The sequence below is a fragment of the Pecten maximus genome, chromosome 16, assembly GCF_902652985.1.
Source record: "Pecten maximus chromosome 16, xPecMax1.1, whole genome shotgun sequence".
NCBI classification, from domain to species: domain Eukaryota; kingdom Metazoa; phylum Mollusca; class Bivalvia; order Pectinida; family Pectinidae; genus Pecten; species Pecten maximus.
The window spans coordinates 25,055,854-25,127,942 of NC_047030.1; the positions used below are offsets into that span (position 1 = coordinate 25,055,854).

Consider the following 72,089-nt stretch of genomic DNA (forward strand, 5'->3'; position numbering starts at 1 on the left):
ATCAAAATGATTTTTTCTTTATCATTATAAGTGTATAACTGTTTTTTTTATATTTATCGACTGTCCCTTCAGCACAAAAAATATGTAAATAGGCCTATAAGAGACTTATAAAAAAACAAATTGTTATTTGCACCCAAACTCATTTAGGTTAGAGTCAATTTGAAATGAACACTTCAAAACATATAGCTACAGTGTAATTAGTTTCAAACTCATCAGGTTCATCTAAGTCAATACATGTCTTTAGCATCTTCTGTTACACAACGTAAAAGTTGATACATTTTGAGTATAGGACATAATATCAGTGGACTGGGGGAAAGGAAGGGAAAAGAACATATATGTCACTGAGGAGCAGAAAACAAAGTATTCATTTCAACATTGAAAATTAATTTGATTTCTGTAATAGATAATGACCGAAACCTGGGTTTTCTTCTGAATACAACCCAGAGATGAGGGCCTTAGCCTGAATCTCCGGGTTGTATTCAGAAGAAATCCAGGGTTGAGTTCATTATATATATCCAACTTAAACCATAAAGCTTTTTGTTTAAATAAATGCAGTTATAAAAAAGATACCAGTCGCCACGGTTCACCAGTCACACTTAAAGTTTTGCCCTGCCTTATTACGGAATATCACGAATGTTTCGGTCCGGAAACAGCCGAGATGTTAGATTGTATTCCACTCAGAAAAACAAAAGTGTTTTTTGACACAAAATAAGTTCACTTGTAGTGAAAACACTCAAATTACCAGATACTATGGACATGGGCACTGGGGCCGACATGGAAATTAACGATGGCTAAGGTAAATGTCTAAAGAAAGTTATATCATGTGTGATATAGTCATCTCTTTGTTTTCGCAAAATTATTTCACATACAGTAGCTATACATATGTGTCTGGTTCAGAAGCCCTTTTTCCATGCCAAACTCAGTCATATTTAAAAATGTAACTTCTATTTCACTATTTGATGAAAACTTCTGATTATTCAATCAAACTTTGCTACATAACTTGTGAAATGAACAATTTTTAATGTGATTTTGATGGTTTTTTTTACATTTTACGTCCGCTATGGGAGGTAATGAGGAGGGTGATTTCATTGATATATATATAGAGAATAAATGGTCAGTGTCTTAAGAGTGGATGTCAGCAAGCATCGAGCATTAGGTGGAAAGTGAAAAAAATAGATTTTCGAAAAAGTGACCTTAAATGTTAAATTATGTTATAATTAGTGGAAATGAATAACAAAAATGGAATTTCAATTATGTCTGTGGTTCCGTATCCAAACAATATGCCTTCCTTAGTTACGGACTCAACTAACACATCAACTACATCAAATTTTTAGAATTTAGAGTATCTCCGATTCCTAAATAACTGTTAGATTAAAGTATTAACTGCCAAAGTTTAATAATGGTGATCCCCCTTAATCATTTAATTAAAAAAAATATAATGGGCAATATTTACAAACTGTTGCTATGGTAATCTAAATACAGCAAGGAATTCTAACTGAAAAAATATCAAAATATGACAAAGTTTGGTTGACCTTAGTTGGAATCTACAACTATATATGGAGTATTGCATGTGATTTTCTTTTTATTAGATGTCTTCAGGGTTAGTTTAAAAAATAAAATTGGCTGGCAACTTAGAGGCGCTTTTGGTATAATGATTCAAGTTTTCCCATTTTTTTTTGCTTTCTGACATGTTTCCGCACATTTTTTCTCACAAAAACAATGTATATACACTGTATATATAAATTGAACTTTTTAACCACATTTTAATTCATCTCCTTCAAAAGAAGTAAGGAATGGACATTTTCAATGATACAATTATTATGAAATTTAAAAAAAAAAAGGTTTATTTGCATTTTGGTTGCCATGGCAACCACCTATTTAATTATAGAAAATGCACTTCTGGTTCTTTTTTTTAATAACTTTGATTCAAAGAAATGAACTCTTCTTGCATTGATTCAATGATGAACACTTCACCAATTTTTACTTTGACACATTTTGATATGGTCACCAAAAATATTGAAGTTGTCAGATATTAACAAAAAATAATAATACTTAGAATAGAAGAAAATGAAAGAACACAAAGCTAAAATCAAAAGTGTCATTATGAGAGTTGCTGTAGATTTTTGTTCCTAATGACTGTAACTTAACTAAATTCAGATGTGAGGCGGATTTCTTCTACAGACTTTATAATGTTGACAAATTAGGCCTACCGGGGTATTAAAGACACAAGTCACCATTGTGACAATTGTATAAGAGTTATCCCCCTTTTTGAACAACTTCTCAGTTGATTTCTGGCCATGCATACTCTGTTTCTCCGTCCTTTTCCCAGAAACAGTATAAATATTGACAAAGTATACCTATATAGTATGGCTTTCAACTTCAAAAAATCTTGTCCTTGCCTTTATGAGGTATACCACGCTTTATTTTTAGGTCACCTGACACAAAGTCTCTAGTGACCTACATGTATTCTAATCGCCTTTTGCCCATCCTTGTCCGTCTTCCAACTGTAAACAAGCTACATTTTACACTTCTCCAAAACTACCATACCAAATTCAATGAAATTTGGCAGGAAGCTTTCGTGATCAAAGGTCAACCAAAATTGTGAATTATATGGTCCCCACCCCGCAGGGGCCTGAGGGGCATGGCCCAAAATGGTCAAATCACTAAAATTAAAAAAAAAAAAAAAAAAAAAAAAACTCTTTCTCAAGACAGAAATGGGGTAGAATCAAATACTCTTCATAGGTGAAAGTGTCAGAGGTACTTTACCAAAATTATATATTTTATCACCCTTGGGTCTCACCTTTGCCCCTGGGGAGGGGTACTATAGGGGTACTATAGTTTATATTGGGAAATGACATGTTTCACTATCATTTGTTTGATTTCTGTTGAAATTCATTCTAACTTGTTAATGGTTAACATTATCAGCTTTGGATGACAGCTTGATAGTATGGACATGTATGACCTGACTGACTCCCTTGGCTGATGGGTGGAGTCAAAAAGGGTCACATAAACTAAAATACATGTATTGCAAAACTCTGATGACCATTAAAGCCCACTGACCTCATGTATAAAAGATAAAGCAAGGTGAAGGCTTTCAGGCATGATCCTTTTTATGGTAATGGCTGCATCCATGACTGTGAAGTAATTTAGTATTGGTTTTTGTTTAGAGATGGAAAAGACATTCATTATTCTGGTCAATGCAAAACATTTAAAGTAAAATTTTACAATTGCATTTTACAAAATTCTGTAGTCAAACCCCTGTGATGGAGTGTTCATTCATGTTAAATCTGTAAAAAAATGTGATTAAGTTTGTCTATTCAATACATAAATAATGGAATATTTTTTTTTATTCTTTTGAATTGCTGTAAAAGTAGTTTTGGTTGAATTTTGAACATTCCAAATTTATAAGTGTTAGAAAAAACAGAAAAGCATTCCTGCTGAGTACCCAGAAAATAGTTCTAGACTCTACCTCCTGAGTCCATATTTATGTATGATAGTATCCATTTACAGGTGAAATACCTCTGTAAATTGTTTGTCTATCATGCTACATGTACACCTCTGGGTGTTAAAAAATTAAGGAATTAAAATATCTGTACACATCCCTTGCTCCAAGTGAATTTGGTTCCTGCAGTCTGTATAAGCCGCTTGGTAGTGGAAATTAATAGTTTGGGTAAATGTGTTTTATTACTTTGCAGTCAAATTCAACCATATTCAATACTTGTTACATGTACCTCTTCTTAGACACTAATGATTAGAAGATGTCAGCCATTTCTGGCATATTTTGTTATTATAACTCTTTTTTTGTTTTAAAATTTGATTTAGACTGAGTCGTTCTCTGTAAATTACTGATAACAAATTAATTATAATTATTATAATTAAAAGCTCCTCTACAAAAGAAGCACAGTGGATAAAACTATTGGCAGCTGGACAGAATATTTTCAATGTCAAATTGTCTGTACATAGCTGAACAGTCGGACAGCGTGTTTTCATGTTTTTTGTTTGTTTTTGTTAAACCGATAACTCTGATATGCAGAAAAACTGAAAAAGTGAATGCATACTATAATTGGTATATTTATGCAATATGAAGTAGTATAGGTTTCACATTTGCCAAAAAAATAAAATAAATAAATATACATAAATGCGTTTGGGATGAACAAAAAAATCAGGAATTTTGGAAAATATGTTACACAACAAAAGGTAACTTTACATGCAGCAAAAAATGGTACCTTGTAGACAAGGTAAGATTGCAGATAATCCTACTGTTTAAATGAACATACACTGTATGTCAAAACAATTTTAATTCTGTTACTAGGATGAATATGTTAAGATTTCGAAATAGCTATCAGAAAAAAAATGCGAAGGTTATTTTGGCCCTAAATCATGATATTTTCTATTTTTTTTTTTTTTTCAGTTTTTTTGAGTTTTTTTTTATGTGGTTACCATGTTTTTCACAGGTCTGAAAAACAGAGAAGAATAAGTTCACTAATTTTTAACAAATGTATTACAATTGAAAATATTGTACGGATTACAATTATGCATACTTTTGTATAGCTAATTTTGCAGGATTAACCGGCTGTTACATATATTTGTAAAAATATGTGCCTTATTTTTTTAGAATTAGGAACTATTACTGATCACTGCTGAGTAGCAATCTCCTCACAATTTCAATGAATTTCTAGTATACCATCGGAGGGAAATTCTATACAAACATTATTTTAACCAATTTTCATGTCTAAAAAGAAGTCCATGCCTTTTCAATTACCATAACTGTCTAGAATTCTGTGAACTGTGGTATCCATCTTTCCTTGTAAACAATGAACTTTTTGTACCTTTCACCAAAGAGTTCCAACAGGGGAGATAACTCGTCCCTGTCAACAGCTTAGATTTAATGGTAATAATACAAAATCGTTTTTTATTACAATCTACAACCTCAATGAAGCTATTGATTATATATGAGATTTTCTGTACTTACTGTTGTATCATAATCAAAAGAAAAATTGGCTGGCAAATGATTAAGAAAAAAAATAGTAATACTTTTATCACCCGATATCCCTGTTTAAATAGGTAGTATATGGGACAATTTCTATTATACAGCCTAAAAGCCTCAATAGATGTTATACTTTTCAGTCTAAAATTATTACATTTGTATATGATATACACTAAGTAACTTTAAACTTGAAAAGTAAAAAAATGCAACACCAGAAATTTATAATAAATTAATTTCTTTAAATATTGTAACATCGCACCGAGTCTAATTTGTCGGTTTCCATGGCAACGGTGATCACTTTGATACTTGATACCTATTTTCTAGCATGATATTACATTTAGACCAACATATGTAAATTTGAAGCATTTTGGTAATTTTGACACTTTCCATATTTTGCCAAAATTGCTCGATGCTTGCTGACATCCACTCTTAAATATAAGCTGTATTTTGGCGAGGGTCAATAAAGATAAAAGTGGCGAGCCAAAAATACAGCTTATATCTGAAGACACTGACCATGTTTTCTATTTATCCTGCAACAACAGAAAAAATGATCATCAAAAATAATCATTTTGAAGTGAAACAGTGTCAAAAATGACAGAAATATGTTCGCCTTTTAAACGTTTCACTTTGAAGTAGGTTAGTCAAATTGATGCACATGCTGAAATTCCAAAATACAGCTGTTTTCCGTCACCGCCGTTTACAGCAAAAACTATACGGTGGGTGTATTCCGACAATGCGATGGCAGTTTCAGGATAAATAATAATTACTACGTTAATTTACAATGTAGTTGTAATTAATAACTATTTTACGTATTTGTTTACAGTAGGGTTTTTGTTGCCCACTTGCATTCAGTTTTATGAAAAGCCCATTGTGCTAATTACAACGTCCAGTTTTGGGCAAAAAACAAAACCCCATTTTGTTGACAATGCTCTGTTTTTGGGGTCAAACAAAAACCTATTGTGTTAATAAAGCCCGGTTCTTTATAAACATAATACACACTTCGACCACAGCATAAAAATACAGCGACATTATGAGAGATAATGTACACTAAAAACAAGAGGCCCAGAGGGCCTGTATCGCTCACCTGGTTTCATGAGATATGAAACAAGAATGATGCTTCAATATATATCATAAGCATTTTATATGGGTACATGTACATTGGTTTTATTTTAATACTAAAAATCCATGAAATGAAATTGACTTTTGGCGAGACCCCATAGGGATGCTACCACACAAATGTGAGTGATATCCATTGCTTAGTTTCAGAGAAGATCTTGTTTAGACAAATTGACCCCTTTTGACCCCTGTCCTCTGCCCCCTGGGGGGTCAGCTGCTTCCTTTATACAATTTTGAATCCCTACCCCAATATGATGCTACCAGTCAAACCATTGCTAAGTTTCAGAGAATAAGTTGTTTAAATCAATTTAGCCAAATTGACTCCTTTTGGCCCCAACCCTCAGCCCCCTGACGGCCCGGTTCAACCCCAACATTTGTACAATTTTGAATCCCCACCCCATAACCATGCTACCATACAAATGTGAGTCATATCCATTGCTTAGTTTCAGAGAAGTTGTTGTTTAAATAAATTGACCAATTTTTGCCCCGCCCCTCAGGCCCCTTGGGTGTCAGCCCCACCATTTGTACAATTTTGAATCCCCGCCCCATAGGGATGCTACCAGGCAAATATGAGCGATATTCATTGCTTAGTTTCAGAGCAGAAGTCGTTTATATCAATTCTGCAAAACTGACCCCTTTTGGCCCCGCCCCTCAGCCCCCCGGGGGTCGGCCCCGTCATTTGTACAATTTCAAATTCCTACCCCAAGGTGATGCTACCAGACAAATATGAGAGATATCCATTGTTTGGTTCCAGAGAAGAAGTCAATTATATGAATATAGCCCGATTGACCACATTTGGCCCCGCCCCTCAGGCCCCTGGGGGTCAGTCCCATCACTTGTACAATTTTGAATCCCCACCCCATAGTGATGCTACCAGGCAAATATGAGTGACAAGCATTGCTCAGTTTCAGAGAAGAAGTCGTTTATATCAATATAGCCAAATTGACAACATTCGGCCCCACCCCTCAGGCCCTGGGGGGGTCAGCCCCATCATTTGTACAATTTTGAATCCCCACCCGATAATGATGCTACCAGGCAAATATGAGCGATAGCCATTGCTTGGTTTCAGAGAAGAAGTCGTTTATATCAATATAGCCAGATTGACCACATTTGGCCCCGCCCCTCAGGCCCCTGAGGGGTCAGCCCCATCATTTGTACAATTTTGAATCCCCACCCCATAGTGATGCTACCAGGCAAATATGAGTTATAGCCATTGCTTGGTTTCAGAGAAGAAGTCGTTTATATCAATAGCGCCAAAATGACCCCTTTTGGCCCCGCCCCAGAGGCCCCCTGGGGTTCAGCCCCATCATTTGTACAATTTTGAGTCCCCTACCCATAGGGATGCTTCTGACAAAATTTGTTCAAATTCCGATCAGCGGTTATGAAGAAGAAGTCTAATAAGTCAATTGTTGACGGACGGACGCCACGGTATGGCATAAGCTCACCTTGGTCCTTCGGACCAGGTGAGCTAACAATAGAGCATTTAAATATAATTTTCAGAATGGTGTTGTTCTGGACGCTAAAGGGGCCGCGGTGGCCGAGTGGTTAAGGTGTTCCGACACTTAAACACTAGCCCTCCAACTCTGGGTTGCAAGTTCGAAACCTACGTGGGGCAGTTGCCAGGTACTGACCGTAGGCCGGTGGTTTTTCTCCGGCTCCGGTACTCCGGCTTTCCTCCACCTCCAAAACCTGGCACGTCCTTAAATAACCCTGGCTGTTAATAGGGTCTGTAAGTCTCGTCTTGAGTGACGCTTATTTCCGGGTACCAAACATAGTTTATGTTAGTAGTCTCACAGAAGAAAAAAATATCGTTAACATATAAAAGTCAACGAAATACACATTTTCAAAATGAGTCTTGAATACTTTATCAACTGGCAATTTTGTGTTTTTGATACAGTTGCTATTTTTCAAATTATTACGATTTTCAGTTTTTTCCATGTTAACGTTATGGCAAAGTACCCGGAAGTAGTATTATCTCGCAAAATCTTGGGACTTAAATGGCGAGACTTACAGACCCTATAGGACGTTAAACAAAAGCAAACCAAACTGGACGCTAAACATACAAAAATAAACATGGCATATTTTTAAAGTTATACCTAGTAGGTTAAACAACAAACAATATTGTCGTGTTGGCACCATGTGGCCGTAATAAGTCACCATACCTACATCGTCCATTGATATACAGTCAAACCTGTCTATACCTACATCGTCCATTGATATACAGTCAAACCTGTCTATACCTACATCGTCCATTGATATACAGTCAAACCTGTCTATACCTACATCGTGTATTGATATACAGTCAAACCTGTCTATACCTACATCGTCCATTGATATACAGTCAAACCTGTCTATACCTACATCGTCCATTGATATACAGTCAAACCTGTCTATACCTACATCGTCCATTGATATACAGTCAAACCTGTCTATACCTACATCGTCCATTGATATACAGTCAAACCTGTCTATACCTACATCGTCCATTGATATACAGTCAAACCTGTCTATACCTACATCGTCCATTGATATACAGTCAAACCTGTCTATACCTACATCGTCCATTGATATACAGTCAAACCTGTCTATACCTACATCGTCCATTGATATACAGTCAAACCTGTCTATACCTACATCGTCCATTGATATACAGTCAAACCTGTCTATACCTACATCGTCCATTGATATACAGTCAAACCTGTCTATACATATATCGATATACCTTGACTAAACCTCATCCAGATAAAGCTGATACGAATCGTCAAAACCTAGCCGTTACTAGTTTTGTTTACGAACACCCACCTTCTCTCAACTTTGACCTTCTTCCTCTGAAGCTAGTCGTTTGTAGTTTTGTATTTCAGGGGAGAAATCATTTTACGTGCAACCGCACCATCTATCGATAAAAACGCATTCGACATTAGCATACTTCGAATTTGTTGAAATCGTAGAGTTAAAATAACTCGGTGAAACTGGTATGCCCCTTGTAGATTGTAATATTACCGTAAAAACATAACGTAACCGTCACACTACCCAGGAGATCTATATACTAATTTAGTATATAAGTCTCTGACTACCCTAACTTTGTAAAATATAACACTTTAAAGGACGATAAAACACCAGAAACATTCGAATTATACATAGATCTAGATCAATTTATAAAGAAAATGTTATTTAAACCTAGAAGTTATGAGGATGAAAATAGTTTCCATTTATTTTACCCTCCATATGTATCTAATGTGCGTCAAAAAAAAAAATCTCTGATGTAGTATCAAAGACAAGAAAGCAAAATTGTTGATGTGCATTATGTTCAACAATGTGAACTTTGTACGTTTTTTTTTCTAAATTTAATACTAGACATTTACTCTCTATTACAGGTAATACCGCCGCTAAAAAAAAAAACCACGATCTGCTATGTAGCATGGAGCCCGTATTCGTCACGATCTGCTATGTAGCATGGAACCCGTATTCGATGGCATGCGATGGTTCAACAAGAGATAAGTACATGTTTAGCAATTTACTGAGGCCATTACTTTCCGAGTGTGATGATTGAACCTTATCGCTAGCAAATTGAACCAATGTACATACTTATAAAAAATAAAGCCAAATGGCTAGGAGGTTGAAGCAATCCACACAAAAAAAAAGTCAAATTGACAACATCCTCACTGTACGACGCCGAGCCTTGCAATGCCCTAACTCTACACGACTCGTGTCGGAACCGACAAATTCACGTGTAATTTGTTCAGCTGTGTATAGGTAATGCCCCGTAAAGTCTAGGGAAGGGAGATAACTCGTACGACCTTACACTCTTAACAGAACCAACACCGTTAAATCTCCCTCTACAGATATTGTCTTGGCTATTCTGAGCGGTCTTATATTTAGATACAGTGATTTGATATGAGAATCATGAAAAGCTATATCCCGCATACGAATGTTACTTAATATCAGGAAAACTACGAAAACCCTAATAAACATAAGGTGACAGTCCTGAGAACCCACACATCCCGAGAATTAGGTTGTAAAAAGTCTATACGATCCTCTCTAAAATTTCGAGCTAGATTAAAATTCGCTAAAAATACACCCCATCCCTTTCCTCCTTAAATAATCACCGGACTCTGTAGCAACTTCTCAGATCCCAAGAAATCGAATTTTATCTAGGCAAAAATGACTTTGCCTCGATTTCTGCCCAGACAAAATTCGATTTTTGCCTAGGCAATAATCGAAACAAAATTATGTTTGCCTAGGTAAAAATGGAATATTGCCTAGACTAAAATATATTTGCCTAAGCAATATTCGATTTTTACCTAGGCAATATTCTATTTTTGCTTAGGCAAAAATGTGTAATTATGACATCCTTCCCAGGCCATAAGAAATGAACACAAACTTTCCCAACTTATCACAGACCTTATCTTCAATAAATCGATTTGTATGCGATAGATTATAATATTATATCTAGGCATAGCAAATTTAGACAAACCGATTGTTTAGGCAACTGATATACATGGTCCTCGATCATGGCTGTAATTCAGGGAAATATAAGGGACATACACGGAGAAAATAACGGAACTTTCTAATAAAGGACAAACATGTACATAGATAAAATGATGTAACTATCTTATAAGGGACGTACATAGATAAAATGTTGTAATTATCTTATAAGGGACATACACAGATAAAATGATGTAACTATCTTATACAATAACAAAATACAATAATATACACTCGTCCGATCGAAGTGAAATTTTGCATGGTGTTAGATAAATGTATAATCTGTAACTTCAGAGAATGAATGCACGATTTGGGTGTCAGTTATGCATAGAATGGTGTCGCGCTTTGGGTGTCAGTTATACTCTTATAGACTGCAAATTTGTTTAGTTTGTTTATATCATGGCTTTGCCATCCAAATGTAAATATAATTATGTAACTATCTTTTAAGGGACGTACATAGAGAAAATGATGTAACTATCTTATAAGGGACATACATAGAGAAAATGATGTAACTATCTTATAAGGGACATAGACGGGGAAAATGATGTAACTATCTTATAACGGGGACATACATAGAGAAAATGATGTAACTATCTTATAACGGGGACATACATAGAGAAAATGATGTAACTATCTTATAAGGGACATAGACGGGGAAAATGATGTAACTATCTTATAACGGGGACATACATAGAGAAAATGATGTAACTATCTTATAACGGGGACATACATAGAGAAAATGATGTAACTATCTTAAAAGGGACATACACGGAGAAAATTTTAAGAGACTTTATACTAGGGAGAATCAATTTACTTGACCTGAAAAAGTCGTATTTACGGGAGGTAGCAAAGACAATGGGATACAAATATTTGCAGACATTTTCACGTTCAATCCCCCATGCCACAGTTGACACTCTGTTGAATGTCTTGTTAATGCCACAGAAAACTAGACAGTAGCGGTTTCTCACATTCTGTTACAGATTAACAGTAATATTCCCTGATTGGAAACCTGACTGATATCTTTATAAATGCCAACGAAATAATTCTGCAAAAGAAGAGATATTGTGTCGGTGAAGGGTTTGTACGATGTACATCACGGTATTGTTTTGAATAGGGTTTTGGTGATTTTAAGATGATGCCCTGTTTTTCTTTTTTGGCTAGTTGCAGTTAACGTGAAAATTCAAATAAAATGTAAAAAGAAAAGAAGAGTGCTGACTGTAGCTCGTCACCGTTTACCGGGGCGGTTGGAGTGTCCAGCGGAGATAATTATCGGGATTAGTATATAGAGGTACTTACTTGGGTAGGGATTAGTACTGGTGAGGGATGAACTGTACTTAATCTACCTGAGGGGACAAAACAAGAGTTACCTCCTACATTTTTTTGTCAGGGATTGAAGTAAAATTCAATTCATCCCAGTACTTCACTTTTATTTCTTGAAACAAAATTAATATGTGAATGTTAAGAATACTCTGAAACATATTTAAACAAATTTGTTGAACATAAAACGGCTGCAGCGATATAAGAATATATCGAAAACATATGTACATATAGGAAAATCGATTTCCTTTGGTATAAATGTGTAGGTTTTTGCAAGAACAACTACACTTTTATTTTCAAGCACAGGTGCGAATATGTACCGCTGCGTAATCGAAGTTCCCCTAAGCCCAAATTGTGTACAGTTAAAACAAGTTAACAAGTTAACACTGTATAAAATTGTTTTAAGTACAGTTCAGTGTACTAACACTGTGATGCAGTATTAGTACACTGTATCACAGTGTTAGTACACCGTATCATCTACAATCTACTGTTGCATATCCTCCATTGAATGAAGGCAGCCATTGGAGTTCCTACTTAACTATTAAGTGGGTGTTTTCATTCATTGGAGATGTAACGAAAGGATGAGGATAAGAGTATGAAACAGTCGCTGTTCGTTTTATAAGATTTATTATTTTCAACTCGTGTAACAAGAGATACTATATACAATATAATTGACGACAAAACTTTCTAAATAATTTGATGTTTCAGACAATATAGTCATAGTATACAGAAACAATATGCATAATTATCACCATATTAAACAAGGCGTAATCATACCTACAAATAACGGATTTTCTATAAAAATTACTGCATAACCAGTCCAGCAAGATCCTGGTGCAGAAAATGGACGACATCTCCAACCTCCGTTTGCTTTACTTTAACTTTTACCCATTTAGGATTCAAATTGCCTTGAAACTGGGAATTCCATATATACATGTACATTAACCCGCATTCGTTTAAAATGTTTTGTATAAAACTTAAAACTGTCTGGTTAATTAAGTGATTATCTGTATGGTATGTAATCAGTATCAGCGTAACTGGAAGGTCAAAGGTTATTAGTAAGCTTTATCCATTTACCAAAACTTGTCAATTCTTTAGGCCTCACCCTTTTCAATATTTAGAGTGTGCGACGATAGTCGAATACTAGTTATTTCTGTCAAGTATTCAACTGATATGGACTTTTTCAGATAATTCTGTAAACTATAACTGTTGTAAACATGTTGATATAAAATTATTTTAGAGGACAATATATTTTTTTCTACACACTCTTTTATACAAATCAAAACTTCTTTCCTTTGTCATTTGAAGATCATTAATGTCAACCTTTTATGATTCCCATATATATCCGAAACCTATTTGAGTTTAAACGTATTTTATTGTAACAAATTTACAACAGGATTGGGCACAAGTTATTACAACTTATAAACGCACTCTCCTAACACAATGACATACTAGTATAAATAATTACAAAATGCTATAAAATACATATTTAGTATTGAATAATAGATATATATATATTTATAGAGAGAGAGAGAGAGAGAGAGAGAGAGAGAGAGAGAGAGAGAGAGAGGGAGAGAGAGAGAGAGAGAGAGAGAGAGAGAGAGAGAGAGAGAGAGAGAGAGAGGGGGAGGGAGAGAGAGATAATTTATGGATGGGCAATAAAAAAAATGTACAAAATGACACAAGCAACAATGGTATACATTCAATAACGTATAACGCATATAACAAACAAGTAATAGGGATAAACATTCTCATTTAAGACACAATGGATACACGTTTTACTTTAAAATATAAATCGATTGACTTCTTAAAACCTTTTACTGTCCTTTATGAAATGTTGAACACATAAGAATACTTCAGAATTAATATTAAAAGACATTTCTTGATTACCATATAACAGAAAGTCTAAATCTAATGGTACATGTAAATTTAAATCATTTAACTTCTGAAAGAGAATGTTTCTTTAAATAATGTAACGGCCACACTCAAAGAAGAAGTGATAAGCATTCTCACACAAATGTCCACACGAGCAGCTCGGAGTTTCCGCAAGGTTCACTCGAAATAAATCATGATTTAAAGAACTACACTGGTGCCTAAGCTTCGTGTGACTAATGTTAATTTTGCGGTCACCGATACCAAAAAAAGGGAGGAGGCGAAATCTGATTTCTAGGTTTCAAAGATTTTTTGAAAATGCTTAGAGAAGCCGACGATCTGACAGAATTTTCAAGGGAGTTGAGAGAGAGAGATAATTTATGGATGGGCAATAAAAAAATGTACAAAATGACACAAGCAACAATGGTATACATTCAATAACGTATAACGCATATAACAAACGAGAACTCGAGATTGCTACATTGTGGGGTTGTCTCACTCGTAAAAAAACCAACATTGTGGAGATAGTTGGGTTTTGTGGGGAGATGAGATAATTATCTCCCCACAATGAAAAGGTCATTTGTTCGCAATATTTCTGCTAAATCAATCTACAGTTAAAAGCCCTAGAATCCTCCTCACTAATACGGACAGTGAGAAATTGTAACTCTCACTGCACCGTGAAACGTACGTCTGAGGATGCTGGGTAATTTTTGTTCGGAAGTGATCGGTATTTAACCTTAAGCTCATGTTAAAATTCTCTCCATCCTCACAACGTATGTTATGATGCTTATTAATATCATCAGATTCAATTAAACGCTCTATAGGTCACTCAAGCGTCTTGGTGAATAAGACAAAGATGAGATATATCCCACGTAATAAAGGATTCTTCCGCTTTAAAGCTTTAGGATATATCCATTTTCACGTAATGTTCTGAAAGTACGCAAGCTGTTAAAAGTATGTAACTCTACGTGTAAAAGATGGTGACAGATTGAAGATCACACAGACAAATATCAAGGAAAAGGCAAAGACAGAGTTTTCATGAATAAACAAGCATATAAAAACCAAATATCATGCCAGAGATATTAAAAATGCTTTGTGAATGAGTAAAATACTAAAAGAATCTATAGAAAAAAAATCACGCTAATGAAAAACGTGTATCAGACCCAGATTAATGGACTATCTTGAGAGCAATAATAATTCGTTTTAGTGAAAAGAAGATCAGCCGTATCACAAATCGTCATTTGACCACTGGGCAGAAATATTAAACCTTGGTGAAACAATTTATAGAGACATTTGAAAACTTCATAGAAGATTAGTAGGAAAATTACAGTCGTAGATTTCCCGAAAGAAATCTTTAACCTCAAAATGACACACAGTAACAAGCATACTGAGTACTGTACGATACATATATGGTCCTTTTATCAGTGTCCTAGGTTAAATTCACATTTTTCAAGAAATGAATTGTCTAGAACACTGACAATACTTTTCTGAAAATTGTTATAGTGCCCCTGAGCCAATTGTCCTACAAGTTTGTCTGAAATATAATGGTCATTAATAGGTGTGTGAAGTGTGATCAAAATCCCTTATGATATGAAAAACGCTCGAGTGTTGGCAAAAATTTTCCAAAAAATAAATAAAAGTAACGGTATTAATGTGTTACTTAATTTACATTAACGACCTGTCGACCTACCTGATCCAAAATTGGCGTATCTATTTGCTGCCGCGAAGATACACCAAAACTGCAGAAGTTCTCTAATCTACACGAAGATTTAGACAAATTAAACCCTGGTCATGATTGCTCAGATTCCATATGGGCAACCGTAAAGATATGACCGTTGGGGAAATTACGAAATTATGGACGAGAGAATACCTCATAATTTATCGGACAAGTTTGAGTTTTTTGCTTATTAGGTCAAACTGAAGGTCAAAGTCACCGTTACTATTTTTGAAACTAAATACGCATGTAAGACGATTTTTTTATCAGCGCCTCGGCAGTTTAATTCCTGTAGGGGTCGTTATCAAATTTTACACAAATACAGAATATATATGGGACCATACTACGCTCCTCAAACCAAGTCGAGCTTCAGGGTTATCGGATCAATGTCAAGATCACTGTTACTGATTTAAGAAAGTCCTTGACAACGTTCAAACGGCTTCATTGCTTGAGCAATTTTGAGCTTCAGAGATGTTGGGTTCAGGTCAAAATCATTGCTACTAACTTTTGTGGAAAATGCATTATCAACGCTCTAGCGGCAACTTCAAACAATTACATGTATTTACTCAACTAAACTCTTTGTATTTCTCCGCACTGTGATCCCCTTGTTGAAGATAATACTTGGCAACTTGTGTTCGTTGCAACGTCAATTTATATTTAGCGGGTTATTGGTTTGTAATGAATCTTTACTCTGGGTTCTGAGCTACTTTACAATAACAAAAAATTTTAAAATGTTTGAAGCCATCCAAACTTTTCCTATAAAAATGAAAAGGTTTGAATGACATTGCTAATTACGTATATTTCGAAACGTTATTTTAACTTGTATAATCAACATTGTTTTATTTGAAAACTTTTAACATTTCTTACGAATTTTCTATTTTGAATGAGCATCTATATTTTCTCATAAGTACTAGCGATTCTGGCAAATACTCCCTTACAACATCAAATAGGAAGGCGATAACTCCGTAAGTATCTAATTCATTACCACTCCCAACAATTTCAAATACAATGGTGAGACATCCGTCAAACCGTCACCACAATGTACCTCTTTCATTCTCGCTCCTCACAATATTGCCAGTACAAATATGTGTTCTCTCCAAGTACCTCACCCCACAATGTATCTCATACATTCTCTCTCTCCACAATATCGAATACAAAGGCAATACTTCCGTCAAACCGTCAACCTATAATGTACTTTTTTCATTCTCTGTTAATCTCACAAAATATATCAAATACAAAAATGTGTTCTATCCAAGCATATCACCCCACAATGTATCTCATTCATTTTCTCTCCCCACAAATCCAAGGATAAAGGTGAGATTTCCGTCAAACCGTCACCCCACAATCTACCTCTTTCATTCTTAGTCCCCCCAATATCGAATACAACGGTGAGACTTCCGTCAAACCATCATCCCACAATGTACTTCTTTCATTCTCACAAAATACAAATGTATATCAAATACAAAAATGTTTTGCTCCAAGCATATCACCCCACAATGTATCTCATTCACTTTCTCTCCCCACAAATCCAAGGATAAAGGTGAGATTTCCTTCAAACTGTCACCCCACAATGTACCTCTTTAATTCTCACTTCTCAAAATATATCTAATACTAAAATAGTGTTTTCTTCAAGCATATCACCCCACAATGTATCTCATTCATTTTCTCTCCCCACAAATCCAAGGATAAACGTGAGATTTCCTTCAAACCGTCACCCCACAATGTACCTCTTTAATTCTCACTTCTCAAAATATATCAAATACAAAAATGTGTTTTCTCCAAGCATATCACCCCACAATGTATCTCATTCATTCTCTCTCCCCACAAATCCAAGGATAAAGGTGAGATTTCCTTCAAACCGTCACCCCACAATGTACCTCTTTAATTCTCACTTCTTAAAATACATCAAATACAAAAATGTGTTTTCTCCAAGCATATCACCCCACAATGTATCTCATTCATTCTCTCCCCACAAACCCAAGGATAAAGGTGAGATTAACTTCAAACTGTCACCCCACAATGTACCTCTTTAATTCTCTCTTCTCAAAATATATCAAATACAAAAAGGTGTTTTCTCCAAGCATATCACCCCACAATGTATCTCATTCATTTTCTCTCCCCACAAATCCAAGGATAAAGGTGAGATTTCCTTCAAACCGTCACCCCACAATGTACCTCTTTAATTCTCACTTCTCAAAATATATCAAATACAAAAAGGTGTTTTCTCCAAGCATATCACCCCACAATGTATCTCATTCATTCTCTCTCCCCACAAACCCAAGGATAAAGGTGAGATTAACTTCAAACCGTCACCCCACAATGTACCTCTTTAATTCTCACTTCTCAAAATATATCAAATACAAAAATGTGTTTTCTCCAAGCATATCACCCCACAATGTATCTCATTCATTCTCTCTCCCCACAAACCCAAGGATAAAGGTGAGATGTCCTTCCAACTGTCACCCCACAATGTACCTCTTTCATTCTCACTCCCTACAATATCAAATACAAAGGTGAGACTTCCGTCAAACCGTCGCCCCACAATGTACCTTTTCCATTCACACACAATATATCAAATACAAAAATGTTGTTCTCCAAGTACATCATCACCCCACAATATGTCTTGTTCATTTCTCACCCCACAAACCCAAGGATAAAGGTGAGATCTCTGTCAAACCGTCACCCCACAATGTACCTCTTTAATTCTCACTTCTCAAAATATATCAAATACAAAAATGTGTTTTCTCCAAGCATATCACCCCACAATGTATCTCATTCATTCTCTCTCCCCACAAATCCAAGGATAAAGGTGAGATCTCTGTCAAACCGTCACCCCACAATGTACCTCTTTAATTCTCACTTCTCAAAATATATCAAATACAAAAATGTGTTTTCTCCAAGCATATCACCCCACAATGTATCTTATTCATTCTCTCTCCCCACAAACCCAAGGATAAAGGTGAGATTTCCTTCAAACTGTCACCCCACAATGTTCCTCTTTAATTCTCACAGAAGTGTTTCTAAACCCCATGATCGGAAATAAAAGTTATATTTTGGTAAAAACTGTTATCATGAATACAAAGTACTAATAGTAATACATGACAACGTACCATTGACATGATGATTATACCAAAATTAGGAATTCTATATCAAACACAAACCTTCTGTTTCTCACATTATAAAAAGTACAACAAAACTACATAATATAATTGAGCAACATATTAGCCCATAATAGACTATAATTCGAAATATCTTCCCGACCCAATGCCCAGAAGATGTCCGAGTTTCAAAAGAACAAAAACATGAATATATACAAACAAATCACTTGACTGTTAAAAACACTTCACAATCTTGTGTCATGTACCAGATTTTATTAAAATGTTCTAGTTGGTACAACTATTTTCTGCACACATTATTATGTAGTAGCTGATGAGAACCTGTAAATCATATATGTATACAATACAAAATCGCCATTGTAGTTAAAAAATTTTACTCATCGACCCCATGCCCATGAGCAAATTAAAATCAAATAAAAGTAAGCACAGTTTAAGCAAAATTCAAATGGTTACCAGTAGACCCCATGACTAATGGTCAAGCATATGTTGCAGCAAGGTTACATATCAAAAATTGAAGGCAATCTTATGTATCTTTTAAATGCCGTAGACTGCCATCTTCCCATTTGCTGAATTTCGTTATCAGGGACCCCAAGGGCTGCTGCAGAACTCGCAGCACCTATACGAAAACTATGAGATGTCAAACGCAGGTGTGATAGGCCTGCCCAACTTAGGGAATGTTTAAGGCATTCACTGAAATACGCGTAAGAAATAGCCTCGAGACCAGGAAAACAAAATAATGGCCCAGATTGTGTACCACGTAGCAGCAAATACTGTTGCATAGCATGAACAGGACAACATGCCTGATTTGTTTGAGATGCAGCAATGGCCAGTGTTATCGGTCTGATGTTATAATGTGCTTTAAATGAATTGAAAGTTAATTCCAAATTACACAATGACCCCGAGGAGTTGGTGATAATTCGAACATCCTCAAACTGTAAGCTATTGCTAGCAGATCTACTATGCGTCATTTCCCCAACCCGTAAAAAGGCATGAAAAGCTAATAAATATATTGCTTTCAGTAAATGATATTGGTAAGGTGACGATGTAGTGAAATTCAAAGATGTCACAATCTTTACCAGGATATCTGGTGTAATTGGCAAACGGCTATCAGAATGGTAACTACCGCGTTGTATTGCATTCAGTAATTTCTTGATTAGAAACGATTGTGTTGGATCTTGGTAACCACATATCTTATTGATGTAACCTATAGCTGCAACATATGTAGAAATAGTAGCCGAAGCTAAACGTCGTTCAAACAAATGTGCAATGAAATATGCCAGTACATTGTATGAGGTAGGTAAGACTGTAGTACCAGCAAAAACTGTAGTAACAAATTGGCAAAACAACGTATAGGCTCTATCATAGGTACGGAAAGTCTACTGATGTAGCTTTCATCAGCAAGGAATGAATGGTATTGGTTAAATGTGCATGAACTGGGTTGGTATTGGTGTTGGATGAACCTCCATATGTGGGGCTAGTTGGCGAAAGGAGTCCACCTGGAAACGAGACAGATTGTTACTTAAGACATGCCCTAAATAAGACATTTAGTTTAATTGATGTCACTACAAAACGTCTTACTAGCCTCATTAGGACTTCTTATTTACTGGTTTGTTTGCAAGAAATTGAACAAACCATTGGCAGAACCCGATCAAAATAATATTGTCCCTCAATTTTAAAACCTAAAAGTTCATAATCCTCCGGGTGTATCGGGATTAGCCGAAATGCTGATTCTATGTCTGTTTTAGCTAACAGCGACCCTTTTCCATGTTTTTTTTATGAGCGAAATGGCATTATCAATTGATTGGTAAACTACCGTAGAATTTTCAGGAGAAATACCATCATTAATTGAGGCGCCCTCAGGAAAAGATAAATGGTGTATGACTCTGTATTCATTGGGCTCTTTTTAGGTACTAACCCTAAAGGAGAAATTTGTAAATTAGTATATGGTGGCTGAAGAAAAGGACCACTGCAACGACCTTTGTCAACTTCTTTTTGAATTTTTTACTTTCAAGATGTTAATTTTTTCTAGTGCTGATTTTAGATTTTTTGCGTCACGAAAAAGTCTAGGCCCTTCATATTGTAACTTAAAACCTTTCAAAAAACCCTGCTCTAAAAATGAGAATTTCAAAGGGGGATAACTTTGTAAATATTCAAAACATTTATCAACCAAAATTGGGGTAGGTAATGAATTACTTTTGGTGCGGTGGTCGTTGTGGTTTACTGGATTGATTTTGAGATGCACCTGATCCAGCTGGTTGCTGGTTGTCAGGCTTGGGGTTGTTCTGACAATTTCTCTGTTGATGTCTGCCGCCACAGACACCACACCCATGTCAGAATTTGCATCTGTTACCCTTTGTACACTTGCCATGCTTGTCGTAAGCCCAACACACTTTTTTACGCATGTTGGGCTTGGTGCCTTGAAAGGGCTGCTGTGGGCAAAGTGCACGAAGGCCTATGGCAGTGGCCTCCATATATGACTCGGAGTGTGGCATGTGCCAAGGTGAACATGGATAAAGTTGATGCCACATTCGAAAATTAGAATCATAGTGCATCGCAGCTGCAATGCCCGACCTTTTGTGAAGTGTTTGTATGATATCAGCATATTTCATTAGGCTTGCTGCAGCCTGTGGATGTGCCTGAACATAAATGGCAACAAAAATATGAAATGCTGAGATCCACTGTTCAATGAATTTGATGATGAAACCTTTATTGTTATTGCTCAACACTAATTGCTGTTCTTGCATTTCAAATTTCAAGCAGTCTTGCTTGTGTGATGTTTTCTTAAGCAATAAGCTTAAGTCCACATACTCATTGTTGAAAATTTTTGATTTTAATTTTACATCAACAAACATGTCAAGAGGTCGGGCAATGCTTACAGAAGTGATATAAGGGGTCTCACCAGCTACATCCTGGAAAACCGTTGAAAAAGACACTGGCTGTGTCCGCGAATTGCCATTAGGTCCTGGAAAGTTTGTTAGTTGAGTCACTGTTTGAGGCACTTGTTGAGGTTGTAGCCTGGCTTCAGTTACAGATTGAATAATTGGCTGTGTTGCCACCTGACTTCCCGATCCAGCTGCGGCAGCAGGAATGATGTGTGAACTATACGGAAAGTTCAGTGTGTTTGTATTGATGTCCCTGGGTGATGCTGTAACCATTGCTGGGACTGGTGTTGATGTAACCGTTCGGGGGAGCTGGACCTCTGGTGTCGCCACAGCAATGTCCTCATCTGGCCTGCTTGTGGCATTCACATGTGCTGGTGGAGGGTTAATTGAGAAACCTGCCTCCTGCATATACTGGAACAGTTGCGCAGCAAGTTCTGGGATGGACACTGTGTTGTTTGGTGCTGTTATACTCCAAGAAGCAGCTGCTGATTGTGTATGTGCTGAGGAAACGGGCAGTATTAGCTGTTTGGCGCCTACGGTGCCCCACCGGTTGTGCATTGCCCTCACTTCTGTTTGCAATCAAAGTGTGATTTTGAGCTGCCCGTCGCCGAGATCTTCTGATAGGCCCCACAGAACCAGGATTACCTGTAATTACAATGCGAAAAAGAGCAGTCCAATACATGAACCAATTTCATGATGATGGTTAAATCCTAGATAATGACATTTATGAAAAAGAAAGTTTGAAAAACTCTCTCGAAAGTCATTACCATATTGAACACCAACGAATATATGGCAAAATATGCCATATCATTTAGATATTTTGAACAATGGGAATTCCCCCAGCTAATCCAGGCATACCCCTGGTATAAATAAAACTGGAATTTCCCCCAGAAAGTCCAGGCATTCCCCCGGGATAATCGTACTGGGCATTCCCCCAGTATACTCCGGCATTCCCCCGGGAATAAAACTGGAAATTCTAGCAGTATGGACATGCCTCTTATCTCTATGATTATAACAAAACTGAAAAGCCGGGAATTCCCCTAGCCAACCAGGTATTCCCCCGGCATAATCATACAAGGCATTCCACCGAGATATCAAAACTGTAAATTCTTCAAATACATGTTATAGACCTGTATGCTTTAAAAATTATTCCCACGATAACGAACTGATAATTATACCCAGTACCACAAAGCATATTCATGAATTACCAACATACAAATGGATACTAACTTGTATGAAATCCAAATGTCCAAGTAATTTCTTTATTTTCTTTATTTTCAAACCATTTTCACAAGCTACTAAGTCTAATGAGAATTACCTTAACAATAACAAGGCCTAATTACCATTTAAATCTATTTTCTTTATTTTCAAACCATTTTCACAAGCTACTAAGTCTAATGAGAATTACCTTAACAATAACAAGGCCTAATTACCATTTAAATCTCAAAATATAACATTGAAAATTATCAAACTGATAATCAGTATTATCTTGTGCATCACATTAAGATATGAGAGTTAAAATTGACTTATCATGATATACAAAGTTTTATTCATCAGAAGTTGAGTTTGCTGATTTACTAATAGGGCCTTTTAGAGTCATACACTGAAACGCGAGTTACGTCCCTTTCATCATACAGACCATCTACAATTTCAGGTCTACAAGTCGAGAAGACGTTTTATAAGAAATTCATGTCGTTTAATGATGAAAACTAAGGGATGAGTAAAATCCCGGAGCGATAACGATTTAACGGACATGTAATGCATTATACAGTAAACGGTAAGATAATTGAACTACCTGTTAGCTTGTAACTTTCCGTAACAGACTGAACGACCTGAGCGGAAGTTATCGAAGTAAACAACCACCGAGCGCGTGCGCTAGCTGTAAACAGAAGGTAATTAATATTCAAAGCTTACCATATACGCAAATTTAGATACGCCCACTGTCTGATCTTAAGCCATACAGCGCCGCTCCTCTGACCGAGAGGATATACCTTTGCATCCCTGACGTATTCAAATGAACCCCGTCCCCAGAAAGATGAGGAAAGACGCCATTATATTGACGAACTGGAACACGTCTTGTACGACTCCGATAAAACAATTGCAGAATGCCGACTGTCGATACTGACAGTCTAAATAATAGCCATTCAACCACTGATAACAAGTCGGTCACGAGCGAGTCCTTGACACTATTAAAACTTGGGCAATCCAAATCATTACCACCAATTTGGAGTAAAACTAATCCAGGCTGCTGTTCCAATATAATATCGGATATCTTTCGTGTGTAAACATCAGTCAGCTTACCACCTCCTTTACCGAAACACGACACAACAATATCCCTGGGATTGTTTTGAAATCCGAGGTTCGTCCATGAACCCTCGAGCGCGCGGTCAAGGCGTTTCACAAAGCTATGCCCAATAACTACAACGTTCGTCATGATGAACAAGTTAATGTAACACGACATATAAGTACACAAAAGATATACAGCTTCCAGCTAAACTATAATTAGTAAACACTAATTATAAAAATAAACAAACGTGTACAGACCTTGTTCCTCCATATCTCAGCGGCCTCTGACCTCAGTGACCAGTGGCCCTGTACTTACATAGGAGCTATAAATAGAAGCAGACTAACTCTGCATCCTTAGCCAATCACCTCACTTCAAATTCTAAAATGGTCAGCATCCATATGATGCACAAAAACTTGAAATAATTACGAATGGAATAATCCATAATATAAATGACATGATAAAGTGGAACATATATAAATGACATTAAACAAAGTTTAATTTGTATTTAAAATAATTTAGATAACTTATTTAAATATACATCGGATTTTTGGTTTCATTCCTAATAATGATTACATATATTTCAACAAAAATATGTTAATTAGCTGCCTCGTAAAATGTTAATCGTTGTATATCTTTTACAATCGTTCCACACGTTTGAATAATTAGATGATGTATTCCTCATTTTATATCTACCACGATACCTATCGCACATGTACCGTTCCAATCGCCCATCGTGCGCACATTTTCCTGCACGATCCGTATCGCACATATCGCACATCGTGCATACATCGTGCGTACATCGCATATCGTGGAACGTTGTGCGATCACATAACTGTATATACATAAAGGGATTTAAGACACATCGGCAGCTTCGCCCATATCTGTTCCGGCCATTATGAAAAACAATCCCGTTTTCACGCCGCACCGACTTGTCCGATAGGTGGCACTGATTTATGGATATTTGTAATGCACATGCCGGTAACATCTTGGATCTATCATTTGTAAGTCTGTATCAATCAATAATACTATTTATATAATACGATGTATGGCTTCGGTAGAATCCATTAATCAGTCTCGACAATTACGACCCACTTTCATTTAACTATATATACCGTCTATATTTCACCTATCGTATTTCGGAACTCCTCGTGCATGTGACAAATTCTACTGGTATATATAGAGGGCGTTGATTTACGGATATCCATAATTCATTTATGGATATTTAAAATTGATATATGGATATCCATAATTCATTTTTTAATATGCATAAATCTCTTGCTTATATCCATTAATAAATACGTATTTATGAATATCCATAAATCGAATTATGGATATTAGAATTAATTAAGGATATTAATAATTATTTATGGATATCCATAATTCATTTATGGATATCCATAAACATATCCATAAATAGTAACTTTTTTCCACTTTGGCTTGCCATATTCCTTTAGAGGTTAAAGAGATGCTAAACAATGACATTGTAGAGGGAGATTATCTAATATTAAATTCCTATGCTGACCTTTTGAAGCTTTCCTGGCTATATCCAGTTGAAATCTGCCATGGACACCAGTCTGTATATGTCCTTCGTTTTGTACTCTTGGGTTTCTCACTCTTGATTTGACAGTGGATCAATATGCCTAGGCATTTAATTCCTGGTCAAGTTTGCCCCTAGTCATATATAATAGAATAACATTTTATGGCAGCTTCTTTTCTTGAGAGTCTATCTAGTATATGCAGCTTCTGTCATAACGTTGAGGGTCATGCTAGCATAAACAGCTTCTCTCATATCGTTGAGGGTCTAGCTAGCATATACAGCTTCTATCATAACGTTGAGGGTCTAGCTAGCATATACAGCATCTCTCATATCGTTGAGGGTCTAGCTAGCATATACAGCTTCTATCATAACGTTGAGGGTCTAGCTAGCATATACAGCTTCTCTCATATCGTTGAGGGTCTAGCTAGCATATACAGCTTCTCTCATATCGTTGAGGGTCTAGCTAGCATATACAGCTTCTATCATAACGTTGAGGGTCTAGCTAGCATATACAGCTTCTCTCATATCGTTGTGGGTCTAGCTAGCATATACTACTTCTCTCATATCGTCGAGGGTCTAGCTAGCATATACAGCATCTCTCATATCGTCGAGGGTCTAGCTAGCATATACAGCATCTCTCACATCGTTGAGGGTCTAGCTAGCATATACAGCATCTCTCATATCGTTGAGGGTCTAGCTAGCATATACCACTTCTCTCATATCGTTGAGAGTCTAGCTAGCATATACAGCTTCTCTCACATCGTTTAGGGTCTAGCTAGCATATACAGCATCTCTCATATCGTTGGGAGTCTAGCTAGCATACACAACTTCCTCATATCACTAGGGGTCTAGCTAGTCATTGTATATTTTATTCTTCATTCAGCATCTCCAGATTCACTTACAGAGTCTAGCAGCTACTCTGGAAACGTCCAGGATCTAGCCACTTGTCTGTGTCTAAGGAGTCTTGCTCTTGTCGCTGCCCTGTTACACCTCAGAGTCCAAATTTGTTAAGATTACATACTATTAGTGTGTAGTATTGCGTCAGTAGCCCCTGGTACGCCAAATGATATAGCTTTTATATATTTAACTGTAGTGTAATAAACAGGTCAACCGTGGTTTGTTGTATGTAAACAATAATTTTATGTATGTATTCAAATTATACGGTATATTTTCCATTTTTTTTTTTTTTGGCGAAAGTGCAGAATAAGACATTTAACTGATAATATAGGACTTGTAGATATTTTGAAGCAGTCCTCAAAGTGGCCATTGATTATTCACCTTATAAAGAAGTAAGCCCTTAAGCTAATGCCATTTAACATAACATTCAGAGTAATCACATACCCGATTAAGAAAGTACTATAGTCGACTGAATTTCACGTAAACAGTGGGACAGATTATCCGAGATGGCAGACTAAAAGGATCCATATCCAGTTCCAGCACCAGCAGATTTTCTCAAGCAAATCTCAACCATAAATTTGACATATTGGTCAGGCATCAATGTCTAGACTTACTCATTTGGCTTACGACAGGGACTTAACCAACGTTCAACATGTCCAGGGTCCATTATATACCCCCCCAAATACATGGCCACTTCAGTTAACCAGATACTGTAAACGTGGACATTTATGTAAGGGGGAAATTTACGCTAATTACACGGAATCCTTTTGATTGCGAAAATTACCCAAACGCGTATAGTTAACATACCGTAATCGCGAAATTACAGCCTTGTAATGACTTTCTTTCTAAGAGTATGCGTTCAAAAATGTTGACGGGACTGTTTGAAATCGTAGCAATTATTCATGAAATGTTTAACAGTAAAATGATAGCCATGAGCATGGCACTGAAGAGGATTTTTCGTGAAATATAATTCTTAGATATGTATGGCAAAACGGCTTCTTCTGTACCATATGTAACCATATTAGGTCATCGCGTTAGATCATTGTCTGAGACCACTAGTTTAGCAAACAAAATTTAATTCGTTAGGGTTTGAATCTGAATGAACATTTTCATATCGCTTTACTGCAGTTGAAGTGCCGTCTTAACTGACTATAACATATAAGGGATATAAATAAGATGCAATGTAAATAAGATATTACTGTCAGCAACATTTAAGCAATGAACAGTGGTTTTAATGTTGTTATAGTCGATATGGCAGCAATAGGTATGGTGGGCAAATGGCATGGAAACCCGTTACGGTTTCCATGCTACATTTGCCCAACATACATCTTGCTGCTATATCAACTATAACAACATTAAAACCACTGTTCAATACTTATATTTATATTGTCATACCATTTTCGGCAACTTTGAAAAAAAACATTAAACCAACACAAAAAATCCCGACTTTTTTTATGTCACATGACCCACTGGGTGTTATAGCCTGAGGCACTGGGTGTTATAGGCGTATGGTGGCAACTGCCTCTTAGCATTGTGTCAATGGGGAAATGCGGAGCAAATGTAAATATATATCCATGACAATTTCGCGGTGATTGAAATTAAATCATTTAAATATGTATGCATGAACAATAAAGTAAATCAGTTATTTCAAATCGCGGGGAGATTTACATGCCGATCTTACATTGTCATTTAACCAGGATTTGACATTTGAATACAAACGTTTGTAGCTCTCAGCATGATGAATACGTTCGCATAAATTACACCACTTGTCATGCACTATATTTGGATCAATGGCATAATACTTTCTCCATGAAAACAGATCACTTGTATTATCCATTACACTCTCATTCATGCTGATAGCTTTTCCTAAGGTAAAGGCGGTTTCAAAGTCTTTTGTATCAATGTATGAACCGGGTGGAAAGAAGAGGGAATAATTTGATCCACCTCTCATTACCGGGATTGTTGACGGAGAAAAACTGTATGTTTTAAACCCTTTTTCTGTTACATAATCTACACACAAAGAATTTTCAAATGCCAAATAATACCGATAATGCTTTCGAAGGATTTCCATACAGCTCTTTTCTTTGGATCGGGCACATCTATATGTTCCACACCCGCCGTACACGTGAACATCAATAGATTTTCGGAGACCTTTTACGTATTGTTCTCGTTTTCCTGGGGTTCTACAGTGAGAAACCATCCAGGCTGATGATCTGTCCTTTGTTTTCCACTCGACAGATGGTGTTATATCTCGTGGAGTATGTTGAAATACTGAACAAGGTGAGAAAACATCGGAATCTCTTCTATACGTAAATGTCCAATTAAACAAATGATTCCATTGTGACAAGTCGCTCCAATAGTGAGGCGGGGACTCCATACCATGCATAATCCAAACCTGACCAGATGACTTTTTTGGTGGTTTCTTAGAGTTTAGTCGTGGTCCATGGAAAATAACGAACTTGGCGAAGGAAAAATTTGCTGATCCAGATGTCATTTTACATGGGTATTGACAACCGTCGAACTCCTTCCCACTCACCCATTCAGGCTGGTTGTAGTATAGAACATGTGATATCTCAGGATTTGACTTTACCAGAAAGGGTGGTGGATCCAGGTTCATATGGTATCGAGGCCATCCGATTGGTTGGACTTCAATCAATGTTGCGAGCGAATACATCATCACGATACACACTGCGATTAACGCTGTACCCAGGACAATATATCTTGGTACTTGGCTGAAAACAGAAACAAAAGAAATTACAAGTTTGTGCAGATAATAAATAAACGATTATCACCATTACATATTCACTTAGGCGGCCGGGGTTCGATTCCCTTATTGAACATGGAAAGGAATAGAGTTATCTGTCGGCCACGCGGGGTTTCCGGGTGTTCCGGTTCCTTCAAACAGTAAGACATCTCTCTCACGCTACCATCCTGGTCAACAAAATTGGTTTACACCAGTTGGTATAACTCGTTTCGGAATTGTTGGAAAATGAATAAAGTTTCTAAACTTTTCTTTGTGGATTTATAGATTGTACAAAAAACATTACAGATATTATCATCTCTTTATACTCGTCGGCGTCCGTGTTGGTTTTTAATATCAACATATAAGTGAAAAGGAAACTGATATTTGTGCAAATAAATTAATCCTCTCCCAGAGTCGAACTATACTGCTTTTTGAGTTATTTTGTTCTTTGACTGTTCATGTACAAATGATTCAAACCACAGCCTAGACAGCAAGCTTACGTTGGGTCAACGTTGGGCCAATGACAGTAGTCACTTTGGGCCAACATCGGTAAATCACGTTGGGCCAACGTAATGTTGTTCATCGGCGCAACGTTGGTCCAACGTGTTGGTCCAACGTTGGGCTAACGAAGATAGGTCGTTTTAATGCGTTGGCCCGACGTTGATTTAACGTCAAAACAAAAAATCCATGTTGGCCCAACGTTGGTCCAACATCAGAATAAACAATTTATGTTGGTTCTACGTTGGCAATATCGGGAAACTAGCCTAATATTTGACCAACATAGGCTTAATGTCAGAAGTTTGACCTATGTGTTGGTTTTCGGTTGTGTTGGAGCTGATATAGTTGATTCCATACAGCACGACACCGCGTGAATATGGTTTACATCCTTTGCCTAATACCACCTTCAATGTACATGTTTAACTTCAAAAGAATGAAAATCCAACGGTAAGGTTTCATTTTCTCACATACAACGCAACGCTACATGAACATTAAGAATGAAAAATATAAAAGTTCTGATTTTTTTTTATTTATCTATTTTTTTTATTTAAACATATTTTATTGTCATAAATTGTTGACAATTAGGATTGGACACAAGTTTTTCCAACTTAGTGACGCCCTCTCCCTAGTACATAATATAAATAAATACATAATGGACAGCGGTGAATGCAATATATATATATGTCAAAAAAAAAAATCTATAAAGGAGAGAAGGAGAAAAAGGGAGAGATGGAAGAAAAAGAAGGGGGGGGGGGGGGGGGGGTTAATAGTCATTTCCTATGTACAAATACGCTTTTACATACACGTACATATTAACAGTAGCAATAAGTTGTAAATAGTTTTTTGACAGGCTGGAAAACATCGATCAATACACTTTCTTAAAACTTTGTCCTATATGCACATTCCATGGAAAACTTTACTCTGTAGATCCACTCGAAACCATTCCTTTCCTTGAGTCGTTCAACCATACCAGCCAGCAGATACATGTACAAATGGTATATACTGTTGACATATATACAGTATAACATATAATTAATTACTTATGTATTTAGTTAATTAATTAGGTAATAGCTAAGATACAGGGTAGTTAAAGGAAATGGGGTAAGGGGGTAAGGTGCTCAGGAAGTCAAAACCTGCCAGTACTGTCAATATAAAAGTTGCTTTTGCAATACTAAGATTTGCATCGTTTTCTAGATCTGCATCACCTCTTAGAAGTATATCTAATGAGATATTGCCAGGGTACCAATGGAGATCATTTAAATTATAATGTGAGATCATTTACATTATAATGTGATATTTAGGGCACGCAAAGAAGAAGTGATACGAGTCCTCGCACGCGGATCCACTTACGCATCGTGCTGAAGGCAAAAGATTGGATCTGAAAAGATCGTAATTCAGGGTACTTGCTCTATTTCTCAATCTACAATGGAGAATATTTAGCTGTCGAGTACCAAAATTTAGAAAGCATACATCTGTTTCTGTAAAGAACGTTTTACTAAAATTTGATTTAAAGGAATTTAAAGTTGGAGAATTCCTAATAGATATGTCTAAATTATTCCAAAGAGAAGAAGTTGAAGGAAAGAAGGAGTTTAATGTGCGTTGGAGTCTATAACGTTGTTGCCGCACTTGCTGGGAATTTCTTAAGTTATAATTTGTTAAGACTCCAATATTATCCGGTAAGATATCACATAAATATGGTGGTGCTATGTTATGTTTTATGTTATAAAAGAGGGTTAATTTTCTTATCTCTCTCCTCTTGGCTAATGGAAGCCATCCAATTTCTTTATATATAAACTCTATTTTTGTGTATACTGGTAACCCCGTAATAATACGAGCCGCCTCAAGTTGTAAATTTTCAAGATTATTGGAATTGGTAACACCACAATTATCCCAAATTTCGCATGCATACTCTAAGATAGGTCTAATGTAAGTTAAAAACATTTTTCCTAATGTTTTTCTGCTTAGTAGAAATTTCAGTTTACGAAGAGATGCTATATATTTAGAAACCTTATTGATGATTTTGTCTATATGTTTTGACCATTTAGTATCACTACTTAAAATTACTCCTAAGTGTTTGTGTTTTTCTGTTATTTCTATAACTGTGTTATTGAATGTAAAAAGTGGCTGGTAAGGAAGAGTTGAAAAAGATACTAGCATGATTTCTGTCTCTTAGGGGTTGAAGGACATAAGCCAGTCATTTGACCATTTTTCAAGAGCTTTTAAATCAGAATTAACAACACATGTAATATCATCTAAATTTTTTGAAGAGTATGATATTGAAATGTCGTCATCAAAAAGACGACATAATGATGTGAGTTCGGTGGAGATATCGTTGATATAAATGAGGAAACAATAGAGGCCCTAGGACAGATCCATGTGGTGCACCAGCATTAATATTTTTCAAAGAAGATTTGGAATTATTTAATTAAACAGACTGTTTCCTGCACGACAAATAATTAACTATCCAGGTAAGTAATTTTCCATTTAGTCCATATTGTCTAAGTTTGTATATGAGGTCTTTATGCCATACTCTATCAAAGACTTTGGAGAAGTCGCAAAAAATAATGCTATGTGTTCATAATTTTCCAACGATAACAGCATAGAGTGATACAATTCTATCAGTTGGTGCCGTGCAAGAGTGTTTTGGTAAGAATCCTGATTGTAACTTGTATATGAGATTGTTTTGGTTGAAAAAATTATAAATGTGTTTGTATACTAAACGCTCAAATAATTTTCCAACACAGCTTAGTAATGATATTGGCCTGTAATTAGATACACTGTGTTTATCCCCACCTTTGAATATAGGCATAACATTTGCTATTTTCCATCTTTCGGGATAGGAACAAGTTTGAAGGGACACATTAAATATGATAGATAAAGGTAGAGCAATCTCATTAATAATCAATTTCAACATTCTATGGCTTATTCCATCAGGCCCTGTTGCTTTATTTATACTTAAAGTACATAGTATATCTTTCACTTCGTCGGATGTAATAACTATATCGGTAAGTATGGAGTCAGTTAGTGTATCAAATGTAGGTAGGTGTTTGCCTTGGTCATCTAGTGTCGATATAGATGCAAAGTAATCGTTTAGAAGGTTGCATTTTTGTGTGTCATCAGAAATATAGTTCGATGAATGTTCACTATAAAGTGGAAATATTTCAGTGTTTTTCTTCCCTTTAAGTAAAAGTTTGAGCAATTTCCAATACGTTTTAGGGTCAGCATTGGATCTATCAATAAGGTTATCAATGTTTTCATAGAATATTTCCTTGGCGCGTTTAATCATATTATTAACTTTGTTTCGTACTTTCTTGTATTTCGATATGTTATGCATATTGTTGTGTTTTATCATTATATGTTTTAATCTATTTCGTATACGTATTTGTTTTCTAATGTTGTTGTTAAACCATGGTCTGTCGTGTTTGCGTGTTTGCACTAATTTTGACGGTATACACATATCCATAGCAGTCGTAATACTAGTAGTTAAGAAGTCACACATGTCGTTACATCGGTACACGAGTCGAACTGTTCTTGCCATTGTATGTTATTAATGATAGTTTTTAGCTGATCGATATCTGTTTGATCGTAGATCCACACTTTACGTTTAACTGATTTTTCAAAATCTCTTTTCACATCAATTATTGCGAAAACTACTTTGTGATCACTTATTGAGTTATCGACGTTAATTACATCAGAAAGGGTTGTAGTGATAGTATCACTAACTATGATGGGATCAATCAAAGTAGATGAGTTTCCAACCATTCTGGCTGGTTCCAGTATAACGTTGTTAGGTTAAATGATGTAAGTATATTATATAATTCTCCTCGGTTTATGTTTTTAAAAATCTACATTGAAGTCTCCCATTAGTATTATATTGTTAGTAATGTCAAATGCATTGTCTAGTGAGTGTTTCAAGCGTTGCCAAATACCATTTGAATTTGTTATATTTGGAGGTTTGTACAGATTTGCAACTATATATGTTGAGTTATTATAGTATACTTGTGCCCAAATAATTTCATCATTTGCAAATTCAAGATCATTTCTTCGCTTTGCTATAATAGAACTTGAGAAATACATAAGAACGCCACCTCCAAACATATTTCGGTCTTTACGGAATGGCTCGTCACTAAAGCCGTGTATATGAATATCTTCGTTTGGTATTGTACAATCTAAATGACTTTCTGTAATGCAGAGGATATCAACATCGTTTGATATAGATTCAACATAATTTATCTTATTACGTAAACTTCTAATGTTTAGTTGCATTAGGTTTAAAGAGTGAAAAGTAGATATGTTTATGTTATCTGGACCAGGGTTTGGATGGATATCTCCGGACATAAGTAAACGAAGCAGAATAGGAACTGTAATATTTGTGTTAGTAGTAACTTGAAGGATCGACAAGATACAGACTAGGGTAGTTTGCTGAATATTTGTTGAGAGTATCCGGGAAAATGCTGCTATGGTCGTTTTAAAATAATAGCTAACAAGAAGCTTACACATTTTGGAATAAAAAGAACCTATGGAAGCCCTCCACGAATCAACATCAGTACCCATCATACCCAAAAATATAATCACAAACAGATGCCAGAGGAACTTCCATTGGGTAAGGATATGTGACGGTGCATGTAGGTTTGGCTAACTGAGCACAAGACAAGATAGGTAAGACAAAGGGTTGGGGGAAGGATTTGTTTATTTTTGTTTAACGTCCTATTAACAGCCAGGGTCATTTAAGGACGTGCCAGGTTTTAGAGGTGGAGGAAAGCCGGAGTACCCGGAGAAAAACCACCGGCCTACGGTCAGTACCTGTCAACTGCCCCACGTAGGTTTCGAACTCGCAACCCAGAGTTGGAGGCCTAGTGTTAAAGTGTCGGGACACCTTAAACACTCGGCCACCGCGGCCCCTTGGGGGAAGGAAAGACTTAATAAAAGTACAGAGCACAGTAGGGAAAGAAAAAAGAAGGGAGATAACTTTGAAGACATCAAAGTAAAGGTAGAGCACTGGATTGAAGAGTGTGGTAATTATAATGAAGTTTTCTTTATATTGAATTTGACTTAGATTTGACCAGACATTTTTACTAAAAGGAGATAACAACCGTTAGGTAAAAAAAAACATTAGTTGGTAAGATCACATCAAAATATCGGGTACATACGTACAATTTGTATGTCCATATATTTACATTTACAAATACATACATTATTACGTATACGCGCCCACCCACACATACGCATATAACCATAATACGTACAAAAGCCTAAACATATATGCATACATTATACGTAAGTACATGTTCGATTAAGATAATCAGATGATAATTTTATTTGGATTTCAAAAGACTCCCAACAATTTGTGTCGTACGTGTATATATACGCATTTCATGCGATATACCAGTAATCACATATATACGTGAACACATACACGCACACATGAACACATGTGTATGCATCCTAGCGCACATATAGGCGACTGCAGGTGGAATCGACGATTATTACTGACTAACACGCTTGAATAACTGTAACATACGTGTATATATATATTCGACAGTAGACTGCCTGTGTTTGGATACATACTTACGCACGCGCACATGGTCACATATACGGTTTCGTAATTTCTTACTACATACTTTTCTATGTAAAATCGATATATGTGCATGTAGGTGTGCGAAGATGCGTATATAAGAAGACTTTACATTTACAAATGTGTAGATTGCAATAAATCGACGATCACCTGCATACGTATATATACTTTCGCACACAAGAACTATTACACAAAACTCAATTTATTGCATCATTGGATACCAAATTCTATACGTGTTACGAGAACATACGTATACATGTAGCTTAGAAAATGTTATGGTTTACGATTTTATGCTTTACATGTAAACATGTTTGCTCGTTGGTACATGGAGCGAGTATATTTGTCGAACAAATACAGTCTGCCTCTAGGTATACAACTGAGTTTTCGATTGTCACTCATAATACATGTTCAGATACATAGACGGTTATTTCACAATTGATTGCATATATAGATGTTAATGTGCACATATGTGCACAAATGAACAGATACATGTATGTTCACGCATACATGTATATGTACATGAATTTAACCGAGCGAACACATGTAAACATGTGTAATGGAATAGTATCATGTTACAATATGTTCACGCATACATGTATATGTACATGTAATTTAACTGAGCGAACACATGTGTTTACATGTGTAATGGAATAGTATCATGTTACAATGTATGATATAACCATATTACATTCTTAATGTGATTGCTCATGTATATATGTATATATGAAACGAGTATGTTTGATTGAACAAATATAAAGGTATTAACTTATTTTTTACGATTGATCGATGGTTTGGATGGGACATATATACATGAACGAGTACATATCACCATGTCAATTTATTTTATTGTTTAATAAATAAAGGATATATCAACGCGACCACCGCTGTACGCGGTGAGTGAGAGTTCTATGGCTAATACGCGTTCAAAGCTCCGATTTGAGGCGGTCAATGCAGGCATATGACTTGATGAGGATTTTCGGGGAACTTTCCGTATTTTTTTTACAAATATACGCCCGTCCATGGTCTAGTGGGACGCGATTTTGTCATCACGCCACCATTTTCCGAGTTCGTGTACTATTCCTTGTCTATAGGGTGTCAGACACTCGGTTATATATATCTTGCTCTCCTTATAGTGGTTCTTCAGGGCGGATTTGGCTTTGAATACCTTCTGTCGATCAGTATATCTGACAAAACGGGCAATGCTGGTTACTTTCTTATCACGTATCTTGCCGATGATGTGGGATCTGGATATATCACTTGTGTTGAGTGGAACATTGATTTTTTTAACAAATGTTAAGTACTGATTGATAAGTGTCGAATTGGTCGAGTGGCTTGTCCATCGGTACATTGTGAAATTTGAGTGCGCCCCTCCTTGTGTATTGTTGTTGTTCTTCAAGGTCAAACTGGAGGTTTTGGATGGTGTATTTGAGTTCAGATATTTCTGAGGCCTGTTGTTGCAGCTGGGTTTTAACGGGTGTCATGACGTCATTGATATGGGAATCGATAACCGATTTTATGGTGTCGTTGTCAGACCAGGCTATTCTAACGTGTTTGTCAATTTCTGGCTTCAGAGTCACAAGTAACATTTCTGACACAATGTTGGCTAATTTTGGTGCTAACATCTCAGAGAAACGAGCCATAAATTCAGGTGTAAACATGGAGTGTTGATAACTTTCGGTACACGCCGAAGACATTTCCTCGTGTGAAGGAGATAATGATTGGGTGCCCTCTGGTAGAGGGGACGTGTATAAATTGAAACGTTTGCTTTCAACATCCTCCGGAGACAATGGGCTGCTCATTGTTTTCCGTTTGGTGGGGTCCGAAATAGCTGGACTTAAAAAACGAGTTTAACGTCTGTTGGGACATGTATACACAGTACCAAATCGAAGGACCGACCGTCTATAAATAGTAACCGACACAATGGGCGAGAGCGTTTCTCACCTGTGTTACACACCTGTATGACTGTATATAATCAACAAAGTCAGTGTTTTCCTGTTAACAGTAAAAGTTCAAGCTGTATGGAGTTGAAACTTCATCTCAACACAGAAAAGTTCATCAACTACAATATGGTCTACTCACATTACCGGAAAACCGCTTACAAATAGCTGTACTTAGCGAAATGTTTACCACACACTGATCACCGTCTTCATCGCTCGACCATTGTTCTCCGTCCCATTTATCTATAATTGATATAAAGTGATTGACCAGAGTCTTATACACTATTTTAGATGTTTCTGAATTGATTCTCATCATTATTTATTCACTCTCCTGATTGGATGCCTCTTGACTGCTTTGGTTGTGTCTTTCTTTCTCTTTTTTCCTCTCTTCTTTCTCCCTCCTTCTTTATCTCCCGAATATCTGAGCCAGTCTTTGATGACACAATGGATCTCCTGGTTAGAACGTAGCCCCTGATTGTTATCTGTTCCTACGCACTTCTCCTAAAAGGATAATTTAATAACGTGCATACAGTACAAATCAGAATTATTCTACACGCATATGTACAATTCACGCATTATTATAATTGCATATTTCAGATGTTAGACTGCATGAAAAAACCTACAATTTTTATTTTTATTTTAGATTCCATAAATACACGGATAAAAACCGGCACTGGTTATAGGATATGTCGGCCTGTATACAGGCTTCTTACGAGAATCATGCATGTGGAAATATTTCAAGATACAGCTAGAGAACAGGGGATTTCGTTGGAATTAAAAATATTATGAATAAAATTGAAAAAACAAGAAGCAGAAAAATACTTACATTGCTGCAAAACTGGGTAGATTAACTCCTTACTCCTTTAATAGCTTCACCAGTATATATATACATAAATTATATCTAGAAATGTTCATGTGGTTAACCCGCTTTCTTCACAAAGACTGATGACCGAGAGGGGCTAATCTGATGCAAGTGCCCATCCTGGAGTATTATGTTCCCGGTTGGTAGGGTAACTGACCAGATCCTAACTGATTTTTCTCAGGACTTAACTGACTCACTACTTAGGCATCTCATCAGCAAAATGTGCACGTATTTATGTACAGGTTCTAGTAAGGTTGATCTCTTATATAATCTGCCTTTCTCCATGACTGAATATATATGCCATTTTTGGGGTTTTATACAGATTGATTTAAAAGATTATAATTAATGAGATAAACTATTGAAACAGGGGAAACAGATGGCTACGTATTTGTCATGCAGGATTCAATTCCTGAACCAAAACGGATACAGTATCCTGTGTTGTGTAAGTTTATATCAAGTAGAGTAATGAACAAATAAAAAAAAACCGCATAAACGGTTTTTCACCTCAATTCAACACCTTGAAATATTACCCATGTACACTGAGCTAAGGTAGCTAGGATCTTACATTCTTTGTCATTATTTGTGACTGAAGTCTGCAAATAAACACAAACTCAAGAGATATTAAGTTCAAGTAAGTTTATTAGGATAACACGTATTTAAGTTATATAGACATGAAAGCAAATTATACAGCTGACATGTCACACACTCAACACGCATTCTTGATTAAATCATGACATTATCTTAGTTAACAATGCATATGGCTGTTTTATTCATTCATTTAGTTCGTCCGTCCGCCCGTTCGTTCTAACCATCATGCATTCATTACTTTTTTAATCTGGTCGTGACGAAGCGAACTGCTAATGTTTTATCATCAAGCCACGTGAAGACATAACGACCAATTGTAGATATTTGTTTAAACCGTTAATAAATTATGTCTGATATTTATAGGGGATATTGGTTAATCCAAGAATAAGGTCCCCCTACACATTTTCTTCATTTGACCCTGGCTGTTGGCGACCGGACTGTTGGTATCCCTAGACACCCGTTCTCATATGGCCCCGGTTACTGGTGTCCCCGTGACACCGTTCTTAATTACCCTGAAATTTGTTCTAAATAAACGACAATATCAACTCTGAATTCCAATACTACATGGCTAGCCTTATACTCCTTCGGACTACTAAATGACTGGTATAATACACTACTATATAACTAACAGGTACTGTATACCCTACATATTCTACCTACCAATATGCCTATGAGGAAAAGAGAGACCCAAACCAGCCTTGTAATGACTTAATTTCTAAGTTCTAAGATAATGCGTTCAAAAATGTTGACGAGACTGTTTGAAATCGTAGCAATTATTCATGAAATGTTTAACAGTAAAATGATAGCCATGAGCATGACACTGAAGAGGATTTTTCGTGAAATATAATTCTTAGATAAGATATGTATGGCAAAACGGCCTCTTCTGTACCATATGTAACCATATTAGGTCATCGCGTTAGCTCATTGTCTGAGACCACTAGTTTAGCAAACAAAATTTAATTCGTTAGGGTTTGAATCTGAATGAACATTTTCATATCGCTTTACTGCAGTTGAAGTGCCGTCTTAACTGACTACAACATATAAGGGATATAAATAAGATGCAATGTAAATAAGATATTACTGTCAGCAACATTTAAGCAATGAACAGTGGTTTTAATGTTGTTATAGTCGATATGGCAGCAATATGTATGGTGGGCAAATGGCATGGGAACCCGTTAGGGTTTCCATGCTACATTTGCCCAACATACATCTTCCTGCTATATCGACTGCAACAACATTAAAACCACTGTTCAATACTTATATTTATATTGTCATACAATTTTCGGCAACTTTGAAAAAAAAACATTAAACCAACACAAAACAATCCCGACTTTTTTAATGTCACATGACCCACTGGGTGTTATAGCCTGAGGCACTGGGTGTTATAGGCGTATGGTGGCAACTGCCTCTTAGCATTGTGTCAATGGGGAAATGCGGAGCAAATGTAAATATATATCCATGACAATTTCGCGGTGATTGAAATTAAATCATTTAAATATGTATGCATGAACAATAAAATAAATCAGTTATTTCAAATCGGTGGGAGATTTACATGCCGACCTTACATTGTCATTTAACCAGGATTTGACATTTGAATACAAACGTTTGTAGCTCTCAGCATGATGAATACGTTCGCATAAATTACACCACTTGTCATGCACTATTTTTGGATCAATGGAATAATACTTTCTCCATGAAAACAGAGCACTTGTCGTATTATCCATTACACTCTCATTTATGTTGATGGTTTTTCCTAAGGTAAAGGCGGTTTCAAAGTTTTTTGTATCAATGTATGACCCGGGTGGAAAGAAGAGGGAATAATTTGAATCACCTCTCATCACCGGGATTGTTGATGGTGAAAAAGTGTATGTTTTAAACCCTTTTTCTGTTACATAATCTACACACAAAGAATTTTCAAATGCCAAATAATACCGATAATGCTTTCGAAGGATTTCCATACAGCTCTTTTCTTTGGATCGGGCACATCTATATGTTCCACAGCCGCCGTACACGTGAACATCAGTAGATTTACGGAGAAGCTGTATGTATTGTTCTCGTTTTCCTGGGGTTCTACAGTGAGAAGCCATCCAGGCTGATGATCTGTCCTTTGTTTTCCACTCGACAGATGGTGTTATATCTCGTGGAGTATGTTGAAATACTCGAATAAGGTGAGAAAACATCGGAATCTCTCCTATACGTAAATGTCCAATTAAACAAATGATTCCATTGTGACAAGTCGTTCCAATAGTTAGTCGGGGACTCCATACCATGCATAATCCAAACCTGACCAGATGACTTCTTTGGTGGTTTCTTAGAGTTTAGTCGTGGTCCATGGAAAATAACGAACTTGGCGAAGGAAATATTTGCTGATCCAGATGTCATTTTACATGGGTATTGACAACCGTCGAACTCCTTCCCACTCACCCATTCAGGCTGGTTGTAGTATAGAACATGTAATATCTCAGGATTTGACTTTACCAGAAAGAGTGGTGGATCCAGGTTCATATGGTATCGAGGCCATCCGATTGGTTGGACTTCAATCAATGTTGCGAGCGAATACATCATCACGATACACACTGCGATTAACGCTGTACCCCCGCCAATATATCTGGGTACTTGGCTGAAAACAGAAACAAAAGAAATTACAAGTTTGTGCAGATAATAAATAAGTGATTACCACCATTACATATTCACTTAGGCGGCCGGGGTTCGATTCCCCTATTGAACATGAAAAGGACTAGAGTTATCTCCCGGCCACGCGGGGTTTCCGGGTGTTCCGGTTCCTTCAAACAGTAAGACATCTCTCTCACGCTACCATCCTGGTCAACAAATTGGATTACACCAGTTGGTATAACTCGTTTCGGAATTGTTGGAAAATAAATAAAGTTTCCAAACTTTTCTTTGTGGATTTACAGATTGTACAAAAACATTACAGATAGTATCATCTCTTTCTAATATCAACATATATAAGTGCAAGAGTTGAAAGGCATTAACACGTCACATTATTATTGTACTAGGGAACTGATATTTGTCATTAGGGTCCATGTGGAGAGGATAAAGTCCAAATAAATTTGTCCTCTTCCAGAGTCGGACTTTACTGCTTTTTGAATTATTTTGGACTTTGACTTTTCATGTACAAATGGTTCATGGAGCTTGTAAAAAGATTGGATAAACCACAGGATGGGGACCTGGCCAGGGCCACTGGGCATGGCTTTACCAACAGTACACTGCTCTTATTGTCTACATGGACGAACGGCAGGTTGTACCGCGATATTTGTGAGGGCATGTCATATAGCTGACCACACGCACCTTTGCTCCACGGCTCATGTTACACACGTGCGGCACTCCAATGTAGACGGCGATACACCCGGGGTTCATGCAACGAGACTCATACGGTAACTGACATAGTGACCTTCAAAATGTTTTGATTGAGATTTATTTAGACTTAGTTTAGGAAATATCAATTACAACAATTTATTGGGACAGACAGAAAGTCTACTTGAATAGAGAATGTGACACCCAAAAGTAAATCGAATAGTATTACAGGATAGCATTATATAATATTAGTGATAAGTTATACAGGATAGTTGATATTCTCGAGACTAAGAATTTGGGTGAAAGTTGGTAAAATACATTGTATATCAATAAGTGGTTTCCTCTAGTCAGTATATTCTATTGTTGAAATATTCAGATAACTACAGTATCAATATTGTTATTTTTCTTATCTGGTTTGTTGTGATGTAAAGTCTGATGTTATATTGATTAACATATGTTATATAATTTGTATATCAATTGTTACTCCAAATCCATATGTAACTTAGCACCAGACCTTCGGTTAAACTATTTACTTTATATGTGTAAGAGGAGTACAGTCGAACTTCGTTAACTCGAACTCGGAAAACTCGAATACCCCGCTTAAAATGTATATCTATGTGCATGGTTAATATATATACGTGTATGAGGATGTGAAACAGTGTACTACATGTAGGAAGAGTAAATCTTTAAGTGTAAGAGGAGTATATATTTATGTAGGATGAGCATATATATAGGTGTAGGAGGAGTATATCTTTGTGTATGAGAGTATATCTATAGGTGAAGGAGAATATATACATATCTATAGGTGTAGGAGAGTATATCTATAGGTGAAGTAGAATATATACATATCTATAGGTGTAGGAGTGTATATATATAGGTGAAGTAGAATATATACATATCTATAGGTGTAGGAGAGTATATCTATAGGTGAAGTAGAATATATACATATATATAGGTGTAGGAGGAGTATAACTATGTGTAGGAGAGTTATGGGTCAAAGAAGTAATATGAACAGTATAATCCAGATAACACTGGATCCTCACATAAATGTATGGACGATACGAATTACTTGTAATGATTATATGGGGCAAAGAAGTAATTCAAACAGTGTGGACAATGAGGCTTGTTAAATTTTTGAGGCAATCCACCCCTTTATCAAAACACAAAAAATTACAAATACAATCACATAATATATATAAGAAGTACTGGAAATACAATAAAATACAATAATAATAAGTATATATATAGGTGAAGGAGAATATATACATCTATATAGGTGTAGGAGGAGTATATCTATGTGTAGGAGAGTATATATATAGGTGTAGGAGAAGTATATCTATGTGTAGGAGGAGTATATCTATGTGTAGGAGAGTATATATATAGGTGTAGGAAGAGTATATCTATGTGTAGGAGGAGTATATATATATGTGTAGGAGGATATATAGGTGTAGGAGGAGTATATCTATGTGTAGGAGAGTATATATATAGGTATAGGAGGAGTATATCTATGTGTTGGAGGAGTATATCTATGTGTAGGAGAGTATATATATAGGTGTAGGAGGAGTATATCTATGTGTAGGAGGAGTATATCTATGTGTTGGAGGAGTATATCTATGTGTAGGAGAGTATATATATAGGTATAGGAGGAGTATATCTATGTGTAGGAGGAGTATATATATGTGTAGGAGGAGTATATCTATGTGTAGGAGGAGTATATATATATGTGTAGGAGGATATATAGGTGTAGGAGGAGTATATCTATGTGTAGGAGAGTATATATATATGTGTAGGAGGAGTATATCTATGTGTAAGAGAGTATATATATATGTGTAGGAGGAGTATATCTATGCGTAGGAGAGTATATATATATGTGTAGGAGGAGTATATCTATGTGTAGGAGAGTATATATATAGGTGTAGGAGGAGTATATCTATGTGTAAGAGAGTATATATATATGTGTAGGAGGAGTATATCTATGTGTAGGAGAGTATATATATATGTGTAGGAGGAGTATATCTATGTGTAGGAGAGTATATATATATGTGTAGGAGGAGTATATCTATGTGTAGGAGAGTATATATATAGGTGTAGGAGGAGTATATCTATGTGTAGGAGAGTATATATGTGTGTAGGAGGAGTATATCTATGTGTAGGAGAGTATATATATAGGTGTAGGAGGAGTATATATATGTGTAGGAGGAGTATATCTATGTGTAGGAGGAGTATATATATAGGTGTAGGAGGAGTATATCTATGTGTAGGAGGAGTATATATATATGTGTTGGAGGAGTATATCTATGTGTTGGAGGAGTATATCTATGTGTTGGAGGAGTATATATATGTGTTGTAGGAGTATATATATGTGTAGGAGAGTATATTTATGTGTTGGAGGAGTATATATATGTGTTGGAGGAGTATATCTACGTGTTGGAGGAGTATATATATATGTGTTGGAGGAGAATATTTATGTGTTGGAGGAGTATATCTATGTGTTTGAGGAGTATATCTATGTGTTGGAGGAGTATATCTATGTGTTGGAGGAGTATATCTATGTGTTGGAGGAGTATATATATGTGTTGGAGGAGTATATCTATGTGTTGGAGGAGTATATCTATGTGTTGGAGGAGTATATCTATGTGTAGGAGGGTATATCTATGTGTTGGAGGAGTATATATACGTGTTGGAGGAGTATATCTATGTGTTTGAGGAGTATATCTATGTGTTTGAGGAGTATATATACGTGTTGGAGGAGTATATCTATGTGTTTGAGGAGTATATCTATGTGTTTGAGGAGTATATCTATGTGTTGGAGTATATCTACGTGTTGGAGGAGTATATCTATGTGTTGGAGGAGTATATCTACGTGTTGGAGGTAGGGCTGGGACGATACAGTGATTGCACGATCCGATACGTATCACGATACCTCACCTACGATCCGATACGTATCACGATACTATATTTATGGTATTGTCAAAACAATGAACAACTTCAATGTGTTATTTTTTCCAAATTTTATTTATTTGATAAACACAAAGTTCGACAAGTAACAAAACTATTTTAAACAGTACTTTCAACCTCTTGCCATAGGCTCAATCATTTGAGTATTGTATGAACTGACTAGCGAACTGAGGAAACATAAAAATGCATTGCATCTTGACTAGTAGAATAAAAGAAAATTTCAACATATCTGGACTTTAAGAATAACACATCAACTAATATGTAATACATGATGTAATGCATGGAGCTCTATATTGTCACAGATTCAGAACTGCCTTGCATACCTTGCATATGGTTTTTGTTTTGTCAGTCTTCCTGATGCCACTGCCATCTTTGTTTTTATAAACAGGCTGACCGATCGTCTTCCACACGGACGATTTTGTGCCTTGCGGCGTAACTAACTCATCCCAGTCGTCCATTTATAAACACATTTAGTCTAGCAATGGTTTTGTAATCTACTATTTGATTGGCTAACCATGAAACAGTCATCGTGAAACGACCAATCAAACGCTTCCTAACATAGTGCCCCATTCCCGGAAACGAGACTCGCAAGTACTTTCACTTTCAAAATTTTCGATCTTTCGGTGTTTTTTTACAATTATTTTACTTTAAAAGCTTTGTTTAATGGATTTCAGATGATAATATGAAGCAATGCTGTTTGTTTTTCACAAAAATATAGCGGATCGATACCGTATCGTAATTTGCTTCTTTAGATCGATACTTGTATCATGTTGAAGTGTACCGCGATTCACCGATGCATCGGTGCACAGGGGCTTGGCACGATTTTCCAAATGATAGTCTATATATATATGTATATAGTATCAAGGGTAGTAACTACAAAGAGGGGAAAGACCAACGTATTTAAAAAAAAAAAAATTTGTCGTATTCTGCGGGTCAAAAATCTTAGTGACACATATATTACCTTAAAGAGAAATGTTTTATCTTTCCAATGAGTGTTCGATGAACAAAATTGGCCAAGTATTATCCAAGTTATGACCTGACGAATTCGGAAATAAATGCTGAAATGGCTAGGTCGGAATCTCCCTGTCCGGTTGAATAGTCGCCTCGCCTCTAATGGGTACCTCAATAACCATTCAGAAATCGAAAAATCGACGCTTTCAGCGGTATACAGTAACCATAACTATGTCTATATAGGATGTCGGTTGGTTATGTTATCCGCCATGTGCCGTAGCCAATTCCATATTACATCACCGAGCTTACCGTCTTCAAAAAGAACGGCCATCTTTCCTTTCATTCGGAACGCTTCTTGGCTGTACGACCACTGTGACAACATAAACAAAGTCACGAAAGGTTAGGGAAAGATGGCCTTTCGTGACTTTGTTTATGTCGTCACAGTGGTGGTACAGCCAAGAAGCGTTCCGAATGAAGGGAAAGATGGCCGTTCTTTTTGAAGACGGTAAGCTCGGTGATGTAATATGGAATTGGCTACGGCACATGGCGGATAACATAACCAACCGACATCCTATATAGACATAGTTATGGTTACTGTATACCGCTGCAAGCGTCGATTTTTCGATTTCTGAATGGTTATTGAGGTACCCATTAGAGGCGAGGCGACTATTCAACCGGACAGGGAGATTCCGACCTAGCCATTTCAGCATTTATTTCCGAATTCGTCAGGTCATAACTTGGATAATACTTGGCCAATTTTGTTCATCGAACACTCATTGGAAAGATAAAACATTTCTCTTTAAGGTAATATATGTGTCACTAAGATTTTTGACCCGCAGAATACGACAAATTATTTTTTTTTTAAATACGTTGGTCTTTCCCCTCTTTGTAGTTACTACCCTTGATACTATATACATATATATATAGACTATCATTTGGAAAATCGTGCCAAGCCCCTGTGCATCGGTGTATCGTCCCAGTCCTAGTTGGAGGAGTATATCTATGTGTTGGAGTATATATATTTATGTGTAGGAGAGTATATCTATGTGTAGGAGGAGTATATCTATGTGTTGGAGGAGTATATCTATGTGTTGGAGGAGTATATCTACGTGTTGGAGGAGTATATCTATGTGTTGGAGTATATATATAGGTGTAGGAGGAGTATATCTATGTGTAGGAGGAGTATATATATGTGTTGTAGGAGTATATATATGTGTAGGAGAGTATATCTATGTGTTGGAGGAGAATATCTATGTGTTGGAGTATATATATATGTGTTGGAGGAGTATATCTATGTGTTGGAGGAGTATATCTATGTGTTGGAGGAGTATATCTATGTGTAGGAGGAGTATATCTATGTGTAGGAGGAGTATGTCTATATGTTGGAGTATATATATATGTGTAGGAGGAGTATATCTATGTGTTGGAGGAGTATATCTATGTGTAGGAGGAGTATATATATGTGTTGGAGGAGTATATCTATGTGTTGGAGAGTAAATCTATGTGTTGGAGGAGAATATCTATGTGTTGGAGGAGTATATCTATGTGTTGGAGGAGTATATCTATGTGTTGGAGGAGTATACATATGTGTTGGAGGAGTATATCTATGTGTTGGAGGAGTATATCTATGTGTTGGAGGAGTATATATGTGTGTTGGAGGAGTATACATATGTGTTGGAGTATATCTATGTGTTGGAGGAGTATATCTATGTGTTGGAGGAGTATATCTATGTGTTGGAGGAGTATATATATGTGTTAGAGGAGTATATATATGTGTTGGAGGAGTATATATATGTGTTGGAGTATATCTATGTGTTGGAGTATATCTATGTGTTGGAGGAGTATATCTATGTGTAGGAGGAGTATATATATGTGTTGGAGGAGTATATCTATGTGTTGGAGGAGTATATCTATGTGTTGGAGGAGTATACATATGTGTTGGAGGAGTATATCTATGTGTTGGAGGAGTATATCTATGTGTTGGAGGAGTATATATGTGTGTTGGAGGAGTATACATATGTGTTGGAGTATATCTATGTGTTGGAGGAGTATATCTATGTGTTGGAGGAGTATATCTATGTGTTGGAGGAGTATATATATGTGTTAGAGGAGTATATATATGTGTTGGAGTATATCTATGTGTTGGAGTATATCTATGTTTTGGAGGAGTATATATGTGTGTTGGAGGAGTATACATATGTGTTGGAGTATATCTATGTGTTGGAGTATATATATATGTGTTGGAGGAGTATATCTATGTGTTGGAGGAGTATATCTATGTGTTGGAGGAGTATATCTATGTGTTGGAGGAGTATATCTATGTGTTGGAGGAGTATACATATGTGTTGGAGGAGTATACATATGTGTTGGAGGAGTATATATATGTGTTAGAGGAGTATATATATGTGTTGGAGGAGTATATATATGTGTTGGAGTATATCTATGTGTTGGAGTATATCTATGTGTTGGAGTATATCTATGTGTTGGAGGAGTATATATGTGTTGGAGGAGTATATATATGTGTTGGAGGAGTATATCTACGTGTTGGAGGAGTATATCTACGAGTTGGAGGAGTATATCTCTATGTGTTGGAGGAGTATATCTATGTGTTGGAGGAGTATATCTACGTGTTGGAGGAGTATATCTATGTGTTGGAGGAGTATATCTATTTGTTGGATGAGTATACATATGTGTTGGAGGAGAATATCTATGTGTTAGAGGAGTATATCTATTTGTTGGATGAGTATACATATGTGTTGGAGGAGAATATCTATGTGTTAGAGGAGTATATCTATGTGTTGGAGGAGTATATATATGTGTTGGAGGAGTATATCTACGTGTTGGAGGAGTATATCTATCTGTTGGAGGAGTATATCTATCTGTTGGAGGAGTATATCTATGTGTTGGAGGAGTATATCTACGTGTTGGAGGAGTATATCTATGTGTTGGAGGAGTATATCTATGTGTAAGAAAGTATATCTATGTGTTGGAGGAGTATATCTATGTGTTGGAGGAGTATATCTATGTGTTGTAGGAGTATATCTATGTGTTGGAGGAGTATATATGTGTGTGTGGGAAGAGTATATCTATGTGTTGGAGGAGTATATCTATGTGTTGGAGGAGTATATATATGTGTTGGAGGAGAATATCTATGTGTTAGAGGAGTATATCTATGTGTTCAAGGAGTATATATATATGTGTAGGAGAGTATATATATGTGTAGGAGAGTATATATATGTGTAGGAGAGTATATATATATGTGTTGGAGGAGAATATCTATGTGTTGGAGGAGTATATCTATGTGTAGGAGAGTATATATATGTGTTGGAGGAGAATATCTATGTGTTGGAGGAGTATATATATGTGTGTGTAGGAAGAGTATATCTATGTGTTGGAGGAGTATATCTATGTGTTGGAGGAGTATATCTACGTGTTGGAGGAGTATATCTACGTTTTGGAGGAGTATATATATGTGTTGGAGGAGTATATCTATGTGTTGGAGGAGTATATATATGTGTTGGAGGAGTATATATATGTGTTGGAGGAGTATATCTATGTGTTGGAGGAGTATATCTATGTGTTGGAGGAGTATATCTATGTGTTGGAGGAGTATATCTATGTGTTGGAGGAGTATATCTCCGTGTTGGAGGAGTATATCTACGTGTTGGAGGAGTATATATATGTGTTGGAGGAGTATATCTATGTGTTGGAGGAGTATATCTCCGTGTTGGAGGAGTATATCTACGTGTTGGAGGAGTATATCTATGTGTTGGAGGAGTATATCTATGTGTTGGAGGAGTATATCTATGTGTTGGAGGAGTATATCTATGTGTTGGAGGAGTATATATGTGTGTGTGGGAAGAGTATATCTATGTGTTGGAGGAGTATACATATGTGTTGGAGGAGTATATATATATGTGTAGGAGAGTATATCTATGTGTTGGAGGAGAATATCTATGTGTTGGAGGAGTATATATATGTGTTGGAGGAGTATATCTATGTGTTGGAGGAGTATACATATGTGTTGGAGGAGTATATATATACATTGTATGTGTAGGAGAGTATATCTATGTGTTGGAGGAGAATATCTATGTGTTGGAGGAGTATATCTATGTGTTGGAGGAGTATATCTACGTGTTGGAGGAGTATATCTCCGTGTTGGAGGAGTATATCTATGTGTTGGAGTATATATATATATGTGTAGGAGAGTATATCTACGTGTTTTATTCATATAAACTTTAATCTCCATTTTACACAATATTTCCCCTATGATGGAACAATATGGCCACGGGCTTCAACCCAATTATGACTAGATCCTGAGGGGGTTCTCACTTTCTTTCCAACATCTCCTGACCGCCTGTGATAAACACTTAATGGCCCGCCCTGGTATCAGAGATGGCATATATCCCCTCCGTGCATACAGATTGGGTGCAATCCAAGGCCCTGCCCCCATTTTTCCAAATTCCTACCTGTCCCCTGGGTCCCCAAGGTGGACAACACCCCCTAGCGGTATCGATAGTGAAGTGGATCCCTCCGGTACCCGTGAGTGGATCAACCCTGGGGGTTCCATATTTTGGAATACCCCCCCCCCCCCCCCAACCTGCCCTCCCCGGTTAACGTGGGTAGGACCTAACATGTATATTTGGGCTATATGGTGCCTGGATTGCATATCCCAGAGCCCCCCCCCCCCCCCCCCCCCCCCCCCCCCCCAGGATCTCGCCCATACTCCCTAGGATTGGCTGCGACAAAATTATCAATATTCCTCTTTAAACCAAAATGGTTACTTTAATTCCTTTATTGTGTAAGGAACCTTACACCCTGTTGTTAACGTGAAACAACTGTCTGAAACAAAGGTAGAACCAAGCTATAATTTATAGTGTATATAGTATTTACACAGTTTAACAGTATTAACCACAGTGAATTACCCTGAAAGTTCATAAGACTAGATAAATTTACCTACAAACTTGCACATGATATCACGAATGAACCGATTATTTACTTGTAGTTAAATGACTAGATATATATCACAAATAAATTGATTGTCTGCTTGCAGTTTAAATGACTAGATTTAAATATATATTTGCTTGTAGCTTATGAAGCGCACGAGAAACTGTTTCATCCACCGATATTAGTATTCAGCTGATCAAGAATAGAATTCCTGGCACACTACCATGCTCACAAATTTATTGCAAACACGTGTACACTGTCTTGTCCACTGAAGACCACAGGCTGTCCAAGTCTGAATTTCCGATACTGTCCAATCCTTGTTTGGTTTCCAATTCCGGATGGCAGGGGCGATATGGATGTACCATTGCATTGGAATTCTCTGTAACAGATGAACTCAAAGCAGTATATCATTCCTAGGCACATATGTACAAGTATAACAAACTGGGCGGGTGGCTGGGAAATTTTGTGCGTTAGTTATATAAGCTGCAATGGAGCTGCGTGTGATCAGGGTCACTAAGACGCTTAAGTATCAACTGTAGGGAAGACGAGTTATGTCCCTTGGCCCTAACTCTAGTAAGGCTAATATACTTGCTTGTTTTAAAGGATATTATCTTATATTACATTAATAATCTCAAATATATGTTGAATTAGCATATTTATGTGTAGGATGATTATGTCTACAGTATGTATAGGAGGAGTATATATAGATGTGATGTGTATAAAACGAGAGCTTGAATCAAAGTTCAGTTTTGTTCGAATAAGTGATCTAGTAATACGCAAAACCCTTTCATGGTCCGCTACCCAATCAGTATGAGGAATGACCGCTTAATGTTGAATGCCTTGGAACACTTTACCTTGATATGGCCTATATGAACAATACCAACCCTCTTTTCTCCTGTTATTAAAAACAAACTTTTAACTTTGTTTGACCTCATTCCTTAAGCTTTCAAATTAATGTTTGTCATATTATTATAGAGTATCTAATGAAATTAATTATTACGTATTTGTTGACAAAGGACTGTGTGTTTGAAATTCATGGCAACTCCCTGGGAGTGTAAAATAAAATAAAAAAATATTTGAGGAAATACTTTCTGTATCTAAATCAATTAGTAGAGATTAAAATGACAACATCCATAATGTTAATGACAATCAAGGAGAAGACAAAGATTGCAAGTGCTGGGAAAATCTTTTTAAAAAAGCTTAAAGTTTTAATAGTAATAAGTTACACTACTGTGCGCCAGTTTCCTGACATAGGACAAAAGGGATATTGGCAACAGCCTTCTGTAATGTCAGTCTGGGTAGACAAAGTCTAGACTAGTCAATTAAAAAGATACACTGTACAGGATAAGGAACAATATCCATACGTAAAACAATCTCACGGATAAGCGAGTAAACTGCAAAACGAAAATAGGTGTAGCCAAAAAAAGATGCAAGCAGACACTGCTATTTTTGCAATAACTGGTATGATAGGTATGCATTGAAAAAGTGTTACCTTTCGTTGAATTCTAGTACATAGGTGCCTCAACAATTACGAAAATAATCCGGTAATGTTCGATAATTCTCTTTTCAATATCGTCATGTTTCTGTGGTGAACAGGTGAAAATAGCCGGGTCACGTTCTGATAGCGAGCACTTTCGGAGGCTCATTCCCCTAACACCAACTCTGGTAAAGACAAAGGAATGTGTTTATATAGGAAGTTCTTTGAAGTTTAGTTATAGTCTGTTTCAATACGGAATACTAACACAGGTGAAAAAAATAGGGTCAACTCAGGTACATTTGTATATGAATCAGGTATACAATGCAGTTTTCACTGTCATATTTCTCATACATTTAGACAAAGTTTGTAGTATACACTGCATAAAAGTTCGTTTAATACATAACCGTACTGTAGTACTTATGACAACATGTAAGTTTTAGAACATATCATTTCCATATTTTTACTATATACATATTTTACAAATTGATGTTTGAAATTCACATATTATTTCTAAAATGTCTTTTAGTAATTGGATGAACATAGATATATTTGATAATACTCTAATACTGCATAATGATAATAATCCTTTCATTTTATGAATAGGTGGGTTACATGTATAATAACTTGGTGTATATACTTTTTTACGAATTTGACTTACATATATACCTGGGCATAAAAATAAATAATGATACTCGCATCCAACTCCAGTAAAACATAGCAGACAAGCAGACAAATTCTATTTTCCCGTGACGTGATATTTACGTCTCTGGTATATATGAAAGGAATGGTTGCAATAGGATCGTACGGTTAATAAAAATGATAGACATATTTCTTGCAAAATTACAAATAATTCTAAAAAAAAAAAAAAAAAATTAAGTTAAACAAATTATTGTGTCTATGAAAATGTCATTATTTCATTACAGCCTGTTGGACCTTTCAATTTGTCCATCTACTCTCGTTGCCATGTTATACAATTGATATATATTGTTTGACCTCTTGTTACACAATAAAGTGTGTCAGAGTGAAATAAAAAATCTTGAATCTTGGTATAATACACTATTTCTGAAACAGTTTGGCAGATACATATATAGATATATGTCTCTGAGTTTGGCAATCATTAACAGCTAATGATTTTCTGATCACCCAACAGGTGAGTTAATTTACCTGTGTTCTAAAACTGAGAATTTTTCTGTAACAGACTATAACTCCCTATCAACACACCCTAACCCCTGTGTAAACACCCCACCCTAACCAGAGTTGGTGTTCGGGGAAGACCCCCTTTCGGATACGTCATCAAATGTCATTTTACGCGAATATAATTTAAATCAACTGAAATGAAAGCAATAAAGATTACCTAAATAAAAAACACTTTTCATCATTATTGAGTAAAAACAAAAAATAAGCTTAATTGTAAAGCGATGATTTGCTTACCAAAAAGCTAATGAGAAATAATATTTTTCGTTTCTTTTATGATTTGATAATTTTTATCACAGGATCGTTTAGAAGCTTTGCAGTGCTGACTCTTTCAAACGCACAAATACTTTGATTTGAATAAAGATGGCGACCTGAAGCTGCAAGGCGATTGGAGTTTGATTGAATGTCGTATATTTCGGCAAGTACGTATAAATATGTATATAAAAACTTATTCAATTGTTGAATTTTTAACGGTTCATCATTCAACAGGCTACACGGACAAAAACCATGAAACAAACTAGATAGGGAGATAAATTTTATGAGTGTATCACATTGATACCATTTAACATTTCAGTTAGAGTTTAGTGTGTTTTCCTTCCTTGGATGTCCTTTTCATCTGGTGTTATTTGGCTTTATCAGATTCAAATTTTCGATTACCGTAAAACAATACAATTCACCGTCGAGGACACATCCCACATGGTGTATCTATGCGAGATACTGACATCAAAACGTGTCCATATTTTATCTAAGAAGTTAATGAATGCCGCTTATGAAAACGTGTTGACGTTTTGTCTTTCATACCATCAATTGCGTACTTTGACACACGTACCCGCGTGTTACACTTATTACGCGGAGTCCTTTTGTTCGCGAAAATTTTCCCCACGAGTATCATTTTGATATCTTTTTGCGTAATCTCGAACTACAAACGATGGTGTGTCGACGACCGCGAAAAAATATCCCAGGTGTATAATTTACAATGAAGAAATCGCGAAAATAACCCCCGCGAAATAACCACGTTTACAGTATGTACCCGGTAAACAAGTTCTTTGGTTTAAACAGTATTTTATTTTGTAAACAGCAAAGTTGTACACATTACATGAATGTAAGGATTCGAAAACAAGCCTAAAGCTTATATTAATTCGTCTCCTTATAAAAGAAATAGCAAAATATATACAGGCGACGGTTAGTCAAAAGAGCATGGATATGGTAAGTTTAGTACAAAGTTTAAACCAGAAAAATTAGGTAATAATGAAAATCATAATTCAAAATCTTAATCCATGTCCCAACTGTGTCAGTACCAGTATGTATATGTACATGATACATGTTGGCGCGTATTCTATTTAATACATTATTATGATAAACATGTTATATATATATTATATTTAGAGATATAATGCCATTGAAAGACAGATAAAGCTCCAAGAATCACCCGATCGAGCTCTTGATATACGATATCAATTTGAGAAGCGTCTGCTTTCTAGAATAAAACGTTGAACAGTAAGGAATATGTCTTCATTTTGATCTGGAAGAAGAGTACTGTCCCCACAGAGAGCAGACTTTAAGTTAACATTATAAGGGAGGGTATCTATTGTTTCTCTTCTAATACGAGTATATTGGGGACAATGAAAGAGGAAATGTTCAGGAGATTCTACTTCACCGCAGTGACAAAGAGGATTATCAGTAATATTTTTGAGAAAGAGGTGTTGTGAGAGACTGCTACAGCCAAGTCGTAATCTGCTATGGTATATCTGACCCAATCTACTTCCACTGTTGTAATATTTTGGAACTTGCACCTTATTTCTAGACAGATATGATTTAAAATGTGGGACCGTTATGTTTTGTACATGTTCAGGCAATGCATTCCATTCGCGAATGACACAAGGAAGAAATGAGTTGAAATATGTTGCAGTTCTACAGAGGATTGTAGCTATATTTCTAGCCTGTCTTGTCTGATAGCGATGGTCAGTAAGACGAGGAATAAGGTTCGACAAATAAGAAGGGCTTAGGCTAAGATACATTTTATGAAATAATATCAGTCGATGGTGTCTACGTCTTGTCTCAAGTGTATCCCAACCTACGTCTCGTAAAAGTTTGTCAGTGTTAACTAGACGTGTCGAGCCAGTGACGATTCTTGCGGCTTCAATATTGATATTTTCTAATAAATTTGAAAGGTTTTGTGGGATGTTAGACCAAACCACGTCCCCGTATTCAATTAAAGGTCTTATAAAGGATATAAATATTTTTTCTAGAGAAGATCTATCTAATAACAATTTTAGTTTTCTCATAATTCCAAGTTTTGACTGTGATTTATTAATTATTGTTTCAACGTGTTCATCCCATCTTCCATCATTACTAAAATTTAAACCTAGGTGCTTGTGGTGTTCAACTTCAGAAATAGGGGTATTAAGCATATATAGAGTTGGATGAAAAGGTTTGTAAAGTTTTTTGGAAATAATCAATGATTCAGTTTTAATAGGATTAAATGTAACAAACCAAGAACTAGCCCAGTTAGAAATTTTTGTTATGTCAGAAGAGAGAAGTTCAGAGTCGGCGATGGGATTATCCACTACAATGGAAAGTGTTGTGTCATCTGCAAAAAGACGAATATCGCAAGTAATTTCATTAACAATATCATTAATGAAAACTAAGAATAAAATTGGTCCCAGAATAGACCCCTGGGGAACTCCAGCATACAAAGTTTTAAGAGATGAAGAAGCACCATTTATAACAACACATTGTTGACGTCCATGTAAATAATTTGTGACAAATTGTAGGGCTTTGTAAGTGATACCTATAGATTCTAATTTATGAAGAAGACCTCTGTGCCATACCTTATCAAATGCTTTGCTAATGTCAAAAAAGAGAACCCGAATTTCTTTGCCATCATCAATTGCCGAATAAAATCTATTAGTTATGTCTACCAACTGGTTTATAATGGAATCGCCGTGCCTAAATCCTGACTGAAGTTTAGTTAATATACTGTTAGTGTGTAAGTGATTATAGAGATACTTGAAAATACATCTTTCCATGACTTTACTTAAAATACTCAATAGGGATATTGGTCTATAATTATTTACAGAAGAAGAGTCACCCTTTTTGAAAACTGGTATAACATTTGCAACTTTCCATTTTGAAGGGAACAGGCCTAGTCTTAATGATATATTGAATAATTTTGATAGCGGTTGGGATAACTGATTGGTAGCTTCTTTAAGAATACGTGGGTGGATAAGATCAGGACCGACAGCTTTATTAACATTTAATTGTGAAATAGCGTCTTTTACGTCTTCAGTTGTAATAGAGATTATGTCGAGTTTATGTACGATGTTGTTTCGTCCGTCAATAGGTGGTAACGGTGTGTTGTTGTCGTCAAGAAAACATTGTCTAGCAAAAAAGTCATTCAGTGCCTCGCTTTTGTCCATGTCGTTGTCGATGTGTCATTAGTTTTGAGTATAGGTATGTCAGTGGATTTGTTAAACCCACATAGAGTTTTAAGATTTTTCCAACAAGATTTTGAATTTAGATTCGATTCGTTGTGCAATGATTGAATCATTTTATCACGAAAATTAGCCTTAGCCACACGAACTAATGATACACAGCGATTTCGTAAATTTTTAAACTGTTGCCATGATTCCGGCGTATTTCTTCGTTTAGCATTGCTATGGGCACGTTTGCGCTTCCGAATAAGTTTTCTGATTTCATTGTGCATCCAAGGAGCGTCAGTCTTGCGAATAAATACAGTTTTATTGGGTACACAATTAGAAGTAGCATCTAGGATTACTTTGGAAAAATTTTCTACGGACAGGTCGAGGTCGTCATCGTGTAGTAAAACGTCCCAGTTCGTCTCGTTAAGCGTCTGTCTAAGTAAATTATAGTCGCCTCTGTCGTATAACCAAATTTTCCGTCTGATAGTACGTTTTTGTCGGGAAGGAGTGTTAACTGTAATGAAGATAGGACAATGATATCTAACATCATTAACGAAGCAATGGTCCCCCACAACTACTGATTTGATAACATTTGGGTTATTTGTTAAAAATAGATCAAGAGCCGACGATGTAGTTTCAGTAAAGTAGGTTGGGTCATTTACTAATTGTTTAAAATTAAAATTGGTTGTCAGTAAATTTATATATCTACTAGGCTTAGGTAGAACGTTGTCATTGAAATCTCCAGTTATAAAGACACCACTAGTGTTACAATTCATTGCTAAGTCAATTGAATACATAATTTTTTCCCATGTTGATGAAGGAGAGTTCGGAGGTCTATAAAAAGTACCTATGAGGAAGTTAGTATCGGTAAAGTTAACTTCAATCCAGATACACTCAATTTCCGGAACATCAAGGTCGGATCTATGTTTAGAAGCTAATTCCGGTTTGACATATACTGCTACACCACCCCCCTGTCGTAATTGTCTATCATTTCGATAGGGTTCATTAAAGGAATGTATCATTACTTCATCATTTGGTATGTCCGAGTTTAACCAAGTTTCTGTTAGAGCCAATATATCTAAATTAGTGAACTCGGCCTCAAGGATACCAATTTTATTTCTAATACTTTGGACGTTTAAACATGCAATTGATAGTAAGGATCCCGAGACCCGATCTTCTTGTAAAATAGGAAAGGGATTGGTAGAATTTGATGCAGACGAAACACTAGATGTGGAAGAAGGACCCGGATTTGGGTGTATATCACCTGCGAGGATCAGCATAAGGATGGACATGTAGCTTAATAATAGAGAGCAGTGAATGATTAAGATCAGAATGGCCAGTGTATACTGACGTAAGATTTCAGAATAGGAGCAGCTGAACCTGAGACAGATGGGACATGGATAACAGAAAAAACAAAAACAAAAGTGTAACATATATACACATAGTAATACATTAGTATACGTGAGAAGAGAAACAGCGTGAAAAAATGGGGTGATAATATAATTTAAAATGCCCCGTAAATGTGCTTTAAAAGGTAACTAGTTTTACCTTTAAACAAGTTCTTTGTCAATGAATTCGTAGATCTTCATTAGATAACGTATATACATACATATCTGAAACTGTTTTAATAGTCCTGAGCTAAACCATGCATAACCATCCACCTATTAACTGAATGGTTATACAAAACACATTTTGATAAAGGTAACTAGTTTTACATTTAAAATATACCAATGGATGGTGTATCAAAAAGAAATTTCAATATTATCCTAGCTGCTCTTTGCAGAAGTTTGTCAAGTCTGGCAGTATAATTTTGTGAAATATTACCCCAGATGTTATAAATAGTTAAAATGTGGGTTTACAAAACAGTTAAGATATGATAGACATGCAAAAAGACTGGCTGGAGAACGGACTCAAACGTTTCATTTAAAAAATGTAGAAAGAGAGTTTTTTGTACACATAATTATTTTGACGATTTCAAGTTAAATATTCATCCACATTGACACCAAGAAGTTTTTCAGTTTTTACATTTTCAATCATAAAGTGATTTATGACAACATTAACACTGGAAGTTTGTCTAATTTAACGTTGATATAAACCATTCAACATAGATTTTGTTTTCCCAGTATTTATACACATTTTGTTCGATCACCATCATTTAGAAATAAGTTGTGAATCAGCATTTAGCTTGTCATTTATTACATAGAGGGATTTGTCAGAATAAACAACTGAGGTTTCATCAGCGTTCATGTGGGAGTTAAGTTTTTGTTAAAATAGGTAAATCATTTAAAACGATCACCAGAGGACCAAGTATTAATATTGGGGCGCACAAACATTTAATTGCTGACTACCGTTGGAAGTATTTATAAAATGAACAGTCTTAAAACGACTAGGGAGAAAAATGTTTGAAAAACAAAGAACGATTTTTACAGAGCAGCGAATAACTGAAATTTTTGTATCAAATATTGTGGTTGACGAGCCACGTCAAAAGCCTTGCAAAATCATGAAATAAACACCAGTAAGGTAGGTTTTATCAATAGATTCATACATTTGAATAATGATATTTTAAACAAGCAATTCTTGAATTAAGTAAGAGAAATAGTGCAATTACCATTTACAGATTTCTCGATGCCAACAATAGAAGAACCCATAAGTAGATGGACTCCGCACCACTTTCTGTAGTGTAATCGGAGAAACCTATGCCAGGTAGTGATACAGCAAGTACAATCGACTTTCTGTAGGCACCAGTACAGGTAAGTCCTAGCGAGACTGTATTGTTGTTCCTCAAGTCTGGTTGTGTAGAGCCAGGACCTGATATTGCTTTATATAATGATTGGTATAAAATACATATATGACGGTGTTGAGAAAAAATTGTATATGATATTTAGGCAGTATAGACCCAATCACTACCGATTTGTTTTCTGCCTACTCAAAATGTAATGTACTATATTACAGATGGACTATTCGTTCAGAATATTCACAATGGATGATCTTTAAAAATCTTTGGCTATTTCATACATTACATGCAAGTCGAAATCTTTCTTAAAATACTCAAGATACTTTCTAGATATAACACATGTAACTCGAAATACTCTCATTAGATTTAAAACGTGTTACTCAAAATTCTCTCTAGATAAAATACATGCTATTCAAATTACTCTCTAGATGAAATACGTGTAACCCAAAATTATGTGTAGATGAAATACGTGTTACTCAAATTACTGTCTTGATAAAATACATGTTACTCAAAATATTCTGTAGATAAAATTAATCTAACTCAAATCACTCTGGATAAAATACATGTTACTCAAATTACTCTCTAGATGTTTTATATCCATTACTTACGATGTCACTAAATCTGTGAAATATGCCATATGACGAGACATGTCCTGGTGATTGGGAGTCTCCTTCCATGAATAATTCTAAAAGTACCGTTTCTCAAGTTGTCGTATGTGTTCAATAAACTCAAATGTCTCAATGGTATAATTCGACACATAATCTTACTTTATACCTGTTAAATCTTAATAAAACGTGAACTTACTTCATGTTGCTCGAATGACGTGTCAACACTGTGATCCTGTTTTCAAATAACAAATTCAATTCACACGATAATATCATATGAAATATTTTTGATAGTTTTCTCTCTGCTTTTGTGCTACCAGGTTATGGCTCCATGGTTCGCTACTCGCTGTAAATTATAAACAAGTTGCTTTTCAACGAGAAGACCTTTATTCGCTGTGAGACACACTCTGATGTTGGCTATGCATATTTCATCAGTAGACAGCGCGTGTAGTAGACCATAGCATCGTTCAGTTGATAGCTCTTTAGATGATTAGGATTTTATTCAGGTGTGCAAGGTTGAATTATTTGAACCGTACGGTCACGCAATGTATACTGTACTCGCATTTAACTTGGTAAACCGCATCTGAAAATACATGTATTACTAATTACTAGAAATTACATGTAAATATCTGGTTTAACAAGATTGATTCAAATAGGTATACTGTTTCCTTCCTGTATATTGGTAAGTAAAGGATAATTGTCGTTTTATACTTATTCTGACCTGAGCAGCGATAGTCTGAGTTAGAATAGGCAATAACACGTGACCTGTTGTGATTCCCGCAGTACGAAGATAGATCGTCATGGTCCAATGGTGCGCTGTGCGTCGTTGATTACGAAAACAAATCAAGTGAAAATGAGAATGTTACACTAGCCAGCCTTGTTGATGAATACAGTTTATGTTAGTAATTATGCTCAGTCTAGTAAATGCTACGAATAAGATAATTTCATCAACCATGTTTTTACAATTTTTCGATACCAGCGCATGGAGGACCATTTGATTTTTTAAGAATAGGATTTTAGTTGTCTTTTGGTACACAGAATAAAAGAAGACATTGCAAATGTCCTTCGAGCGCTCTATGTAAAAAAAATAACTTGAATTCGTGAAAAGCCCCACGAAAGTTGCAAAAGGCCCCATGATCTAAATTAACAGTCATTAAACATGAAATGCCACACTTTATTGCATTTTTGCCAGTAAAACATATACAATTAAAAATGTACATTGATCAAACTGATAAAGTTTGTATTTTCATAGCAGCGAAAATAAAAGATTTTGCAGTGATAATAAGTAATTGTAAAAGAAAAGAGGTAAGACATCACTGTAGTAGTTGGTGACTACTTCACACAACAATATACAGAAGGCCTGTCACATAACATCCAGAGCAATTAGGGTAAAGTTCCTTGATAAAGGACACCATCTCGGTAGCACATACCGGTCCGTTTCTCAGGTAGGGGGTTGGAACCATCCACCTCGGACCAATACCTGAGGTAAAGTAACCGGCGCCCTAACCGACTGAACTATCGTGGCCCTTCCCATAGTGAGACATCTTCAACAAAACTCTAACATGGGATTTTAAGACATTTAAAGCAATCGTAAAATACTTCAAGCAATATCAAGAATTTGTATTAACCTTATACATTATAAAATTATAACCAGGATAGCGTTCATTCATTCATTCATGCATTCATTCATTTATTTATTTATTTATTCATTCAGTCAGTCAGTCAGTCATGATCAGTCAGTCAGTCAGTCTGCAATAGGCAAACTATACCGTCATGCTACACTCACCAAACGTGCGATGTACGTATCCTCCGGTATATATGTATATTTTTTTCAGAAGTATTGATACCGATAGTATATGATTAGGTTTTCGCTGTGTTGTCATTGGACGGCATATAGTCCTATCGATGTATTGTCAAAATGAGATTGATATATTGACTATCTATAAAACTACAAAGACCATGGCAAACACGACAGATTAAAGTTTAATGAACTAAAAGCATTAGTTTTCTGTTTTTTCTCTCCGCTAGCTAGTTGCACGTGACCTAATGTATAGATATCAATAGAAATCGATTGGATTGTCCATCGATCCATATCATCGCCAGAAGCATATATTTATATTTTTACTGTTGTCTCCTTCATTTGTGTTTCAAACTTAAGGGGTATCTAACTAAACAGCAAATCCAGTCAAAACAGTGATATTTTACAAGGCTATACATTCCTTCTATGGAGCAACACGATGACCTTTTAGTATCATGACAAACCATGGGACTTGCTGTTGACCCGTAATGTGTAAAGCTGTTCGTAAATTTCAACAAAACATACGAAAAATACATTTTTCCGGTGAGCATAATAGACTCATTTCTATCGCATATAAAGATTGTGTTTTCATTATTTTGTTCCCTAAGTTAATCACACAATTGCAATTTAATACATTTAATAATAATAATGCATTGCATGTATGAATATAAAAACAGTGTTCACAAAGTCTGGAAGCCTATGGTTATTGTCAAACAAATGTCGTATTGACCTCATATACATTACACTGGGTGTCATCCTGTTTCTCCCAAAACTGAAAAATATATATCCTGTTTCTCCCAAAAACTTATGTAAACAATATAGGGAGAGTTTTTTTTAACAGTTAAGTTAACTGCTACCTGTACAGGTAAATCAACGTTCCTGTTACCTGTACAGGTAAATTAAGGTGTCTATTACTGTATGTATCAGTTGACAAATAAATGAAATAATAGATGTATCCATATATTCACAGATGGTTTGAATTTAAAAATAAAACGTGTAATTTAATAAGAAATAGATAGATAAAAATAAAAAGTTATGTATGTATAGAAGCGATTATAATTGACTTCTTTTAGATTTGTCCATATATTCATAAATGGTTTGAATTTAGAATTAAAACGCGCAATTTAATAAGATGATTTTATAAAAGTAGTTTATATTTTAACATTTTTCATATAATTGACTTATTTTTATATGTATCCCCCATATTATAAATTATCAACTTCAGGGCAGGTGTCACTAATAAGGCTATATGTTCATCTTCAGGAGATATGTTATCTGTACCAATTAAGTTATTTGTTCAACCTCAAAAGAGTTGTAAACCAAACCAATGTAGGGGCTGTATGGTGGTAGGACTCTAGTCCAGGTTGCATACGGTACATGGTGAAGAACAACTACAGAGACACTATATACTACTGGAGATGCTCTGATAAAGACTGCCCTGCAACCATCAACACCACCAACGGTATTCCTGTAAAATTCGGTCATCAACACAACCACCCACCCAACCATTTCCAGGGGGAAGTTCAGAAGATAATGAACAGCACCATGAAGAGGTGTAGGAAGAAACTCGAACCAATACCCGCCAACTACGACGAAGAAGTATCCAAACTACAGACACAGGACTGGGCAGCTGACAGACCACTACAACGGCGACATCGACTACATCAACTATGGCGACCGAGCAACATATTTATTACATATGGAGTGAAAAACAACATACTACATATATGTAATTACATAAAGTTCTGTTAACAATGTATCATCCTTGCTATAAAATTCAACTTTTGTTATACAGTACAAATATTATACAGAGAAAGTAAACTATTGGTTTATTTATGATATAAATAGTGTTCATTTGTAATGTATGTATGAATGTATATGTGGTGGTTATTATATTGTATTTTGAAGATAATATAGTGCTTATTAGGTATCAATTGTATAAGTATTATATCACCAGTAAAAAGTACATATATGTGTGTAAAATTTAAAATATGTTTGACATATATATTCACATATACATGTATATGATTTTGTCAATGAAATAATATGTAATTTCATATCTCAAAGTACTGTAAACGTACTTATATTAGCGCACTCATATTTTCGCGCAAACGACCACCAGCGACATATTCGCGCAATCATGAATTAGCGCATCGACGCTTTTCTGGAATCGACTATACTTTGGGAAAACACCCTGTTACTAAACATAGATTTGTACATTGTCAGCGATAGGGCCTGGCAGGTCGCACTGACTACAGTTTAATTGTGAGTTGTTTTTACTGAATAAATCTATAAATACATTGTATACTAGTTGTATTGGTGTGTTTGGTCAGTTTATAACTATCCATCATGCTGAAACGTTGGTTAATATCCGCTGTGGATTCGCCACCTCCGTCGTCGATGTTACCCGATCCACGGTTAGCAAACTGTCAGGCCGATGCAGAAAATATCGTATTAGCCAACGATGAGATTACTAAAACCCCACCAAGTTCTCAAAAAAGAAAACGTGGATCATATAACACATTTGATAGTGAGCAGCGGGCTAAAATGGCCAGATATGCTGTTGAGAACGGAGTGATGAATGCTGCCCGCCGATTTACAGTGAATGAAAGTACAATTAGAAATCTAAAGAAACAATTTGTACGCGTAAAAAAAGTTGACGGGCAGGAACCCGAAGAATTGAAAAAGGGTGATAGAGGAAAGCCTTTGATGGTCGGGAAATATGACCAAGATGACCCCTCCATGCTGGTTGGATGGTTTCGTCCTTTCAGTCGGTGACGAAAGATGCAGTCATGCGTGGTTGGGACAAAAGCGGCATACTGGGAGCTATTCGTAAAATCCGTGACTGAACTGTAGGCCCTATAGCCTTGCGGCTTATACCCTAATTACTGCCATATGAACTGTTAACAGAGACAGTGTTTGCGTAGTGTTGTATTTATTATTTTGTGTTTTTGTGAATAAAATAAACATCGATTGATAAGCATTGTACGTTGTGTTTGATGTCAAATAACTGGTCCACACCACGGGAGATAGATCGTATTGGATTACAAGCAAAACATAGCTAGTTATTTCACGTAATGTATGCACACTTACTAGATACAAAATTTAACGCTGCACATATATTAGCGCTGCACATAAATTCGCGCACTAATGCTAGCGCGAAAAGCGCTAAAATATGATTACCGCTAAAATAAGTACGTTTACAGTATAACATCAAATTGACATTTTTGTAGTTCTATCACCTATCTACATGTATTTACCTGTATTTACCTGGATTTTGCAATAAATGAATGAGAGAGATAATTACTTTCTGTGTTTACTTAATAATTAGACCCCTGTGTTAACAAATCCTGTTTCTCCCAAAATTTTTTTACCTAGATTTTCAGTTTTGGGAGAAACAGGTTTAAACCTTACACTGTGCGTATTACTAGATAACTGAAGGCCAGTAACACAACCTTGATATATTTACCAGACTGTGACACTATCAATGGTATATATATCTATTTATGGTAGGCACAGGGTAGATGATGTCAATATTTCGTTTCTACTATCAGTAACCTGGATGAGGGGGAAAAAGAAAAAGATAAATCTATATATCTACATCGACTTGTGTATAAAAAAATTCTATATCAGCATAGCAGATGACTTTGCTATAACTCCAATATGTATACTTGTATATGTACAGTGCTCAGTAACAAGAACAAGAGGCCCATGGGCCTTAACGGTCACCTGAGATTTGAAGTATTTCAGTTAATCTAATTGACCCTTTTGAGCCCATCCATCAGCCCCCTAGGGGTCAGTCAGGGCCAACAGGTGTATACCATTAAGCTGTCATCCAATGCTGATAATGTTAACAAAGTTAGAATGAATTCCAATAGAAATCAAACAAATAATAGTCAAAAATGTGATTTCCCTATATAAACTATAGTAAAATTTACCCCCTCCCCAGGGGCAAACTTGTGACCCCAGGGTCATGAAATTCATAACATTAGTAAAGCACCATAAGACCCTTCCCCCTATGAAGAGTATTTGATTCTATCTTAATTGGGTCTTGAAAAGAAGATTTTTAAATTTCAGTCAATTTGACCCTTTTTAGCCCTGCCCATCAGCCCCTGGGGGTCAGTCAGGGCCAACATGTGCATACCATCAAACTGCAATCACAAGCTGATAATGTTAACCAAGTTAGAATGAATTCCAATAGAAGTCCAACAAACAATAGTCAAAAATGTGATTTCCCTATATAAACTATAGTAAAGTTTACCCCCTCCCCAGGGGCAAACATGAGACCCCTGGGTCATGAAATTCACAATATTGGTAAAGCACCTTAAGACCCTTCCACCTATGAAGAATGTTTGATTCCACCATATCTGAGAGTAGAGAAGAAGATCTTTGAAGTTTTAGTCAATTTGACCCTTTTTAGCCCCGCCCATCAGCCCCTGGGGGTCAGTCAAGGCCAACATGTGTATACCATCAATCTGTTTTCCCATGCTGATAATGTTAACCAAGTTTGAATGAATTCCAATAGAAATCCAACAAATTATAGTCAAAAATGTGATTTCCCTATATAAACTATAGTAAAGTTTACCCCCTCCCCAGGGGCAAATGTGAGACCCCTGGGTCATGAAATTCACAATTTTGGTAAAGTACCTTAAGAACCTTCCATCTATGAAGAGTGTTTGATTCCACCATATCTGAGAGTAGAGAAGAAGATTTTTGAAAATTTAGTCAATTTGACCCTTTTTAGCCCCGCCCCTCAGGCCCCTTGGGGGTGGGGACCATATAATTCACATTTTGGTTGACCTTTAGCCATAAAAGCTTCCTGCCAAATTTCATTGAATTTGGTTTAGGGGTTTTGGAGAAGAAGTCGAAAATGTAAATTGTTTACGGACGCACGACGCACGACGGACGACGAACGACGACGGACAAAAGGCAATTAGAATAGGTCACTTGAGACTTTGTCTCAGGTGACCTAATAAAATGTAAATTTTATCTATTTTACAACAATTGCGTCAACTTATCTGCAGATACGGACACAGAGCTCAGTTTACGCCGTCTTGCCCTCCATGATGGTAAATTCAGCGTCCCTTCAAGTACCGTAAAGCAGATGTCGCAAAGCAAATATTCAATATGTAATGAGGTATTTAAACAAAAATGTCATCTAATGAGTTAAAGAAGAACATTTTATTGACTTTCAATGCTCTAATTGTAACATGACTTTTAAAAGAAAAGACAACTTCAATCACCATCTTCAATCGCACAAGAGAATATACAACTGTACCTGTAAATACCAAAAAGAAAGGCAGTTTGAGTTAATGACAGAATTGTAGCAAAGATGGTGTTTTATCAATGTTGTTAATGAAGACAGCTGCATTTTATGTTCTCGGGTAAACTATCTACTCCCTGGAACGAGTTTTTGTAAGACTTTGTCGAGATCAGGAAGAAAAAAGGGGGTGTAGCTTGTGTCAGAGCCCACTTCCGGAATGGTTTTACGGGTTGAGGGTAGACGTATGTGACAGGTGTTTGCCCCGTCGAGATGCCTGGAAATAACAACGACAGGCTGATATGGAGACGGAACAACTCAGACAGAGACATTGTTTTCTAAACCTTGAATCATGTTGGACGTTCCACATTTTAGTGACAAGCAAACAACAATCAAAGACATTCTAGAAAACAGACAACAACAAATTAAAGGATTCAATGGCCTCTCATACTTTTCGTGAAAATATGACCAAAATAATGAAACCATCTGAACAAAAACAAGTGTGAAGAAAATTTGTTAAAAGCTGTTTCAGTTATTTAACGGAAACGGCTGAAAACATGGGGTTAAGTTTATTAATTAAGGGGCAATAACTCCGTCAAATAACGTTCGCTGAAAATCAAACTTGGCCTAGTCCTTAAAGCTGACAGTGCAAGTTAAAAAGCATCTAATTGAGATTTAAAAAAAATTGATACATGTACAGATTTCCAAAAATCGTTTCCGAGACATTCCCCAGTTATGGTAGTGTCGTATCTAAGGACAGGCAGACATTTTTCTTTTTTGTTATGCGTGGATACAATCAAACCGCCGCTGCTATAAAAAGAACGTGCTTCGTCACACTCGCATTCACTCTAACCTCAGGTGTTCACGGTGGCACACCTACCTACACTACATCTGTACATCACGTGACCTACAACTGTATTCGCGAACGACACCAAACAGACGAAGCACTTACCTGTAACCTAAGCAGAAAGATGGTCAGTGTCTCTCAGTTCATCTTTCAAATCTTGTTCAAAAAAAAAATCTCCAAATAAATGCTGAAAATGCATAACGAATTAATCCGAAATACTCTATCCATTTTATCACGTGTTTTTCGTGGGTGCAGCCATTTCGATAACAAGTAAACAGTCCGAGGAGTTCCAATTTTTACTCGCGTCTACACTAGCACTCGGAACTCCTCGGATGTATTCATATTGTCTACACTTCACTACACTACACTAGGGCTGTTGTAGTGCAGTAGTGCAGTTTTATCACGCTTTAATTGCGTTATGACACGTGCACAAATGATACGAAGACACGGAAAATATATCGATGGAAACTATGGATATAATACCGTAACAGTTACAAAGACTCAGGTAGGAGTTTACTCATATATATACTCTGTTTATAATTTTATTAGGTGCATGTTTTTGTTGAGGCCCAAATTTATTGTATTGTCAAAATTTTATTTTCTTTCTTTTATCGTAAAATAAAATATATATGTATATATATAATAACCTCTTCAAATTCCATATCCAAGTTCTACAATTGCGTACAATGAAAACAAACACCCGTTGGCGTGTGTATTGAGAACGTATACTATATAATAATGGAGAGATGTGTCGCTTTGCGCATGTATCGATGTACTGATACTTGTCACAATGAACGCACGCGCCTTTGACTGAACCAAAACAGCGTTTGCTATCAGATGAAATCACTGCTTGCCGTAAAGACATCATGAAGTGCAACTTTGATGCAGTATTCTTGACAGAAGTCAAAAGAAGTGACGATGACCCTGTCAGTCAAGAATTCACTGGGAAGATACTTGTCAACTTGAGGTATGGAAAAAAATGCAGGGAACAGGAAATTAATTTCCTAAGAGAGCATTGTGCTTCAGCGTCCGAAGTCAATGGCAATGAGGAATGGAATACAGCACATGTCATCCATGGATACCATTTCCATTCAAAGAATGAAGACAACAGACCAAGTGTTGAAGCGGACAATGCACGGGCTCTTATAAGACACCACAATGCAACTGGTAATCCAATCATGCGGATCGACTCGATGCATCGCCCCGCATCAAAGAAGGAGAAACTGAAGGCACTCCCTGCTAAAGAATTTGAAGGAGCACCTCCTAATTGGCATGCATGCAAAGGGATGCGAGTAATGCTGCTGAGAAACTTGGCTCCCAGTCTTGGTTTCTATAATGGTTCTATGCATACCCTGGTAGGCCCTATATACAATAATGACACTGTAGAAGTATCCTTGACACATGAACATCTAAAAGCAGCTGCTCTTAAGGATAGCATTACAACACAGCCAATAGACATATGCTCGAAGGAAAAGCAAATTCCAGTAAAGAGTACTCTCTTATCAGTAGATGGAGTGACCTACACGAAAGCCAATTTTGATCAGCTACCGTCATTGGGTACAATGAAGTGCAAGTTCCATGTACCTCAGAATCCACCAGCAATGCCAGAATTCATGGTCGTTGAAGCAACCAACTACACTGGACCAAATATTCTGAAACTCAAAGGATGTGAAAACTATGTGCCGATTGCTCCTGTAGAAAGCTTCAAACCAGTCAAACCAAAGTCCAAAAAACCGAAGGAACAACTTGCTAGAATTGCTCTGCCACTTGAAGGAGGAGATGCAGCCACAGCATTCAAGGGTCAAGGCGCTAATTTCCCAAAGGCAGAAGTTGATCTAGAGGGCTGGTTTCATGTTCCTGGCATTTTCCTGGTTGCCATCTCCAGGGTAAGGAGTCCACACAAGCTTCATTTACGTAAATTTCCAAAATACTTGGACATTAAGCTTCAGAGACTGAAAGAGAATGTTCTGGATGCTCAAGCTTTTGAAGAGGCAATTCGTGTGAATTCGGAGCAGACTTTTCGCCTTCAAGAAAACTGTAAAGACAAGTTTTGGAATTTGCACACTAATGTTATTGCAGATAAGATCATAGAAACAGCTGTGTTCAATGGACTTAGCATTAAAAAGGACGGAACAAATCTCGTGCAAATGGTGCAGAGTTATTACAATGACACTCACATCAGTACATTCCTTGATGTCGTCAAGAAATTAAAAGAATCAAAGGAATACTTAGTGGCTGAAAAAGCACCACATCTCACTGCAGAGGATTACCACACTTTACAAAATTACCAAAAGAAAAAATCTGTTCAAACAAAGGCTGTTGATGAGGAGCTCATTGAGAAAAAGGTGACACAGAGCACATCCAAAGTTGTCAAAAGGGGAAAGAAAACAACACCATCATCTACAAAACAACCACACTATCAAATTGACATTCCTAAAGAAAACCTTCTGTCGCTTAAAACCCGACCGAATGGTGCAACATTTAAAGGTCTGGTGAATAGTGGGAACAATGTGTGCTTCATCAATGCTGCAATCATTGCCCTATGTTACACAGAAGCTGTTGATGTGTTTTTGAGAAGTTTTCACATCATGCACCAAAGATGCGATGGACACCTGTTTGGACAGGCTTCACCATGCCCACTTTGTGCTCTGTATGAAATCTTTAATAGAGCCTACAGACATCATCAGATACGCAGCATAGATGTCAGGAAAATGCCAATCATCAAACTGACTGAATCTTTGCTTTCTGGATGGCACGTTGGAACTGAACATGATGCCGACGAATTCCTAACAAAACTGCTCGAAAGGCTTGATCGGACTCTCGGATGTAACATTCACAAAGGAATTCGCAAAAGGACAAGAACATGTCAACGTTGCGGAACATCAAGGATCAGAGAAGATGGTCAACCTACTGCTTTTAGATGCCACATGCACTTAGCACAATTTGAAGGCAGCGAAATCCGTATACAAGAGGGAATTGACAAATGGCTTACACCAGAAGATCAAATGTTGACATGTACAAACTGTGGACAAACCCAGCATAGTATTCTACTTGAAATAGTAAGAGCGCCGCAACTTTTCATTATTAATGTTCAGCGTGATGGAGTGAAGAAAACTCAATTTGACCATCAAGTCATTGTCAATAACCTGACCATGGACTTCAGAGCAGCCATCAACTTCCACCCGCATCACTATACTGCGGTTGGAAGTACTGCCTCCAATCACTTTGTATACTACAGTGATGAAGACGTCCAGAACTGCAATGGCACACTAGGAGGCAGAGGAAGAAACTACGAAGCAATGAACAGGGTCAGAACACCTCTTCAAGAAAATGCAACAGTGCTCCTGTACGAGTGTAGTACCAGGCAGTGATTTTGTGCAAGAATTACGTGCTTCACGACAGGTCATCACAGATTTTTTTCCATTCGTATTACACATGCAACATGGCAGTAAAGTGCAGTCATCGATGTTTCATATGGAGAGGCACTAATGTAATACTAGTTCTATCAGCATTGTTGTGGACCAGTGGAGTGCTGACACAACTTTGATGTTCAAGTGCAAATATAGTAACCTAACAACATGGAACAATGACTTCTATGTCGGCACATTTTTACACCTGTAAATTCCGGATTCAAGTTTTGAACTAAGGAGTATTAACCAGGATCCCATGATGAAAACTGGCAGTAGACATATTGGAGGACCCAATGACATTATCTAGGGACCAAAATAAATGAAATACCACAGCAGTATCGAAGGTGAGCAATCGGATTGTTATTCCAATAGATTTTGATGGACATAATATTAAGAAAAAAATAAACAAAATATTATACTTGTATTTAAATTAAACTCAAATTTATATCAAACCTTGATCAATTTTAAATAAATTTATCAATCACAATATTTTAAAAAAACATTGCAATATCTGACGTAATATGAAAGTGGATTGCATTAACTTTCCTTATGTTATTTTTCAGGACCCAACTACCATTATCCAGGAGCCTACAGCAATCACCAATGAGCGTACGACCATTACTGTAAAGTGCTTTTATTTCGTGAGGGCATAAATTTTGCTATATTTGCATTTAGTATGCTTGAAAGCTTAAGCAATGACAACATTAGCCTCATCACAGTGTGTAGTAATGTGGGACCGCGTTACCGCGGGTAGTACTGTC

The 72,089-nt window shown here is 36.3% G+C and overlaps 2 protein-coding genes across 5 annotated transcripts; both read right to left on the reverse strand.

Annotated features, from left to right (window-relative positions):
* Positions 1-19,966: 19,966 nt before the first annotated feature.
* Positions 19,967-22,247, reverse strand: LOC117344718. Its single transcript, XM_033907547.1, has 2 exons — positions 21,507-22,247; positions 19,967-20,103 (listed from the first exon to the last, which is right to left on the reverse strand). Exons 1-2 carry the CDS (start codon positions 22,045-22,047, stop codon positions 19,967-19,969), a joined length of 678 nt encoding a protein of 225 aa, XP_033763438.1. The 5' UTR covers positions 22,048-22,247.
* A 5,435-nt stretch (positions 22,248-27,682) lies between these two features.
* On the reverse strand, positions 27,683-60,351 carry LOC117345160 (alpha-(1,3)-fucosyltransferase C-like). 4 transcript variants are annotated; one of them, XM_033908156.1, is made up of 2 exons: positions 60,017-60,198; positions 27,683-28,942 (listed from the first exon to the last, which is right to left on the reverse strand). In XM_033908156.1, exons 1-2 carry the CDS (start codon positions 60,055-60,057, stop codon positions 27,853-27,855), a joined length of 1,131 nt encoding a protein of 376 aa, XP_033764047.1. In that variant the 5' UTR covers positions 60,058-60,198; the 3' UTR covers positions 27,683-27,852. The 4 variants fall into 4 exon arrangements, with proteins under 4 accessions (XP_033764047.1, XP_033764048.1, XP_033764050.1 ...); XM_033908157.1 differs by lacking the exons at positions 27,683-28,942; positions 60,017-60,198 and adding exons at positions 39,767-41,030; positions 60,213-60,351; XM_033908159.1 differs by lacking the exon at positions 27,683-28,942 and adding an exon at positions 39,767-41,030.
* Positions 60,352-72,089: the final 11,738 nt, after the last annotated feature.

Excerpts from the sequence above, each read along its gene's own strand:
- LOC117344718 (XM_033907547.1), bottom strand. The coding sequence starts at position 22,047 with ATGCACAACCGGTGGGGCACCGTAGGCGCCAAACAGCTAATACTGCCC. Across the intron at positions 20,104-21,506 it reads GGTTTTCCAGGATGTAGCTG|GTGGACTCCTTTCGCCAACT; the intron begins GTGAGACCCCTT and ends TCTCGTTTCCAG.
- LOC117345160 (XM_033908156.1), bottom strand. The coding sequence starts at position 60,057 with ATGTCTCGTCATATGGCATATTTCACAGATTTAGTGACATC. Across the intron at positions 28,943-60,016 it reads TTCACAGATTTAGTGACATC|CCAAGTACCAAGATATATTG; the intron begins GTAAGTAATGGA and ends TTCTGTTTTCAG.